The sequence below is a fragment of the Haliaeetus leucocephalus genome, unplaced genomic scaffold (genome assembly GCF_000737465.1).
Source record: "Haliaeetus leucocephalus isolate CR32 unplaced genomic scaffold, Haliaeetus_leucocephalus-4.0 Scaffold228, whole genome shotgun sequence".
Lineage (NCBI taxonomy): Eukaryota > Metazoa > Chordata > Aves > Accipitriformes > Accipitridae > Haliaeetus > Haliaeetus leucocephalus.
Window position 1 is genome coordinate 7,830,190 of NW_010972664.1, and position 72,089 is coordinate 7,902,278.

Below are 72,089 nucleotides of genomic sequence, written 5' to 3' on the forward strand. Positions count from 1 at the left end.
CCAAGAGGAGCAAAAGGATTAATAGTAAAAAGAAAAATAAAAAAAAAATACGTGGCACCGCTGTGATGCTGAAGAATCCCAATGCACCCTACAAACTTTCTACATATGTACAGCTTACTTCACTTAGCAGTGAAGTCTAGCCACCTTTGCACTCCTACAGGGCAGCTGCATAACAAGGCAGGGGAACTCCACCAAACAGGTTAGATCAGCGAGTGACAGAACTGACTACTGGTGGCTGCATGGGCTGGGATGCAGCAGGACTGGAGGTATGAGCCCACGCCTACCCAGAGCTCTTTCAGACACCCATTTGACTTCAATGGGCTTGGAGTCAGCCCTACTACAATGGGAGACCACAGAGGGTCTTTTCTAGCTAATGGCGGGATGAGTTTTATGCATTATGCCAAAGACCTTTTTTTTCCTGACCTGGATTAGAGCCTGCCCTGGGAACAATGGGATGGGCTGCAGCCCAGCAGAAAGAATTTGCTGAGCTGGCAGGGTCTGAGGTTTGCAGAGCAGAGCAGATGAGAGTGCATACCTGCACTTTTCTGGCATGAGGCTCAGTTTTGGGGGGACACAGCTGTTAACCTGAAGTTTTTTGAATGCATTGCTGCACTGTCTCAGCCGAAAGATGCTGCTGTAGTCCTAAAATTAGAAATCCACAGGGATTTAAACATTTGCAAGCACATGCTTTTCTGCCTTTTGTAACAAAAAAAGATTTTGCTGAGGCTCTGGGAGTTCTCTACAGACCTGTTGGCACAAAAGGTCTAAATCATATTTTGGAAGGCCTTGTTTTACTCGAGACTTTGGCATTTAATAGAGATGTAAACCACTGGATGGCTCCCATCTGTCAAATTAAAAACAAAGGATGTCAAAAGACTATTATGATATCAGACTTTTCAAACTTGAACAGCCAGTTTTGTATTTAGAGGTTTAAATAGGCACGTAGTTACCTAGACCCCAGGTTTAGGTACACAGGTGCCTTCAGGACTCTGGACCTGAGATTTGCTGAGTGCCTGTAAGTTTGGGAGCTCCAGGAACTGAGCACATGTCAGGATCATGCCATGAAGGCTTGTGTTTGGTTTCATGCTCTGGCTGCTGTAGCTGTTTCCTCCTTTCACAGAAGTCTTCCCACGCTTGCTTTGCTAAATTGAGTTGCAGATCTTTAAATCACAAGACTACAAGTAAAAAATATCACTTGAATTTATTCTTTCCAGTGCTCTGAAATAGGCTCGGGGCTGGATGACCCTCTTGGGAACAAATAATCCATCTGTGGGCATCTGCTAAATCCTAGTAGAGAGCTACTGTTAACCTTGCCCATTGTCAATGTCACTTGAAGAGCAGAAATATTTTTGACATAAAGGAAAATATTTTTACCTAACTCAGATTTGCATTCACAGAGAAACTGGGGACATTTTGACCCTTATTTTCTGAATAGAGAGGGGAAATAGTACTTACTATTTTAGTCTGTTGATGCTAAGCACAGAATTCACTTTGTGAATTAAATAACTGCAATTCCATGCCAACAGCGAAGGGGAGATCTGCTCAGCATGCCATAGGTGGAAACAGAAAAAGAAATACTAGATACAGTTGTTGATCAGTCATCCCCCTTGCTGGCTGCAGAGACAGATCATCCCCATGTTCCTAGAGAAATGTGGAACACAAAGCTTCCAGTAAATACGTTCACAGTGGTGACATTTGGGTTTCACTGCCACGTTAGGTTTCAAAAGACATCAGTTATGTGTACAATGTAGCTATTACTGTAAGGAGTTAGCTGGCATGTGGAAACAGGGAAAATGTTCCTTTTTAAATGGACATACAGGGCAAATAAGGCACAGTTACCATGATAGTACCTTTCCAGTTGAGAATCTCAAGAGGAAATAATATTCAAATGGCCATTTTAGCACTTTGCTTAAAAATATCTTTTGATTTCTTTCTCTATCTCTCCTTTTCTCTTCAACCTTTTCCTTTTCATGTGCTCCCTATATCCTGCACCTTCATACAGTCAAATCATCTGACCTGGCCCGGCTACTGGCTTTACTTAGCCTGCTGAGGGGTCTCATATCAGTGGTGAGTTCAGCAGGTGCTGAAGGCCCTTCCACTTCATCGCTCACCACCTCCTCCACTGCTTTCTTCACCCCTGGCTCTCCCTGACGTCCCAGCTGCTCCTCTTCTTGTTCCTCCTCTGCTCTTACCTTCTCCTCTTCCGGTTCCTTCGCTTGTGCATACGATGGTAACCTCTCATCAAATGCCCTAGAGAGATCTTCCAATGGTCCCATCCCAATCTTCTCCTCAAACTCATTGAAGGCTGATGGAAGGGGACTGGGCTCAACCCCTACTTCTGCGAGAGGGAAATAGTGGGGCACTGGCTTCTCTTCTTCCAGCAACTTGTAGCCTTTGGTCTTTGGGATGGAGGGGACTGTGATGGCATGGAGGGGCTTCTCTGGGACCTCCCCCAGCTGTTCCTCCACTGGTCTTCTCAGAGCCCTCCGGATCCTTTTGAGGATCAAGTGACTGATCTCCACCAGGTTGAGGAAGAGGGACACGGAAGCCACCACCAGCATGAACATAATAAAGATGGTCTTCTCCGTGGGCCTGGAGACAAAACAGTCCACAAGATTGGGACAGGGCCACCGCCCACAGCGGTAAAGGGGGAGAATTCGGAAGCCGTAAAGGAAGTACTGACCTACTATGAATCCCACCTCAAAGAGGGTTTTGAAAATGATGTGGAAGATATAGGTTCTCAGGAGGGTGCCCTCCAGGCGAAACTTCTTGGTCCCATCAGGGTTGTTGCCTTTGTTCTGATTTGGAGCCAGGGGCAGCTTCTCTTCATCCACCTCAGCTTGCTGACGCCTCTCAGCTTCCTCCCTCTCTCTCCTCTTCTCCTCCATGCGGACATGGTGCACGGCATGCCCAAAGTACATGAGTGAAGGTGTGGATACAAAAATGATCTGCAGGACCCAGAGCCGGATGTGGGAGATGGGGAAGGCCTCATCATAGCAGACATTCTCGCAACCAGGTTGCTGGGTGTTGCACACAAAGTCTGACTGTTCATCTCCCCACACTAGCTCGGCAGCTGTTCCCAGGATCAGGATGCGGAAAATGAAGAGCACTGTGAGCCAGACTCTCCCGATGACAGTGGATTGCTCGTTCACCTGCTCTAAAATGTTCCCCAAGAAACTCCAGTCACCCATTTCTTACTGTCTAAGGAAAGAAAAAAGAAAGAGAATGACCACAAATTATGCTAAATTTAAAAGATTTCAGGTTTTCCCACTGATGTCTTTTGTTGCTTTCAACCAGTAAGTATTTCCCTAATATGCTTTGAGAACAGAAAAAAGGTTGCTTGCTTGCTTATTTGCCTGATCACAATGATTTATTAGCAAGAGAAGGGCTGGGAAGCCAGAGCAAACTGCTTGCTAAATTCTTTCTTCCCTGGCTCTAAATGGGCAATTACTTTGCGGGGGGGGGGGCTATATTTAACTCCTTGTCCAGGTAAGAGTCTTCTGTGGTGCCTTGTAGGCTCAGTTGCATGAGCCTGCTTAAATTTTGTACACGTACAAACACTCGCCAGCAGTACAGTAGAACAGATTTATCAGCATGCGGCTGCAGTGGTTAGAAAAGAGAGTGAAGCTTTCAAGCACCCAAGCTCTTCTGCACACATGGGTCAAACAGATCTTGAATTGGTGCCCATCTTGCACCTATACAAACCTGGATTCTCTCTAAGGTTGCATATATTAATTCTACATTAGAAATCACTCTGTTAGGTAAGAATAGCAATTACAACACCATTATTATTTTAGTAATACTGTATAAGCTTAATAACTACCATATATACTAGTTTTGCTATATAGTATGCATGATATACAGTATAATGATTTGGTGTTCTTTGGGCTATTCTTTGTATCCTCTTCTGAAGTCAGTTGCCACACTGACTTTGGAACCAACCTGGAGAAAAACACAAAGGTCTATAACTGAGACCTAAAATACTGTTTTGTCTCTCTAAAATGTCAGTGCTATCTCAGGCTAACACAGAACTGGAAGCCAGCTGCAGGAAAGCTAAGAAAGTAGTTCATTTTCAAGTAATGTAAGTCAAACTTTACATCTGTCATTATTTTTGCATGATAAGAAATTATTCCTAGGCCAGGACTTCATCCTGCATATCCTCAACTTCCTACTATATAATTTTAGGCAAGAGAAAAATCTATGAATGAGGGAAATAAAGAGCAAACTTGTTTGGGATGGGCTGATTTAACATGGCACAGCAGTCTGAAGTCTTTGAGGAATGCAGAATATTACAGTGATCCAGAAAGACCAACTTGTGGACCATGACAAGTGAAGCAGGGAATAGCTGGTCACAGGGATCTAGAAGATCATCTCTTAGATACTACCTCCATCTATAGTTTCCTAGATGCAGACATACATAGACAAGTGCTGGGAAAAAGAATGTACAATCAACTGCATGGAAAACTGAGTATCTAAACTTCCCTCCTCCTTCAGATACCACTGGGATATATTTGTAATGCCATATATTACAACACACCATTGCATACCAGGCAGTTTCAACTACTGTGTGTACGTATTCACACATAGAAAACCACACAAAATATTGAGATTTCTATGGCTCTGGGGAATTTCACAAATTTTCAACAACAAAAAAAAATCCTTCTGATGTTATTTTTCTAAACCAAGATGGACTAATTTTCCTTGCCTTCAAACCTTGTAAAATTTTAACCTCAGACACCCATGTTAGAAAACAAAGAACAGAACACAGTCCTTTAGCTTGCACAAACACCTTGCATGCATAAGCAGCAAACATAATTTAATTGATACTTTCTCAGTCATTAAAGTTGTGCAAAAGAGTGTGTTAATGTCAGCACTTACATTAACAAATCTAGCAGAAGATTATGCTGTTTACATACATTATCTAAACTGATTTAAACATTCTCTTTCTGCAAATTCACAGAGCAAAGTACACCCAACAGTTACCAGTCATGTGCAACTCTGTAAAAAACACGACTACACACAATATAAACTTCATTGTCCCCCAGGCACCGCGGTTAACTCCATCCCTTTCTTTCTTTGTGAGTTACGCTGATATCCACAGCTACCATTTGAACATTTCCACTGCAGCACGCAAGAGCGGCATTCAAGATGTGATAAACCTTATGGAAAACTCACTGTACAAGAGAAGGAAAAATGTTTCCTGTCTAACTCCATCAAATGTCTCGCTTCAGCTTGCTACATTTGGCTAAACTCTTCCCGAGATCACTTCTGAACTAGTCACATTTTTCAAAACTCTGCCGTGACCATCCTATTTTCTCCATGTGAAGTGGTTCGAGATTGCTCAATCAGTTCAACTGCAAGGAACAGTTTTGGGTGGACTGAAGATAAGTGGTACAACCAGTTCAAATGTTTAGGATTCCACCTGTAAGCAGTCACCCCTCAAGTCTCAAGAAAGGTGCAAGCGATGAATTTAGGCAGTCACCTTTTCCCTTAAATTGCCTGTCATAAAGAAAGAGCAGGAGACTGCCTAAGCCCACCCAGAGTCAACAGACTCGTGTTCTTAACTCACTTGTTGCAAACCCCCACCCCGCACTTCCAGACGTTGCAACCTGAGCACACTACCAGCAAAAAAGACTGTATAGGTTAAGGACGTTGAGCAAGCAACTTGCCGCTGTGAAAGGCTCCACCGAAGAAATGTGTCCCCCTCCTCTCTTGGCACTCTGCAGGGAAGAGTGAACTTTTGTCTCTCTTCTTCCCTACCCTAAAAGTCCCAATCTTGTCGCACGACTGAGCAGATATGACTGAATTGGCTCTGATGGTGGGTTTTAGTTGCCCTGCAATATTTAAGCTCTGAGCCAGACGGCTTTATGAAGTGAGTGACAGTTAGTGACATGGGGAACAATAGGGAGAAAAAAATAGAGAAAGAGAGGCAGAGACACAGAGAGGAGAATCCACTGAACATGAAAAGCAGTGGGGGGAGAGGAACAGGCGACAGGCAGTGAAAAACCTAATACATGCATAAATGGGAGTTTGCACAGTTAAGCAGGGACTAAAGCATCTCTGCAATTCTGCTATGGTTCAGCACAGCTCTGTGTGTGTCCCCACTTGCTAGTCTTTAGGTGTTGTCGTGTGACAGGTGACAAGGGAGTGCCAACATCTCTGATAGCGGCAGAATTAATTGAATTAATTTGTTACCCTACACCCAGCTCTGACAGCCAAGTCGCATTGCTGATTTCCAGCACAGGCATCACTGAGGCACAGGGTCTGTATTTGGCATTGTCAGATACTTTGGACTGCTCTTTAACATCTTTTACCTGGAAAAAGAGCAGTATGGGAAAATGAGATCATCAGTCAATATTAATCAAGGCTGAGAAATACCAATTTTACAGCCTCACCTTTCAGTTTCTTAGTTCTGCTTAGTTTTTCTTCCAAATGCATCTTGCACATGCACATGCATCAAAAATGTCTAAACCAAACTGTTTTGTTAAGGAGCGTAGCTGAATTCCAGCAGCCCACAAACAGGAATGTTACCCCAGGCGCACTCACCTACCCCCAGCCATCTGCAAAAATGCTGGAGAGCCCATAGAAGAGAAAAATCACAGGCTCAATAATGCATCCACAAGTACAACAAACTGCCCTGTGAGTTTTGATTATAAGCCAAAGGATATAACTTTATTCTGAGTTGTTGTTTTTGTAGTCTTTCCGTATGAATTGCTCAGAATGTGCTCTTGGTGCTCAGCTCTGAAGAAAAAGAGGATTACTGGAAGCAAGATCTGCTAAGCAATGATACAGACACCAGGCTCATAAAGTGATGAAGCAGCAAGTAGCTCTCCTCTCTCTTTATGCATACTCAACACTGAATTTAATTCCCCCGAATGGCATCGGGAGACGCTCTGTCTCTAGAAATGCTGTTGTTTGAATGAGATGATATAATAAGAGGGCCACAAAATTTTGTATCTTCAAAAGATGCCTCTCTTTGGTGTTTCTGGGCATTTGTGCCCATGTAAGTTCAGAGCCTCATTTCAGCAGTTGTCTTCCCAAACAGCTTTTAAGCTGAGTTGCATAGCCCCAAAGGACAAAGCACAACTGGAGAGAGAGATGATGTTTTTCAAACTGGATTTCAGAAGAGCTAAAGGATAAGTGAGAGTTGGAAAAGAATCATATTTTTCAAGAGTGATCAGTTTGGAGACACAAAGGAAAAGCATTCTCTATGCATGCAGTTGGAATGAAGGTCATATTCCAAACACCTTAATAAATCACTCTCTTAATAGAGAAGTAGTAGAGGTCTATACATGACATTTTTCAGCCTGTGCTACATAGTCTTCCTGGAGAGAGGACACACAGAGGAGAGGACACAAGTTCCAAGAATGTGAAGTGAGTAAGACAAGGCACAATTTGATCAACATGAGGAATAAGGACAGTAGGGAAGAGTAAGGAATACTTTTGTTGCTTTGTTTTGCTATATGCTACTGAGATAAACTAGGATTAATACATGAGTGTCTGGTCATCACTGCCATCCTCATCCTTTCTCTGGGAAACAGTAAGAGAGGGAGAACTAAATGATATGACCAGCAGCTAACACCTTTAAAGAGTGCCTGCAAGCTGGTGCATCACAGAAGCCAGATAGTTCAGATGTTAAACTGCCCATCCCTTTTCAGACTGAAACTGTCTTTTTGGAAAACTCAGCTCTGGATGAATGTGCATATCCTTTTCTGGGCCTTATCTCTCTAATATAATGAGCCAAAACCCAAATCTGGTATGTAACTACATGGCTGTAGTCCATCTCTAAATTACATCCAGCTACTGTCAGAGACATTTCCCATTAACCTTCTATCTGCCATTTGCAAACACTATCCAAATATCAAACACTGTCTGGCAAGTTGCAGAACAGCTTGCAAGATGCAGCTGATGCAGAAATTATATTCAAGTCACTGATCATTTGGTATATGTTACCTTCATCTGAATGATCAGGGTGACTTTCTTTGCTATCACTAGGGTGCCGAGCCTTTAACATGGGGCACACTGACTTTGCTGGACATTTTGGGTTTGGGGAAAACCACACAGTCCCTTCAACTGGTTGCCTTTTTAAAAGGCACCACTGAGCTCTGGGACAGATTCTCCAGCTCACTAGGGCCTTGTCTTCCTGAAGAAAATGGCTGCAGAAAATGGCCTAAATGAAGTTGAAGATGGCCAGTGAGGAATTCCTCTTGTACTGGGCTACCCAGGGAAGTGATTGTTTGAGATGGGGTTGAAGAGGAGAGGGCAGAGCACGAGAAGAGCAAGAAGGGGACTTGATTCTCTCAGGCATCAGAGTAATGCTGGAAGTCAGGGCTGCCTTTGTAATATGAAAGCAATGGCTGTAAAAGAAAGGAGTAGAGACCATAAAACCAAAGCTCTAGAAGACTGGACCTCACACGCAGCATGCTTTGTTTGCCGAGTCTGCAAAAGAACTGCAACACTGACAGTACCAGACTGGTAATGGTGAACACTTCCAACCTGTGTACCTGGCCCAGCATTTATGCTCTCATTAGGCAACCTGTAGAAGTGCTGAGTACTTCCATCTCCAAAAACCAGTGCTGGAAATAGTAGCAGCTAATGACAGTAACACTGTTACTCAGAATGACTTTTTCTTGCCTTCAGGACTTTTCTTGCCTTCAAAGAAACATAGACATCTCCTGCACTTCTAAAATGTTATTTTCTTTGGAAAGAAGTTTGCTTCATTGCTGACTTCTCATCCTCTAGCTGCTTTGAGGCTGGTGACTGAGCTCCTGTCTCTGGCACCACTGAAACTGTGAAGTCTCCACTGCAACTCAGCCTTTTGCTCAAAGACTACAAGGTCACTTGGGGAATGTGGGATTTTTCATTCCAGATGGATTTCCAACACAGACATGATGTCAGGACAAGGCAGGGCCATGCTATTGAACAGCTCTGTTCATGCATGATAGCAGATTGTGCAATTATATAGTGCACAACCCTGGATAACGATACCTCTCCCTCAAACAAAGTTATCTTCTCCTGATCTGCTTAGCTAGAAAGTGGCACATGCTTCCTGTTCTTCTGCTGAACACACAAACCTTTTGCTCATGGCTGAAGCTGAACACTAAATATATTCAACCTGCCTACAAGAAGGTGAGAGCTTTACCCAACACTCTTGTTTGCTAGACGCTACCCAACTTAGCAGACACCTGCTTTCTAATAACACGTGTCTGTCCATCCTAGAGCCAAAGCGATCTATTGGTCTGACCACTAGGACCAGTGTCCCAGATTTCATCTTCTCTCTGCCACCTACTGGTCTCAGAAATCATTTAAATGTAGCTAGCCCTGGGCAAAATCTTTAGGCAGAACTTGCTATGTCCCTACAAGACTGGTAAATGCCACTGTCCACATTTTAAGGGCACAGCTCTGAGATTTTTCCAGGACTCTCTTCAGAGCCCTCCAGGCACTGGGGGATATAAATTGTTGGGGAATATATTTTGCTGGGAAACTGCAAACAAACCATAAAGAAAAGAGAGGAAGGAACATATAAAGCATCAAGAAGGAGGGAAATTGGATAAGTATGTAAGTAACAGGAAGGTTTGGGCAAGAACACAGGAGAAAAGGTGAAGGCAGGGTTAGATTGTGCTGAGCCCCAAGTGGAGGATAAATACTTATGGGAAACATGTTTTTAATTTAAGGGATAGAACAAAACTAGACAATGAATAAAGATAAGCAGGGCAAAAGTGGAATGTCTTTCAATATCTGTTTAACTTAAACGCAGTTCTTCTCTGACAATTACTGTTAGAAGAGGATCTGGGGAATTACAGGCCAGTCAGCCTAACTGTGATACCTAGAAAGATACTGGAACCAATTATGAAACAATCAATTTATAAGTAGCTGAAAGACAATAAGGTGATAAGAAACAACCAGCAGGGAATTTTGAAGAACAAATCCTGTCAAACGAGGCTAATTTCCCTCTTTGACTAACGGGCCTGGTAGATGAGGAGGAAATGGTAGTTGTAAAATACCTTGACTTTAGTGAGCATTTAGAAAATGTCTAGATTGCAGGCTCCCGGAGCAGCAAACAAAGTCACCATGCAGAGGCTACATAGGTTGAAGTACCATAATCATAGGTAATTATCAGGGCTTCACTTTTCCAGCTGGGAGGATCATATGCCTGAAATTCTGCCTCCAGGGCTGCTCAGTATTTCTTTGTGTGTTTTGGTCAACAGACTAGAGGAGAAAACCAAAAGGATGACAGCTGGGGTAGGGGGGGGCAGCAGTCCTTCCTGAAGGCAGGGGGGCTGGGGTGATCAGAATTTGAGAGGAATGTGAGACACTGGAAAGCAGGGCTGCCCTCTGCAGAGGTGACTGTACCAAGATACAATTCGGGAAAGGTGACTGCACAGACACCAAATACGCTGATCCAAACTAGATCGTAACCATTTCAGCAGCAGTGCAGCAAAGAAAGAGCTGGGGTGGGACTGACTATGAGTCTGTTAAGTGAGATTCCCACAGAAAAAGACAAATTTCATTCTGAGATTCTTTAAGGGGAGTTTTGTGTATAAGGCAAAGAAAGCAATTATTATGTGCATTACTCGATACTGCTGAGCTCTCAGCAGGAACAGTGTGTCCGGTTCCAGGCACTACATTTTACAGGAGATGTAGACAATTTGGAGAGAGTCCAAAAAAGAACAACAAAATGATAAGACATGCAAAAAAACCATGACTTATAAGGAATGGATAAAATAACTGAGTTTGTTTTCTCTAGGAAAAGAACAACAGGAGGGGAGGCATGATAACAGTCTTCCAGCACATAAACATTTGTTATAATGGGTGGAGAGACTAAGCAGTTGTCCTCTACATTCACCAGAAGTTAAAGAAGAAATAATCAGCTTAATTTGCAATAAAAATGATATAGCTAAACATTAGAAAAACACTTTGCAATGGTAAGAATAGCAAAGCACTACACCACACTGCTTGGGGAGGCTCACAGGAGGTTTTTATGAAGAGGTAAACAAACATCTGTTAAGGATGATCTTACCTCATAAGCAGGAAAACAATCTGGGGGGAGAGGGAAGCTTTCTGAGGTCTTTGGCTGTACAGTTTTATGTAGGGCCACAGACCTAGAGAAATCTCAGAGAAATATTTTCAGCTTGTTTTTGGGTTCTTTTTAAAGTATCTTGCTACCAATGCTGAAAACTCAGCCTGGACATCCCAGGTTGTCTACACCACTCGGTGCAATGCTGAACTGGAGAGATACCAGCTCAGGTTTGGGAGCAGGTTGGCTGTGTCAGCAAAGCATTCCACTTGAATTAATTATCTCCTCTAGAGTGGAGCTAATTAGCTGGGGTAACGTGAAGAACAGTGGTGCTATGCTGCTTCCCATGCTGGTGCTAGGTCACCCCAGGCTACCAGAGGTATCTCCACACTGCCCTGCAAGGAGGGCTGTCCTCGGGGAAGCTTCGGGAGGGTCACTGCTTTGTTCTTTAACTTCACCGATGGCTCTGAATGTGGTGCGGATTTAGAGGTGTTTGCTCACCATAACCGCATTTCAACCAATTTGTTCTCTTACTGTAGTAACTGTAAGATTAAATGCCGTAGCTTATTTAGAGTGTTTCATCTGGACATTGAGGCTAAACATGAAAAAAGGTGCGAGTGACCCATGGCACTTCCAGTAAGAACCTCTGTTCTCGCTCAGTTCAGCGCCGACCTTTTCCAGAGGTGCTGATTTTATCTGAAGGCAGGAGGAATAAAACCCACCCACCTTGTCCCAGTACAATTGCCGGAGTACATCAGCAAAGCAGAAACAAGGAGCAGCCTCTGCAAGCAGTCCCTCGGGCTCCTGCAGCCTAAACCACTAGCGGGCGGTGTTCTCTCATTCATGCACCGTACAGCACCGGGGAGACCGAGGGATGCTATGAACGCGAAAAGAGAAGGCACAGTGTGCCTGGTATTACCTTTCTCTTCCCTCATCCTTCCTTTCTTAAACTTCTTCTGCAGATACAAAACCAAGGCAAAGCAAACACAGGAAAGTTGCGGTGATGCAGTAATACCTATCGTGAATACGATTTTTTTATAGTGCTTTTACAATGGTTAAATAGATGGAGTTAAACTGACGTGAAGATCACTTTTATGTCACTGATTTTACTTATAGAATCAGTGTAAACTTTGTTGACAAAGCACTCTTTTTGCTAATATAATCTGTATTTTCAGTTGACTCTGCATCCCTTTTCCAGCAAATATTTCTCACGTATACCAGCTGACCTGCATGATTCTCCTTTTAATAACAGCATGGTTAATAATAAAAACTGCACTAAACTTACAAAGAATGTGTAAAGCAAAGGAGATGAACTCTCACACATCAAAGGTAGGTGCTATGGTACCGCAGCAGCAGCACAAACAGGGCTAGGAAAAGAATACTGGTTTAGACACATGATTTCGTGGATCAGCATGATTTCACTTAAAACTTAACCAGGCTACTTCTAGAAATGCAGACCTTTACAACAGTGTCCTGGTTAGAAATTCTAAGTTCTCATGCCAGTGCAGATGCTATTTCTGAAAAAGTGCACTGGGAAACGGCCCAGAGCTTGTAGGCAAGGTGTAGCACATGCATTATGGAGCTATCATATACAAAATGCCTTCCTAGGTCCCCATATAGCCTCCTCTTACCTGGCCCTTTCTCTGCTCCCTGCCTAGAACCTACTGCCTGGTCAGATGTGGAGGTGGAGCACATCAGCTGAAGGACATCACTGAGAAGATCTAAGACTATATGCATGCTGCATACTTAGGTGGTCCATAGACACAAATTTCTTTCTGCATATGGTCTAGATCATGGCCCTTCCACCACTATTGAGATCCTCCTCAGAGAAATGGATTAACTGCTATCAGGAGTTGTGAGGTATCAGACCAGTTAGGGAACGTGTTGCTTACAGCCAATCTGGACTATGTAAAGTGGATCCAGGGAAAGCAGTGACAAGCACCTGGTAATACTTCTGGTAATAATTAATGCTCCAGGCCTGCCAGTAACAGAGGGGCTAATAATATCTCCCAGCCTCTTGAGGGAATCTCCATATGTTTGTTTTATCAAGACTTTTTATGCAATCTCTTAACATCCTTAGGCACAAGGAGCTGGAAAGAACAAAGCTTCTGAAAGACCTGAACAAGTGGGTATGTCTGGAAATGTCCTGTGTTACCTCACTGTGCATCAGGATTGTTGCCTTCCAGTTTCTGATGCGGGCTCATTCCCCACTCCTTTCTCCTTTCTTCTGGGCTCTTCTAACACCACCAAGGCCTGCCTTGCTGAGTGGTAGGCTCAGGGCTCTCAGGAGCATTGTCACCACCCACTCTCCACCTTTATCTCCCTGCCTTCATTTCCACACCGCAGAATGATGCGGTGGAGGTGTGCTGTGCACACGAGATGTGGAGGCGGCCTGGGAGAGCTCATAAGCAGGACAGGGGAGCGATGGGCATGGCAAAACAGGCCATTATCTGTTCTTCCAGTCCCGAGAGATGTGCATACCTGCCGTGCACTTTGGCTGACCTCAGCTTCCCATTTCCCACAGCAGAGCATGTTCCCAGCCTCTCTGGGGAGGACATCCGTGGGGACGGTTCCTGTTTCCCTGCCCTTTCAGTCATTTGCCTTCCTGAGCCTGATATGATTGTTTCTTTGGGCACAGTGTAAAAGATGCCAGCAAGGAACGGAAGCCTCTCATGCCTCAGCGATTTATTAAGAAGAAAAGGAGGTTATTGAACTTGGAAGCTGTTGAGCCAGTCGTTCTCTTTTCCTGATCAAGGAGATAACCCGTCCATAGATAAATCATCCATCCAAAGATCTTCAGCATTCCCTAAGACAACCTGGCCTCAAACTGATAAACAGCCGGGTGGAAGGAGGCAGGGATTATCTATGTACAGACCTACCAGAAAACATAGGTGGTAGGGCTGAAGGGCTTCCAGTTTGGAGAGACCTGTTGGGTTTTTTTCTGCATTATCTCCAGCAAACTTCAATCCCTTGAAGTCCTGTTACTGCTCAGTTAATATGATATTCTTAACAGCAATATGGTTTAAAGCATTATCAGGATCCTTGTAAGAGAAGCATTAAGACTCTTTGGGGGTCCCCTATCCTGTGTCCTGGCAAAACTTTCAGCAGCTACTTCTGTGGCAAGTCCCACCTTGGCATAGCAGCTGTTGATTACTCTTCCACATGTCCTGCCCTGCAAGGCCCCATTCTTTTCTGACTGATAAACACCATCATAATGAATGCAGCTATTACTACAGATAGTTCCTCCACAAAATACAGGCATGTATTTTAATGGCCTGTGTCTCTCCAGTCCGTGAAGCTCTGAAGTGAGGACATGAACTCTAATATTTCTGTTGGCCACCCTGCTTGGGCCCAGGGTGCAGCAGGTTTGGTAGGTTTCTAATCCCTCTGCTGCATATCAGCTCCACTGACCAGTGCTGGGTGTATTCAGCTGCAGCCCTTGCTCTTCCTTTCAGAAACATGCCCTCCTTTACAGAAGCACGATACAGAAGTTAAGTCCATTCCAATACATCCTCTTTAGCTGTATACAGTCGTGGCATCCCTTTCCATTTTATATTCATCAAGGCTTTGCCTGCCCAGGAGACTACAGCTATAACACATTGGAAAAGATGCTGGGATGGTTTGTACAACTGAATGTTAAAATCAATGGCTGTAGCCCTAAGAAAGACTGAGTGGGCAGAAGTGGGGTAAAAAGAAAAGGTTTTACCTGCTCGCTTGTTTGTGATTTTGAATCATAATTTCCTAGTTAACAATATTCAATATTTGTGACTCAATGTTCTAGTAAATGGACTGATGATTTAGTTCTGCAACAGATAACCAAGCAACACTGGAATATGGGAGCACTGGTTATTCAAGCACTAATCAAAGAAAAAACAAACATAAGTTATTGCTTAGTTTAACACATGCTGATATTGCTGAATCAAAAACAGCCTTGGGGATTTTTAAATGTTCTAAACAGCTTCCTCATTTTGCAAATCTTAAATCCAAAATGAACAAAACCTGTATTTCACCTTATCCAGATGGGTAAAGTGATGGTAGAAATGAAAGGGTGGTAGCAGGTTTACTGATCCCCAGTTAACTGCACTGTTATATGAAAGCAGACCAAGGTCCAGAGTGGTAATGCAAAGCTTTGAAAGACATGATGCTTTAAAAAGTCCTGTTTCCCAGCCCTGAGTATAATTCTGGGCTAAATCAACACAAAGGAAGGATTTACATAAGAAAATATAAATAATCATTGGGAACTGCTTAAAAATTTTTTACTAGGCACCAAAAATACACAAGTCCCCAGTAAAGAAAGAATAGTGTAATTGAAAAAACACAACCAGATTTAAAATGGAAATGCGGGTGGCTTTAAGTAAGTAAAACACATATAACAGTAAGAGAGGAGAAGCTGAATATAAATTAGAAGATAGGACTTATAAAAAAGTGATGATGGAAGTGAAAGAGAAAAAAAGACTGACAAAGCTATTTTTTAAAAAAGTAAATTAAGAACAAAATGAGTCCTAATCATGGTATTGATCTGTTATCAGATGGAAATGTTAGATTATTCAATAATAATGCAGACAAGAAAAATTAAATCAATAAATACTTCTATCCTACTGCTGGGAAAAAAGAAAGTAGATGATGAAGACATTGTTGATGACATGTCTATTATCATCATATCCCAGAGGAATTAAATACCACCTACTAAAATCAGGCATTTTAAATCAGCAGGACTGGATACCTTGCACTGAAACTTACTTTATTTATTTATTTTTAATAAGCTGCATAGGATGTCTCTGCACTATTTATGTTGATTTTCTGTACTTCTTGGTGCAGTGGGTAAGTCCTGGAGAAGAAGAAAAACCATATTCTGGCATTTTGTAAAGACTATGTAGAAGGGCATATCCCATAACTGTAACTACTCACAGGTAACTACAGCCTGTGGTAGGATCTCAGTCCTGAACTAAATAATGAAGTGGCTAACACAGAACAAAGGGAATAAAAGGAGGGAAATATAACTAGGGGCAATCAACATTGTTTTATAGAAAATTCACCCCACTGAACTGTGTTAATACTTTTCTCTGAGGAAATTGCACATACCATTGTTAAATATAACAAAGCTGGTACAACATACTTAAGATCCTGGAAGGCAGTTTCTCTTCTATCACATGGCAATTTGAGTAAAGAACTTGCTTGACAGAAAAATAAGATAGCAGTCGTTAAACAGACTATAAATGACCTATCAGACTGGTCCCAAAATACAATTGAGAACTAGAAGTGATTGTTTTGTTTATAGCGTGTTTGTACCAAGATCCTGGAGGGTTTTTGGCCTCATGATATTTTTAGTCAATAACCTGGAAGTAAACAGCAAACATTTTGCAAATGTCAGTAAGTCCAGGAGAGGGACAAATCATGAAAAAGGGGACTGCTGATCTGGAGCACCCCTGATGGCACAGTGAGCTGGGCAAACACAGAAAGGGTTTGCTTTAGCACAAGGAAGGTCACGTCTTGCACATCCGCAAGGAGATCAGCTGTAGCTCTGCTATGGAGAACTTCGTCCCTGGAAGCAGTGACTCTGCGGAATACTCTTGAGCTCAGGGTAGCTGAACTGCATACAAGCTTGCAGTGCAACTTGGTGCTTGATAGGGCTACATGAACCTTGGATGTACACATAGAGGCAAGGCATGTACATATATCACCTCAGTCCTGCCTGGTTTATTATGCAGTTTTCGTGACAGTCCTCTGCTGTCAAAATCTCCCCATTATGTGTTCTCCATGACCCCTAATTCAGCAAATTAGAAGAAGAGTACTTATTTTCTGGTTCAAAAGTCAGCTTGCTTTAATGACTACCTGCCGGCCTGAATGAAGAAGGTAACCCCCAGGACTGTCTTCTCACCTTGTACTGATCATATGAGATCTTAGATCTATACACAGGCTGCTAATATGTAATTTTAAGGGCTTAAATCTGCTCATCTCTAGTCCAGCTCCCAAAAATAATTTATGATCTGTAGCCCAGAAAGCAGTGTCACGAGTGTCCATGTACAGCATCATCCTGAGGATTCTTGCTCATGCATTTCAAAAGCTAGTCCCATCTATAAGCAATGTCTCATCTCTCAGCCCTGGAAAGATAGCGCCTATCTTTGCTATCCATATAAGGGAAGCAGTTTGAAGGACACAGGCAAGACCGTGTGAGAAGCAAATGTGAAGCAAGAAGACTAGAATTACTGCAAAGCAGAATGAGAATAGCAAAGAACACTCAGCAGAAAACAAACCAATAGACACTGCCAATCCACATGTGCCAAAGGACAGCTCACAGACAACTTGAACGTAGAGCCTGCCTCCTTCAAGCTTAATACAGATGATGCCCCACAAAGCACCTAAGTGCATTTGTATCAAAGGGTATCATGCATCAGCACTTGAGCTGCCTATAGAAGACTCATATCTGTCCAGCATGAAGGTGCCAGCAACCTCCTGTTTGTTACTGTACTGTTTCAAGTCTATTTATTGGAGTACAAATGCCAATCCTGGCAAGCTGTCAGTGAACCTACAAAGACTTATGAACAACCAGGCACCAATCATGTACCCAGAACAGACCCCCAAAAATACAGAGACTCCTGCAAATTCTCTTGGATGCTATTTGCTGTATACATTGTCATACCTGTCAAAAGCCATATAACTGTCCTAAGAGTAGATTTTAATTCAGCTGGAAATTGACATTTGCATTAACAGGTCTCCCTGATGCCAAAGACTTTAGTCACTCATGAATCTCAGGTGTCAAAGGTTGAAACCACTTCATTTCCTGCAAACTAGTCCAGTGCTGTTACACTCTTTGAATGTATTGCCTATCCTGCCAAAGCATGGAAAACCTGGAACTGTCCTAGAAGCCATCTGTCCTGGGAAAAGCAAAGGCTGCCAAGGAATTAAGGAAGGGGTATTGATTTCTTCTTTTCAAGAAAGGATGCCTGGGCTTGCCTGGGCAAAAAGGCAAGCAAGGAGCAATAAAAGTCTTATTCATGGAACAATACAACAAAATAAATAATGTAGGCTTTCTGCTAGTGCAGGGAAGAGGGCAGGCTCAGGCTGGGACTTCTAGCAGCAGCATTTAATCTAGCTTGTGTCCCTTAGAGAAAAGATAAAACTTCCGTAGACTGCCATGGAGGGAGATCTGTGAAAATGCTAAGTGCTTCTGATGATCCAGGCCCGACTCTCCCTTTTAGGCAAGATATTTAACAGTGACAAAAGTAAAGGTGACTGTACACAGACCACACATCCCTGACCCATGGAAACCACTGCCACAGACTGGTTTTGAGCCCTGAAGGACTACATTTGTCCAAGGACTGCATTTATCCAAGAGTACTCATGGTTTCAGCAGCTATGTATTTGTTACAGAAAAGGGAATGGGCTTCTTGGGAAGGATTTCTATCCGAGCAGTAAAGTCTTCATACAGCTGGGACTTTCTGAGTCATTAACTCAGCTGTTTTGCACAGCAATAAACCCTAGATAAGGAAACAGCCAAGAGCAGCACAGATTGCCAGAGAGGGGTGGGGTAGAGGAGAGGTCCTGATTCAGTTCCTGACAAAACCCTTCACTTTTACTCCCCACAACTACATACCCACCTCAGTAGCACAGTTCATCCATGAGCAGAGGCAATCCTGGTACCACTGGAAACAAACCCAGGGAATAGGGTCATGGCATGTTTCTGGCAAAAGCCATCAAAGCCAAAAGCTATAAGAACTGGAGAAAGTCTCCTGGGGCCTGACTGTGCAAGCACAGCCGTCCTGGCCATGTGCTGGCTTGCAGTGATAACATTGTGTGCTGAGGTTGGCACACAATCCAGGTGCAGTCACAAGAGGAAAAGCTTCCCACCCGGTGCAGCCTCAGTGGTCACATCCACAGCTCCTCGCCCGCTTACCGCCCCTTGCCACACTCCACCCAGCTAGCCCTCCTGCACCGCAGGGGACACACTGCCCTGCCTGGCTTTCTTCCACTGTGTTGGGATAGGGCTGGCTCATAAGTGGCCATTGTGTTTCCCAGAAAGTACTGTTACAGCAAGTATCTACTCACACCAGCGGTGCGCAAAGGCTCAGAGCCCCTGCTGGCCCCTATTAATATTGCCCCAACCTCCACCTGCGTCAGTGCTCATCTTTCTAGTGCTGTTCTCTGAAGTTTCTAATGGTACATTGCACCATTAGAAACTTCACTGACCATTGCACTGACCGTTCCACATGCATGCTTTTGGCCTCTGCCAAAGTTTAAGTCTGTGGGGAATAAGTTAAGAAATGAAGCAAAACCCTGGCATCATGGGAATATAGTTTTTCCACAAAAAAATTAAAATGCCCATTGAGGAAGGAGAGGGAAAGAACTCATTCTTGTTTGCCTCAGAAATATAGGAGAATAACTGTTCAAGGTTTAAAGTTTGAAATATATTCAAAGCCATAGATGATGGTATGCAAAGGAACGCCTTGGTTTGGCCAGAGGAGAATTAAAGCAACACTGATAAATGACGATTAATACCTCTTATCACTGAGCACCTCAGTGGACACTAATGAAGCCTCATTTGCTTTAGGATATCACTGCAGCATAATCCAATAAAAAAGTGAAGCAAACACTCTGAGTTCAGGTGAGAGGCCTGCATCTAGCTCATGCCCTTTTCTCCCAGTGAAGACGGTGCCTGGTTGCTCCCGCTGAGGACTCTGGCTTCTCCCACCTTGTACAGCCAGACCCATGGGTGCCACCATGGACAGTGGAACAGTGCTCTGGGATGAAGGGCTGGTGACAGGGTAGGGGTGGTGGCAGCTCCTCTTCGAAATGTTGGTGCCCACCTCCACCACCCTCAGTGGTCTTTCAGTGGTGGAGGTGGCTGCCGATGTCATGGGAACAGAGTAGATGGTTACATAGGAAACAGGAATGAAGGGGGAGCAATGCTGCTTACTGGAGCACTAGCATGCATGTGAAACTTAAAGAGGAAGAGTGATGTGGTTTGGCTGTTTGCAGGCTGTTTGCACAGGTCAGGGTGAAAAGGAGTAATGCCTTGGATTGAGAGGAGATGCCTTCTGTTCTTGCCGTGAGGTCCCAACTCTCAACCCCATAGCTGCCAACAGTGAGCCAACCTCCGACTGCTATTCCAGAAAGATCATCTAGACCCACACCTTCAAAAACTTGGGTCAGAAGACTTAGTAGAAATCCTTTCCATCTCGGCAAGGGTCTACTTTCTGACAAGAATCCAGCCACAGTTTAAAAGCCTCCTAGTGGAGGATGCTCCACAACCCCCAGTGAGTTAGTTTTTCTAATGGTTAATTACAGACAATGTTAAAAAAATAGTGCTTTTTCTCATATGACTTCCCCCCGCCCCAGTTTCAAATTCTGGGGTTTGGATCTTATTACACTTCAGTCTGCTAAGTTTGTTCCCCATGTAAGTATATATAGACACTGAAAAAAGTTAGCCTTCAGCTTTCTGTTTTTCCTTTAACTTCTTTCACTGGAAGGCATACTTCCAATTCTTTTACACCCTCAGGCATTGTCCCTGAAATCTCTCCCATCCAGGAACCACCAACAAAAGCACTAAATAGAGTACATGGGAAGTGACCGTGTTAGTGCTAAATGACACATGCTCAGCCTCTCCTAGAGCTATTAATCTTGAAGTTATTTACCGAAAGCTGCATGAGTTCCCCCAGCTACAGCATCATCCTGGAATTTTGTTGTCAGCCAGTGAGCTGCACCAGCCCCCACTTCTTCCCTGTCACTGCTTCCCGAGACAAACTTGCCAGCTGATAAGCATAGCCTGTATTCCTTATTCTTTGACATGTGACTTACAGCAGCTAATGTTATGCTTGGCCCCATCTTTCTGAGTGATCCAGACTATTGCAGTAATGTTTTGGGTTTTTTTGCTAGCTTACTGATTTTTGAGTCATTCCTACTGACCAATTACTATTTTGCTGTCTTTCAGATCATTGATAGTAGAGTTCAATAGTATACAGCCACAAATGACTAACTTTACAATGCTTATTCCCCCTTACAATTATACACCTCCATCCATTTGGAGGACCAGCAAGTTGCCTGTGAAGTTCTAATGTCTGCATTGCAACAAACAGCAACAACAAAACTTTTTAAAAGCACTATACCAGCACTATCTATTCCTGGCTCAGTCTACCTTGTGTAATTTGATTTGAAGTGCTTTAAGATAAAGTTACCATTTGATACATGTTTCAGTAGGGCCTACCACAAGTGGGCCCCAATTAAGAAACAGTAGTCTTCCTCTCTGGCTGGGACAAAAGCAAGCTTACGCACATGCTTAACTTCATGCTGTGTCAGAGGAGCTAGTCTCAATGCACACTAAAATACAGGCTTTCTGTTTTTGCAGGACTGGGCACCAAGAAGATGCATAGCATGCAACAGGGAAGGTGAAACAGAAAGTTAGATAGTCAAAGCTTTTCTTTATACTGTTGTAAATACAAACCTTTTCTCACATCTTCTTTTCAGTTGTTAAATACAAAAATATGGGATTGCATTCCCATGTCTGGTTGCCTCAGGGGCAGTACACAAATTACACAAGTTGCAAATAAGCAAAGGCATGGATTCCCTGGCTTCCAAGGGATTTTTGAAGATTAACTACTTAACCCCTAATTACACTGACACTGGCTGGCTAATGAATGAGGTGAGGTAACACCGTTGGCTGCTAAGATTCATGATGAAAAAAGGTGGGTTATTCCATCCCAGGGTGGAGAAGGGCTCATGGGTCTGGCATCTTACTGTGCACATTTCCCATCCGGGACAGAGCCCCAGTACTCTGTATCTATGGGAATGTCTGATCTTTCCCGTTTTATTATAGGATCACTGTACGAGAAGGTATGAAATCCAATGGCTTTGGTCAGTGTAAACAAAGGGTCCAAGTGACACAGATCCTTCCTGGAGAGGCACTTTCCCCCACTGTCATACCTGACTAATGTGAGAACAACCAACGTCCTAGAAGAGTTCACTTTAGTTATGAGGGACGCTTTGGTTTCTTCCATCATCCAAGCGGTTTGTGCATCCATGTCAGACCACACACCAGAGAGGAAGCTAGTACACTCCAGGCTGCTCAGGTTTGGTGTTTCTGACTGGGAGCAGAGGTGTGGTTATAGGGTGAAACAGTAGTCATTGCTGTCAGGAAACACCAACGCTTGCAACATGCTACTGGATATTAAACTTCTAGTAACCTTCACTTTAGTCTCTTGACTAGGACCAGGAAATACAGAGCAGTGTCGTACAAGCACTTCCAAGCATCAACACCCTGCATACTCTGCACCCCAAGGTATAGCTGTGGCCTATGGTGACAGACCCATGAAGATTTTTAATGCAAAGAGCCTACGCGCCAAGAACAGCTTCAGAGACCCAAGGTGTGGTACCATTGCATTCAAGCTAGCAAGAGTGGTGGGAATAAACAGAGCATCCACAACTACTGCATATGGCACTTGCCCTGTGTTCCGCAAAGTAAAATAGCAAATACATTCCTTTGGTCATATCTTCCTTCACATTACTTTTGGGAATACAGATGATCCAGACCTGCTAGAGCCACAGCCCCCCCAGATGAATTCAGGATCATTATCTAGGTCATAAATTCTGTTCTCATTGAATTTGGAGAGAGCAGCAGGACTTGGGGACCCATCATTTGTGTACTTGCCTCCACAGAGGCCCTTAGACTAGCTAGCCAAAAAAAAAATGCAGTATTAATGGAGTGTATTCAATAGTTAGGACACTTCTCCATTGTACAAAACACTGCCAATACTTCCCCCCCCCCTTTCCCTATTTTCTTCCTCTTTTCATCTTTCTTTCTGTTTTTGACTCCTTCCCTTTTCTATCTCCCTCTGCTTCAGCTTGACTGGGCTTTCATTTATTCTTTACCCCATGACTCTATCTTCAATACCGTCTTGGATGATCTACACCAGTAGCACTGGGCACTCCTGTCCCCCCTGACTGATGGGCTTCATCCCCCTCACAAAAGCATATCCCAGTAGTATTAGGCCTGTATGGAAAAGCAGACATCTTCTGATTACTGTTAGATCCTTATTGCTTCATATAGGAAGAGCCTGTTTATAGCTTGGAGCCTGCAAAGACTTCTGGAATTTGAAATGCTTTCTCCTTCCATTTTGAGGGCAAGCAGCTGAAGAGACCAGGAATCCTGCCTCCCCTCACAAATATCTTGGCTTTCCAGATACTGACCTTACCTTTAGATCCCATAGCTCAGCAAATGTGCTATCATATATCCCAATGTTTATCCAGCCTATGCAATCTGATAGGCCACCTATACTGAAGGGGGTGATTAACGTCTAAGAATGGATGGGAGGTGACTTTCCACCCAGCCATGATATATTTTTGGAAGGGCAAGGCAAAGTCAGAAGGGCTTACTAAACTCTTTGATCATTTAGGCTTCTGGTTACCAAATAACCACCAGTATCCTTTCTATAAACCCATTTATTCTTAGCCACATGAATCCCCATCCCCATTTCTGCAACATTAGCATCTACTCCTAAGCTACATCTTTCGTCCCAGCTACACCATCATCCCTCAGCAGTTCCAGTAACCCATTCCCCAAGCGCTCTCCTCTTCCTGACTGAAGACACATCATGCATCTTGCTTGCTGCACCTTTCTGTCACCCTCCATAGCATTACAATCACTTGACAGGAGAAACCAGTAGGCCACGGTTTGAAAACTGCTAGTTCTAAGCCCCCCACAAAACAACAGTAAGAAAGTCTACTTAATTCATGCATTTCTCGTAGCTTCTCTCATTCCCTTATTAGTTGTTACATTCACATCTGCTGTGACTAACTAGCCTCATTTTTAGCAAAGCACAGCAGGAGCAGAGAAATCTAAGTCTGGTAGAATTACAATACCAGAAGCACTCCCCCACTTTCATTACCTCCATGTCCTGCTTTTTATTTTCTCTATTCCCTTTTTCTTCTCCTCCTTTCTCTTTTGCTGGCATGGTTAACTATTACACTAGGTCTGCAGCAAATGTGAGCTGGTTAGTGCTGAGTGCAGGAGCAGCTCAGCTAGTAGTTCACATCCCCTTACTGTTGCACACTGGACAAAGAGTGGAGGTGGCTGGCGCTGGATGCCTCAGAAGAGCACCAGCAAATACCAGCACCCTTAAGGGACGCCACATAGGATGTCCATGGGAAAACACTGTCCAAGGGCATGGCTTCAGGAAGACATGGATATCTCACACCTATCTGTAGAGGGGGTATCCATCTCAAAACAGGACTCACCACCTTGCTGTCTTCCCCAGTCTAAGTACACAATGCAAGGGGGTTTTTGTCAAAAAGCACTCCAGAAAAAAAGAAAAAAAAAAAAGATAGTAAGCCAGGCTGCTGGTGACATGGCCCAGCAAGCCACTAATTAGGACATTTTACTAGAATGTAGGAAAAAAAAGAAAGAAGTCATGTTCAACACTTTCTCCATTTTGCCTCAAGTGTTTTGAGCAAGTGGCTCTGCCCATCAGGCTGGAGCACATTCTAGGATGAAATTCATTCAAATCTGATAAGGAAGGTCCTTAAAATTTCAAAGAACAATAACCAGATGGCTAGATAAAGTGCGAATGTAAGTCTTGGGCAGATTACCAGAGGGACATAAAGGAAGCACAATCCCGCTTTTTCCCACCATGACAGCTTAGCCTAACATTACATACACTTCATTTCATATGCTCTGCTGATCCACTGAGTAAACTTTAACATCATAGCTGCCTCCATCTCTACAAATAGTGGATTTCAGAGGTGAGGAGGCTAGGTGCTGTTTCCCATCCTCCAAGAAGGAAGTTAAATCTGGTCATTTACCTCCTGGTCTCAGACACTGGCCACAACACCTACCTTCACCAGCCCTTCATTGTGCACCAATTGATCTGGTATGCCTTCTGGGAAAACCTGTACGAGATCAGGCTCTGACAGAGAAATAGGCAGAGGGACAGCTTCCTTATGGATCCCAGTGGACCGAAGCAAGAACTAGATACCAAGTTCCTCAGGCTGTTACCAAATGCAGACTATGAGGACACTACTGACAGATACCACAGACTTCCAGGGTGAGGTGGCATCAGCGGTGTAGGGAATCTAAGTAGGGGTCTCAAGAGATAACAGTGGGTGCCAGGTGGCACACTGGTACACAAATACCTTAAAAATATGCAGCTGCCTAACTCCTAGGTGGGCAGATAGATAATCAGTATTCATTTCAAGAGGAATCAGGTATTTACTGTCTTCAAGGTGTTTCGCTCCTGATTGTGCCTAGTATGAACAGGGTCAAGGGAAAAAACCCAAAACATTGAAGTGCAGAAAAGAAATTTTGAAGGCTTGGAAAGAGGCATAAAGGTGAGCAAATGATGCAGAAAGAGTCAGTAAGTGGTTAAACACCACTCAGGAAGATGGCAAGTGTGAGGGGATAGCAGACAACCGTGAAATGGGTACATACAGAGTCTACATGTAGAGGCTGAAACCTGATGGAGAAGCCACAGAAGGAATATGAAGCTGAGGAACAACAAGGGTAAGGCAGCAGGACCTGGGAGGCAGGAGGCTGGGGACTGCAAGCAGCACTGCAGTAACTGAGGACAAATAAGCTCGTCACTTAGACAGTGGAGGCAAAAAGTCAGGGTTTAGAGGAAAAACTGGTGAGATTTGACAGGTCCATATGCAACACAGCTTGGATACAGTAAAACGTGCAGTAACCTGTATGTCACTGTCGGGGAGAACAGCGGAAGTGCTGGGGGTGATGAAGAGAGGTGGTGTTGGGAAAAGGCCTGGGTTTCCCACACATAGAGTTCCAGATGTTGGTAGGGGATGATGGAAGACTGGAGAAATGGGAAGAAGCTGGAACAAAGAGATGGTAGTACAAGATGTTGGACAGAAACAAAAGAAAGAGAGCAAAGGGGGAGAACAGTTCAAAAGCACAGGAAAGATCAAAGCTGGTGGGAAAAAAATAAGAGACTCCTAAAAGTGGCTGGGGCAGCACTAGATGTTCCTGTGAGAACAACTTTGGGATTATGATATTGAAAATAAACTTCAAGGTATCCAAGCAAGAATTGGAGAGGAAGAAATTGGCAAAGATAATGTGCATACAGGGAATGTGGAAGGAGTTTGTTCCATTCTGCAAGTTTGCAGCATGTGGAAGTGATTACAGGGACGATTACAAAAATAGTGCTATATAAGAGATACAGGATAATAACATTCAATGAATAACATAGTACGGAGTAGAGCTGTAGCCCAAGAAGAAAAAAATGTGCTGAGAGCTGCATAAACCTATTTTCTGAATAAGATGGAAAAGTAAAACAGCAAGTCAAACTGAAACTTTTCATTGATTTCACTGGAAGTTTCTGTTGGTAATGATAATTCCTTACTCTAAAGAAGCCCCTTGTTTCACCTTTCATCAGTTAAAATAGTTGGATCTGTGAAGCTGAAATCAAATTTTCAGCCATGAAAAAAGTGAAGGACTTTGGCCCCAAGTTCTTTGATAAAATCTTCAGAAGTTTTTCTCCAGCAAGAAATTTTAGCATCATGACTTTTCTCTCCAATTCAGGAAGAAGGACACTGTGTCTAGGATCCTTTCTTTAAAAAAAAAAAAACAAAACCAAAAAAACAACATTCTTAAACATCCAAATTTATCACTCAGAAGGAAAATTCTTTTTTCCAGCCAGTTCCATGACAGGTTTCGTTGTTATCCTTCAGTGGCAAGATACTGTAAAAGAGTTTGGCACCAGTTATAGGTTCCAAAAATGACATACCTGCTCAGTAGTTGTGTATCATTTTATATTCAGGGGTCCTTAGTTCAAACCCATAAAGAGGACTCTCTGAAATGTATCACTGCAAGTTGCTTGCCTGTAAAAAAAGAAAAATAAATTTAAAATAGCTTAAAAAACTGCTATGAGCCTACAGGTAGCATTTATGGGTTGAAAAATGATACCTTCTTTTAGCGATAATTAAGATTTGTACAAGAACTACTTAGGCACTTAATAACCCAAGAGAGAGAAATAAGTTATTTCTGGGAAAAAAAGAAAGACAACAAAAAACCCTGTGCATTCCTTCCCATTATCATAACTCTGTTGTTTATAGCTCTGGGTACTAACATACTGCAGTCACTTCAGAGAGCGTACATTTCCAACTCCACTAGGTACTGAAAAGTAACAGCTATCCCAGCTTCTGCAAACCCCACTCTAACACAGAATTCATGTGCTGCTGTGTCAGTCATATTGGCACACCTAGTGCTCCATAAACCTAGGAGATTATTCCACCCTCGCCTTGTCTCAGGTTAGGGCCATTTCTTTGTTACCTTGCTCTGGACCAGAGTCCCATGCTGGTTGCTGGCTGCAGGCGGTTCAGCCTCCCATGCTCTGCAACGTTTTCTGCAGAGCTGCTCAGGAGATTACACCAGCGATGGCATTTTATCAGTGCTGCTATGAGGTGAGCGCAGACACGATAAGGAAGTGTTAAAAGTCAACGAGGTGCCATTGACAAGGATTGAAGCTGGGCTCGCGCTTCCCCACCGATCATGTGTGCGCTGATTCTGTGCAGTCCAGTCGCCTTCTCACCAGCTGCTGCTTTGGCAGGCGGCACCTTTCACCCTCTCTTTTCAGTACGCAGCCTCCTGTCTAGCCACCCAGCTTGTCTCTGCTGGAAGCTGTTGCAGCATCAGGCCTGCAGGGAACAAATCTTTTCTTATTGAATACCCACGGGTTCCCTAGTGAGCATTAAAAAGATTTTTCATTGCTCAAACATGCTGATGGAGGGGTAGTCTGGTTGCTTCAGGTCCTCCCCACCATTCCTTCCCAGAGAGGAAAGCTCTGCTCTCTGAAATGACTGCTTTCCCAGGCAAGCATTCGCACATGCTGCCTGGAGCAGAGCAGAGCCCCCAGCAGCATGGCTGGCATGCGCCCCACAGAGATTAGCCGCCTGCACAGGCAAGCCCCAAGGCTTGGGAAACCTGCTGTGACTAACAGCTTGATTAGGACCCAAGTCTTTTTCCACCAAGTTTTCAGGGGCAGGTGAAGAAGTTCATGAGAAATTTATTTCTTTTGTGCAGCCACAGTCCCTGAGCTGGAACCGTACAAGCAGCCAGCAACCTGTAGGCTTAACCACATCACAGGGCAATACACACTGTTAGAGCCAAAACATCCTGGCTCCGTCCTTGCCGTGGTGACCATTAACTCCACATAGCAACAGCAAAGATAGCCTAAGTGGCCACAGACTGATCAGTGTTTCAAGACAACCCGAAGCTCAGGAATCTCTTCCGCAACCTGCATAACAAGGATCCACACATGTACCAAGGACGCCAAGGATGCTCCCACTGCCTGAGCTACCATAGCTGAGGCCCAGTGGCTCAAGCAGCACTGCTCTGGGGAAGCAATCAAATCACCAGAGCACCACTAACAGGCTGTGACACACAGCAAACCCCCACAACCATTGCAATGAGCTAAAGGACTCCATTATATTCCCATGGGGCAGGTGTGGTTGTCACAACTGCCCCCTTTCCCAGCTGGAGCCAAGGAAGTCCTTACCAGCAGCCTCAGCACAGGAGCCCAGGTCTGAAATAAATTCTCATTTCACCTCCAGAGAGGCCCTGCCTGCACGAGGTTGAGATGCACCAGGGATTTAAACAGGCAAGCTGCATCTTGCCGGTCCTCTGGCACCCTGAATCTACATTCAGAGAGAGAGAAGAGAGAGACGCTGCTTCTTGGTGTGTGCTTGCTGGAAAACACCTTCTGAGATATCCATGCTTTCTGTTTCCTAGTCGTCATAAAGATGCCAAGGGCAAGAAGATTCTCTCTCTACTCCTTCAAATTCAATACAAAACCACATTCCACCAATGCAAGCAGTAGGCGTTACAGGCAGAGCCCCCTGCTTGCTCCCAGGGGAGCTGGCACGTAGGGTTTAGTGCTGAGAGCATGGTGTTGGGGCCAGGCCAGCCCTCACCACGCCATACCATGCTTACGTTGGCAAGCACCGCTTCCCGTATTGTGCAAAACGGATCTGAGGCTCCCAGGAGACTTAAGGACCCAGTAATATCGTTAAAAGGAGGATGTTTCTTTCCCAGCAGAAACAGATTTCCAGTACAGGAATTCCATTTAAGGCCACTTAGCTGTGGCTGTTGCCCTGTTTATATTTGCACAGGGGAAAAGGCTGTGACAGTATCTGAAGTGTGTATCACTGTAGGGATATCTGAAAGCAACAGTCACAGGCTATATGCAGTAAAGGCCCCACTCAAATACCTAGTAGATGCTATTTCAGCTTAATCTGAAATGGTTTCTCCACTGCCTGTAATTTCTATTTCTCCCTCCACCCCCACCCCTCAGGACAAAGGCTTTGTCCAAAGACAGGATTGTGCCTCTGCCAAGTACCACACTGGGAACCTCAGGGGTTTGTCCTGCTTTGGATTCTTCTCCTTTACATTATCTTTCAAACACAACCCTGCCCCCAGCCAGGGAAAAAAATGCAATCCCTGAACCAAAAGGTGCCAGTGAACAATGGGCAGGAGGGGCCCACAGAGGTGGGCAGGTATATGTGAGGAAGGACAGGTGGATATCATGGGGGCCTTCATGCCAGCACCTCCTCGGTGGCTCTGAGCAGCCACAGCTGCTCTAGCCTACAAGCGAGGGGAGCGTGGGCAGCTGCCACGTTCCCCTGGTGCCCTCTCCACGGGGACACAAAGGCTGGGCGCTCCGTCCTCCCTGTCTCTGGACAGGAGCAGGCCTACGGGAGGGAGGGGAGCATCCCTCCCCCTGCGATCCTGCCACCGACTGGTGTTCCTCCCTTGCCTGATGGTGCCCGTGACACGAGCCTTTGCCACACGCACGAACTTCCTCCCTCCCTTTGCCGCTAGAAACACAGAGTTTTTCCAGAACTTCAGCACTTTTGGAAAGGAAAAGAAAAAACAGATCTGAAGGGGAAAAAAAAAATTGAATTTTGAGATCGGTTTCCTTTGCCCAACATCCTCTGGTACAGTGGGTCCTGCTGCTGGGCTGGGTGTCCCCCCCTGGGTTTACAGGCCTCAGCAGCGCTCGCATGGTGTCCCCCCGCTCAGGGAGCCACGTTTGGCAGACCACAGCACCCACTGCCCTGGGGCACGGCTGTCCTCAACCTGGCTCCTGACGGGCACCCTCGGGTCCTGATTCCTCTGTGCCACCAGTCCTCAAGCATTTTGTTGAGGGACCTACCAAGCTCCTCATGGATGGTCGTTCAATGTCTGCTCCCAGCCCCCAGCAAGAGCGGCAAGTTTGCCGGTCTGGCAGGCTTCCCCCGAGGATTTTCACAAGCAGTCACCTTACCCTCTTTGAGCTTCAGGGAGTTCAGTTCGGGGTGAAGGGTAGGTCAGCTCTTATCTCATACCTACACATGCAGATGTAACCCTTACCAGTTCCCTTTCCAGCTCTGAGAGTTCCTGCCCGGCGGCACAGTGAAGACCACACTTTCCCCGACTGCTGAGGCCTTTTAGCAGGAGACAAGCAGTGCCAAAGAGCCACAAAGGTTTCCTAGGGACCCCCCCAGCCTTGAGGAAAGTGCTGGGGGCATCTCTGACCCTTCTCCTCTGCAGCCTTTGATGCAGGGCTCATGGCTAGGGGAAGGAGCAGAGCCACAGCCCTCCCTGGTCCAGGCCAGTGAGAGCAGCCCTGGGGTGATGCTCAGGGATGACAAGAGCTGAATGAAACCAACACACAGGACTCTGCAGGCCCTGTGAGATTCGGAGATTACAGAAAGCCACCCTGGCCCCCTCCTCGTTCCGGAAAATGTTTTTAGTGCAGCTGAGGTGGATTCAAGAGCTTGAGCTACAGGATTTTGCAGTTTGTTTAAGTAAATACTGCTTTTGTCAATTTCCAAATGTCTGTTTGCACACAGGCTGTCCTAGCATCCTGCCAAGGGCTCCGAACATTCAGCTATGGAGAGATTTTCTGGGAACCTGTGCCTGCATCCTCGCCTTGCCTTGCCTTCTGACCATTTTAAGACTATTCACATAAATATGAGCCCACATGGAAATTTAGGTGTGAAAGATTGCGTTCTCCAAAGCCTTGCAGATGTATGTGACTTAGGAACCCCTGCTCAGACCACTGCTACCTTGTCCTAACCACAGAAGATCACACTCAGCTCAAAGTCCAAACTAGCAAATTGTATCTAACCTGGTTTCAGGACAATCCCTCAGTGCTGGAGGCTACCACAAGACAAAGACACCAAAAATGAGTGGGGGTGGGTGGGAAGGGAACAGTGGAGCAGGCAGACGCAGTCGGTCCCGTGTGTTTTCTTTTCTTAAAGATAAAAATTTACCCCAGTCAAATGAAAAATCAGGAACAATGCAGGAATTTTAAAGAGGCCCAAGCTGCCACCTGACTCAGCGTCTAGGCAGGATATCAATTAGCGAGGCTATTCTTTATTCCTCTACTATTGTTTAAGACTGGCCTCCCTCATGACAGCAACAGGCGTGGGAACACAGCAGCTTTGGTGTTAAAAAGCGCTTTTATCACTAGGCTGAGTAGAGGGGTCTCTGCGAACCAGAGATGCTGTATCTGATAGTCAGGAAAATGCATTCAAACCAAAAGCCTTATGCCGAGATCTCTAAGGACCTGCTAACAACTCTGAAGAACAACAACACAATGCAGCACATCCCCAGTCCAGCATTTCTTGAGTTGTATTCAGGCTCTGGTGAGTTCAGACAGGTGCAGAAAGAAAATATCTCTGCCTGCTAAAAATTCTTGGATTTTTCCTTTGCCCCCAATAGCTGCTATGATGGCTGCTCCTATAGACATACCCACCCTGGTTTTAAACAAGCCAGACTGGATTCTGTAAACAGTGTGGCACAGGACAGAGAATAGGCTCGCTACCCGTGTCCTTATCCTTCCTCTTGAGCAGGTTTTGCTGGCCAGGTTGGGCTCCAGCCTGCAATAGCTACCACAATAATGTCAGTAGGCGAGGGCATCTCCTTATTCAACAGAACCAAACAACTGTAGGGTGGCATGTATCGTTGCAACTCAAATTATCCAGGTGCCTGCAGCCTACCAACAAGCCAACACAAGTCCCTACCAAATGAACTGTCACAGTTATGTAGATTCCTGGTAGCTCCAGGCAGGAAAAAAGCAAAATCTTTGGTTTCCTGGTAATTCTTGATGCATTAAAAAACAACACATCTGATTTGGCTTAGTAGGGGGCAAACAGTGACCACCAACCAGGCTTTCAGCCAGCCAGAATATTTCTGGCTCCCTTCAGGGCTGTACAGCTAGCTCCTGATTTTATGTTCACTGTATGTTTGTTCATTTGCAACAGAATCTCACATGTAACCACCATATATATATATACGTATGGAGGTCTTTGTTTTCACCTACCCTTAAGATAAAATAAAAAAAATGAAACTCCTTCAGGCACTGACTGGACAAACATCAACATATTAATTCACTTCAAAGACACCACAAATGAAAGCGCGCAGTGCACTGGAGAGTGGATCTCCAGACATAGGGCATGCTCTCTGTAGACACTAGATATTTATTCCAGCATCTAGAAACACTCTGCAATATTACTTCACGTGTCTCACTGTGTGAGAATATGCAGTTTAGTAATAGTGTGACTGCACCAACTTTTTTGCAGGCTTACATGTTTCAGTTTCATTCTTTCCATGCATTTTCCACCTTCCCAAAGTTTAAAAGCAGTTTAACATCCTTGTCAGCAACATGGACAGTGGGACTAAGTGCACCCTCACCAAGTTTGCTGACGACACCAAGCTGTATGGTGCGGTCGACATGATGGAGGGAAGGGATGCCATCCAGGGGGACCTTGACAGGCTTCAGAGGTGGGCCCATGCAAATCTCATGAAGTTCAACAAGGTCAAGTGCAAAGTCTTGCACATAGGTCAGGGCAATCCCAAGCACAAATACAGGCTGGGCGATGAGTGGATTGAGAGCAGCCCTGCAGAGAAGGACTTGGGGGTATTAGCAGATGAAAAACTGAGTAAGAGCCAGCAATGTGCTCTTGCAGCCCAGAAAGCCAATCGCATCCTGGACAGCAGTAAAAGAATTGTGGCTAGCAGGTCAAGGGAGTTGATTCTCCCCCTCTGCTCCGCTCTTTTGAGACCCCACCTGGAGTACTGTGTTTAGCTCTGGGGCCCCCAGTGTAAGAAAGAACCTATTGGAGTAGGTCCAGAGGAGGGCCACAAAGATGATCAGGGGGCTGAAGCACCTCTCCTATGAAGACAGGCTGAGAGAGTTGAGGTTGTTTAACCTGGAGAAGAGAAGGCTCCAGGGAGACTTTATAGTGGCCTTCCAGTACTTAAAGGAGGCCTACAGGAAAGATGCGGAGGGAGTGTTTATCAGGGAATGTAGTGATAGGATGAGGGGTAGTGGTTTTAAACTGAAAGAGAGTAGATTTAGATTAGATGTTAGGAAGAAATTCTTTACTGTGAGGGTGGCGAGACACTGGAACAGGTTGCCCAGAGAAGTTGTGGATGCCCCATCCCTGGAAGTGTTCAAGGCCAGGTTGGATGGGGCTTTGAGCAACCCGGTCTAGTGGAAGGTGTCCCTGCCCATGGCAGGGGTGGTTGGAACTACGTGATCTTTAAGGTCCCTTCCAACCCAAACTGTTCTATGATTCCATTCTATAAATAGGACTCAGCCAAGATTCTCCTCCTCTTGTCTATGACAAATGGACAACCAAGCTAAACTTAGATTTTTTTTTAATAGGTGGTAGCCCCACTTCTGCAAGAACCATGTTAGCACACAAATACTGTTTTTCAAAGATGAGGGACATGTTATCTCAGGACTGGGTATTTATACTGCGTCCATGCCAGCTTGTACTCAATGCCTAGCACAGAGCAAGCCAGGCACCAGACTGGGAAGCTGAGGCCCAGAGCCTGGCTCACTCTGACCATACAGGCACCATAAACACAACACGCTGGAGCCACTTGGCTCTGCAAAAACAAACCCTACTCTAGCACTAACCTGCACGTCAATCCAGAGATAAACAAAGTAGCTACTGCATCAGCTCACAAGCTTAGCAAAGATGTCAGTTATGTCCTTTTCCACATATTTGGGCAGTCAGGAGTTGAGGAATCCATCGTCTTACCCATTGCTCCACAGCCCAAAAAGCAATCCACTAAATGCAGCAGGTTGCAATTTAAGTGACAGCTCCTCTCTCCTTGAGCTCAGTGGCATGGTCTACGTGCTACAACCCCCCACAGGACTCAGGGCATGGTGTCTCACAGAGCAGGAGAAATGGCTTTTCAGGACTGTCTCGGAAATGCCCTGGCACATGAAAAGAAAGATGTCAATCTATGAAGCACTTCAACAATTGTTCCGTAACTGCAACAGGAACTTACAGGCAAGGATAGTCTATATGAAACCTGTGGACAAAGTATCCTCTGCCAAGGGAGTCCCCAATCAGGGCACAATCTTCCAGAAGGAAGAAAACAAATCCAGAATGTAGGTATCCATTTTTTAGGAGTCTTTCTTGTTGAGAAAAGCTGGCCATGAAAATAAGTGCTGATACACTTTGCTAACTGAGAAAACTCAGGCAACCAAAACAAAAAAGCTACTCTGACAGACCTGCACCTAGAAAAGCAAATAACATGTGTTTTTAAACATAGAAGACTCTTCCTCAGTGAGCAATCTAACCCCCAAATTAGGAATGTTATTGATGCCTTGGGGCTTATGTGCCGATGTATAATATTACTCACCAGATACATACATAGGTAGATAGATACATTTGTGCTAGTCATGAATTTGGTCGTGTTCTTGTCCCTATCCACGTCACTACCATATATTTTAATATGCTTTGGGACTTATCCTTTTTTTTTTCCTGTGTTAAGACTGGCAAACCATTTCAGTAATTTCCTTTTTTTTACTTTTTCATGATCTATAACAAAGACTCCTCCTCAAACCAAGGCCACTTGGACTCCTTAATAGCTTCATCTAAGGAATTTTTGAAAAATAAGATTAATAATTTCTCTTTTTACTACTTCTCTTGATATGCTGAAGAAATCCTGTGCACTGATATGATTTACCTGTATAGAAGCTGCTGCAATGACCTCAACATGCTACAGACCATCTGCTCCCAGCAACTTATAATCATAGCATAATTCAGATGCGAAGGGATATCAGGAGCTTTGAAATTCTTGCTCTTTAACTTCAGCTGAGACCAGCCTTCCTTTTTGACCCTAGTTTCCCCAGCAGTTCATCTTTACTACCAGTACGAGACAGACTAGGAGTCTAGCCTGGATTGTGGCAAAGCTGAGGAGTGTTATAGTTCGAAGGGCAGCCTATTATCAGATAGAGCAATTTGGAGGCTGCTCCATGTAACACAAGCAGCCTCAAACAGTCCCAGAGCTCAGAGGGCTTTAAGACAGCTTAAGGTATGCAAGTGGTGGGTTTTCTCTGCTATGTCCACATTGTCTTTCACTGCAGCTTACAACCCGCTCCAGAATGAATTTCTCCATATTAACCACACTTACTATGTCACCACCTGTTCCAACAACTGGAAACGCTGCAGGGCATTTCTGACCATCACCAGCTGGGTTCAGCAACTTGGACAGGAGGTAACAGCAGAAGACTAAAGGAAGCAGGAGGCCCAGATATTTCCATCTTTGGAGATCTCTGGCCATTACCAAGGCCAGATAATATTAATGTTGGCATCACATTAAGTTTCTTCAGCTCCATCTTCTTTTCTCATAGTTCAACCATCTCACAGCTTTGTTGCCCTTGGAAACAAAAAGTGAGCTCCCATCCAGTTCACCACCAAGCAGACTGCCTGCACAAAGCAGGCCAGATACCACTCCACAGATCACCATTGACCTCTGTGTGGATTCCTGTAATGCTGGTCTATTTGCTTACACAGCTGCAGGCTACTATTTCACATCAATTCAGTAGCTGAAAGATAATCTTGTATTATTCCTGTGCTGGAGTTTCTGTGTGGGTCCACTTTTCAGAGTGGAAAATAATTCTTTTTAACTATATGAAGTGATTTCTGAAGGTATCTTTTTAAATGTAAGGATGATCACACAGTTCTGAGCAGAGGAGGAAAAATGAAAAGGATTGCTCGGGTGGAAGGAAAGTTTTGTCCCCTTGACTGGAAAGAATTTGACTGGAAGACTGGCTTGGATTTGCCCAGACCTATGAGATAGGAATGGGAGAAGAACTCCTCTCAAAGGTTTTTGGGATGGGGCTATAGGGAGCACAAAAGACAGCACCTCCTGTGACCAGTATGGGCAGCCACAGGAGCTCCAGGAGAAACATTTAAGTCAGGTTTAGATTTATCCTGGATTGTGGTGCTTGGGGAGTTCTCCAGATCTTAGGAATCCAATGGCATTAAAGCACCAGCAACTACTCTCAAGGCAGCGTTCCTCACGTTTTCCAAACAATTTGGGAACTGCAAATCAGTGCAGATTTCTCAGCTCAGTAATTGTGATGTTGCCTCAGCATTTTTCTATCAGTATACTTCAAAGCCCTTTAGATTTTCTCCCCAAATGCAGCCATCCATCCTCCTCCAACAAATCTCAGACCTCACTGATTATTACCAATAGAATTATTGATGTTAGAAATGCTGATGCAGGAAGATGAGGCTATTTAAGAGTGTTTTACCAGATGTTAGTTGAGTGATACTGCACCATTTCATGCAGTACATCGCAAAACCTCTTTCTTCCCTGCTGTGTTAAATTGTTACTTTCCCTGAGAGGGAAACGCGGTTCTTCACAAAGCTGGCCTGAGAGAAAAGTGGGGAAAGAGTGTGGGAACAGCAAACAACATCAAGGCTTCCCATTTCCCTATTCTCTGCTTCTTGTGAGCAATCTTGCATGGCTTTTAACCACTGCAGTTCATATTCTGAAGTGCTTTTTCAGTGGGAATATCCTGTGGTGTCCCTGGTTTGGTGACAACACTCCTAAATACTGAGTGCATTGTCAAAAATTCAGTCTTGGGTTCTTCTTGGTCTGAAAGAACCAATTTACTTTTCTCCTTCAACAGACATAGGATAATTATAGGAAGCCCCCACATCGTACCATGTGGGTATCACATGCAAAAACCATCTATCCTACTAATGTGCATTGCTTAGGCATCTCTGTTTCTCATACACACAGAAAGCCAAAACCCATCATCCCCAACCAGGAAAAAAAAATTGCTTATTATTTTAATAGCTATTTTCATCACATCTCAATTGGGGGTAGGGGCTAGTTTTTAAGGAAAATGAATTTCAGTTTTCTCATCAAGAAGCCAAAATCCGTATTTGAATACAGCTCAAAACCAATGAATTTATAGCTACTTCAACTTGTTTCAATCAAGTTTAAATATCTCTTCCTTTTCCACCATCTTAAGGAAAACAATAAACATCAGCGAACAAACACAATCCTGTCTGACATCACTTACTGGCCAGATTTTATCACCAGCTTTCTGCAGGAGCTCATACACGGGTCTTAACACAGTGCAAGCCCACTTTGATATCATCTGTCAATCACCAAATCAGAGAGATGAAAAAAACAGCAACCCACAAATGAAACATCTCGGTACAGGCTAGCAGTTTTGCGTGTAGTTTCCTGCTAGGTGTGCCATGATCACACTTCATCTTTGCCTCTGCTAGCGTTAAAAACAAGAAGCTACAGCGTGCAAAGGACCCAGTGAGAATGCAGTGCCTGGATTTATACAGAGCAGTCGGCAGTTAGGAGCGGAGCGGAGCGCATCGCACTATGTATGAGGAGCAAGGGGAGAGAATTTAAATGGAATTAAATGGGAAGTTAGGTGGGGAAAGGCCTATGTTAGGCCATTGGCAGGGCTTCAGCGCTCAGAGAATTTCCTAGCCTCCTCCTCACTCCTCATAGCTTTAAACATGAGCACTGCTCGTGGCCACCTGGAGAGCCAGCGTGGCTCTCTGCATGGCCTCGGCTGGCTGCCGCAGAGAAGCCAGGGCACTCACGTCCTTGCCTTTGAGGCTGTAGGTGACTCAGGCGCACACCTGTTTCCTCTGCAGGCTGTCACCTCTTCTGGGCAGGGGGGGCTGCCAGAAAAAGTCGGGCAGACGGCGTTTTACCAGGAAACTCAGGTGTCCAGAAACACAATTAAGGAGATTTGAATTGGAAATTGCTTCACCCTTCCAGAAAGCAAAACTGGATACAAACCTTTTCCAAGCTTTCCTGTAATAAATACTCAGGACACGAGGCCGACAAGTAGAGGTGCCTAATGCATCCCTGTGAGCCTATTTGCCTTTATGCAGCCACACGGAAGGTGCGGCATGAAGGGGCAGGGCTGCCTGCTTCCCTCGCACTGCTGGAGTCAACCTCATGGCACACTTTGGAAAGGGAAGCCCCTCGGAAGGCACCTTCCCTGCGTGCCGTGCACCACAACGTTGCTGGGCGTTAGTCTAGCTTGTGAGCTCTTGCCAACAAAAGAAATATAATTTTATTCTATGCACGTGTGTGCCCATGCACACGCACGCTTAGCATGTGGATATTTGGTCTTCTAATATAAAATGTACCCTTCTAATCTGCTTGGGCCTGCAGTGTCCTCCTGCCTCCTCCATTTGCTGAAATTTGCATTGTTCACAGAAGGCTTCAGAATCCAGCGAACACACATCACAAAATTGGTAGGAAGAACCATTACTCATAAATTTGTGCAATTAAGTTCTTAATTTTACCCAGGAGGTCATGTCTTGAAATGCTTTCAGACCATCACAGAAGAGAACAAGCTGGCTGGGAGCAATAAGCACCATCTGAGAATCCTCCCCTAACTCAGGCTGTTTACTTTTCAGTTTCGCTCACCACCATCCAAGTACATGTCTCTTTTTCCTCGAATCCTTTTACTGTTTCTTCCTTTGAAGTTGACTTTCAGGGAAAGCTCTAGAGATCTTGGCCTTCAGAGCAGATTCAAGTCCTGATTTCTCTTCCCCCTGTGAAGAATGTACAGTACAGGCTGATGTGGTTCTACCCCACAGCAAAACTAGCTGGCTTTATGATGAGACGTGTGCCTGGGATTCTCTCCACACTGGCAATATTGCTTAAGCAGCCTTTTTCTAAAGCCTCAAGCTTTAGAGCTGGGAGATCTCACAGCAGCACAGCTACCTAACCCCACCACGGGACAGCACGTCCCAGGAACTGGGTGCTGGCACTGGCAACCACACCACGTGGCAGCATGTCGCAGCCTTCTGGGGTGAGAGGTCCCCCAGCATCCATGTGTCCAGCTGGCTAGTAACCTCTGTCATCCCAGAAGTTTCTGAGCAACCATGTTGGCTCCTGGTAGAAAAGACAGGAGCTTCAACAATCTACAACCTTTTCCCATCTATGACATTTGTACACAGAGGGACCTTTACGCGGACGAACGGCCCCAAGCCGTAACTATATTGAGTTACTCACATGACCAAGTCTTTGCAGGATCCCAGCCTCAGGGACTACTGAGAGTCCAACAGTCCTGAGCAACTGACAAAAAGACTCTCACAGCATACATTTGGGGTTGAAACACTACTTACTAGAACAAAGTGCAAATTAAGTTATACCCGTCCAGATGACACAGATTCCAAATAAGTGCAAATAAAATATTTTCCATTGCCAGAACACCATCATGTGACTTACATGTGGCATCCCTCACAGCAGAGGCGATTGAGAAGTAGCTGCTGTCTGCCTCAGAATTCCCCCAGCAAAGCTGGCCTAGCTGGCAATGTAGGGTGCTTAACTTCCAGGCTATTAAATCTCATTGAAATCAATGCAACTCAAGAATGTACTTAAAATTAAGTAAACGCCTATGAACTGTAATGAACTAGGATGCTGCACTCCTCTGTGTGCTTCTTTGGCTGATTTGTTTACCAAGGTAATCTCTCGGACAGAAATTAGAGAAACCTTCTAAAAGCTGTAAGAATACCTTAAATAAATCCAAGATTGTTGCATTTACATTAAAACTACCAAGTTTAAGACCCAGTTTCTTAGTCCCTTCCTGAGATCATGCACTCACTTTGACCCTCTTATAAGCGTCTAACCCAGATAAATTAAAAGGAACATATAAACCAAGATCTTCTACCACTTGCCAGTACAAGATGCATTATTGCCCTAGGCCTCGGAGAAAACTGTAGCTTTGCATTCACACTTTTAGTTAAGCTAATGAGGAGAAGAAGGAAGAGAATTTTTGAGGTGGGCTCTTCTTCCTTTCATCTAAAAAGTGGTTACTGAGTTGTTCAAAGCTTGTGTGCATAGCTCTGCGGGCTCAGTTCCTCTCAGCGCCTGACTTTCTAGAGACTACTACTGCACCGTTGAAAGGAGAGGTGAGTTCTTCCTATATGCTCCCTGGAAGCAGGTTAAACTCTCGGTTAGCAGAGAGCCCTCTGAAAAAGGGATATGGCTTTGCATTAAGCAGAGTTTTAAATGCTTCTCAGTTACTTGTTTTATTTTCTTCTTGTTTCCTTGCAAATGATGAAACTCCTTAGAAAGGCTCAGGCAGCACAGACACTTTCTGCTTGTGAGTCTAATAGCTTGGCTGTCCATTCTTCTCACCAGCCGCATGCCAGCATGTTTTTAGTGACTTAACGGCACTGCTACTTTGGGGTAGCTGAATGGGGAAGCAGACTGCAGCTGCTTCTAAAGGATATAAATATTTTTTACAGTCGGGGGGCTCCAGCAGTCCAACAGGATCAGGGACACCTGGGCTCTATTCCTGGCTCTTCTGCAGCCCTACCATATTGTTTTGCTCCTTTCAGTAGCTCTAAATGAAGACCTTTTCCTGCCAAATTTGTAATCTTAGGTGTGAGGCTTCCATTTGAAAATTCCAGCCACTATAAGGAATTTGGGCTGATGGGGCTAGCCTATGAATGCAAGCCCTGGCTTTCATTCAGTAACAAAATCCCGTGAAAGCCATTGCACTGGTGAACACCACAAATGGCTCACAGGCCAACCTTACTTGCACCATTTACCATTTAGCCATCTGCTCCTTTCAGATATTATTTTATGGCTTTCCTTTGTTTCCACTGAGGCCTAAACAGGAACAAAATTTTGAGTCTTGTCGCTAGCCCTTTTAAATAAATAGCTCTGCCATTGCTCTAATAAGTTTGACAAGTTGGTCCCAGGCCCTGGCCAGGAAGCTAATAAACTTCAAGTTGCTTTTCTATTGTTTTCCTAAAACAATTTGACTTCCTTTCTGATAGCCTCAAATTCCTTCAATAAAAATAGAGTAGCTGGGAGCCAGAGGAAGAGCTGAACTTGAGCCAAGTTGTGCTTACAATGCTGCCTGCGTAAGATCACATTTTTATCCTGATCCATGAAGACTCTTTAAAAGAATACCAGGCAGACAGCTGCCAGTGCATGTCAGGAACAGCTTGGGAGCGAGTCTCCCCCAGCATCGGTCCTCCAGGCTTGAGGCAACCTCCAGCCGGTGAGCCAGTGTCAGACCATAGCAGGAGGCTGAGCTCCTGGGAGCTGACTGGGGTTTGCTTACCCTATCCAGAGTGTTCTCCCTCAGACACGGATCTCTTCTGGGAGCCGAACGCTGACAGAGAGGTGGGCTCCAGCAAGACCAAGGGGCTGTGCTAAAGCTCACCCTTCAGTCAACTTCACCTGCTCCTCCCTCTACCTGTGCAGTCTCAGCAAAAAGAGGTAAAGGTCTGTTCTTTCTTTTCTTCTCACTTTGGGAAACATATACATGTATATATGTATACACACATATTTTTGTAAAGCAGCAATTCATCTAGCTGGAAGTGTACAGGACAAGATGAATGTCTGGTGGCTAAGCAGGTGAGGACTCCACTTGAAAATGACTTGCTGATCCTTTGGACAAATCCTTTATGCTCCCTGTGGTTTGCTTCCTCCACCTGTAAAGCAAGGAGAGTGTTTATAGGAGCTGTAATTACATTATCATTTGCAAAGCACTTCTCAACTACTCAGAGATGCTGCAGAGTTGAAAAGTGGAGGCAGTAGCTGTGAGAGTGCTGTGCTTTATTTCTAGTAAAATAAAGCTGACAGCTAAGCATTTACTTTGGGATAGATGGTCATTTCTCGTCAGTGAGATGAAAACCTCTTCCAGTTTTTCTTGCTGAAAACGTTACTGGCAAATGAGACTGACACACAGTGACATTTCACGCTTTGCAGTTTCTTGGTTCCTCTTTTCTCACTCTGTGCTGGTTTGGTACTCTGGGCTGGGGAGGGGACAACATCCATCTATAATGGAATAATTTGGGATTTTTTACTAAATAAGAAACTGTGACTATAAAACTGTTCCCCCTCATTCAGGGGCCCACTGTCACATGCTAATCCTGTTCCCTTGGTCCCAGCCTGTCCTTGGGAATTTGCCTCCTGCTGGAGGATGCCTTCAAGCTGTCTCCAGAGGTCTAATGTATAACAGAGAACTTCCCCCTCCCTCCTTCTCTTTCAATCATATTCACACATGGGGATTTTAGATAAAATGTTTCACCAGGAAGGTACCATCCATTGGTGCTTTAGAGAAGGTACTAGAGGTGCCTGTCCAGCATGGGACAATATGACAAATCAGAATAAGTGCAGTGATGTGGCCAGGCATCAGAGGTGAAATACGTATGAGAAGTTTCTATCTCAACTGTTGTTGGGTGGTGTTTTTTCCTGAAATTTCCCAATGCAACAAATCTGATATCCTCCCCAAGCACAAAGTCCTCGGTAATGGCAGGAAAGTACAAGACATTTTCCCTTCAGACAGTCTCTTGAAGTTCTCAAATCTCAGGAGAGCATCTACCCGCATTTGAAACAGCCTTCCAGCAAAGCCAGATGCTCCAAGAACATCTGTTTTATGTGAAGAAGCTCTTTCATATGTGAGCTCTCATCTATATTACTGCATATTTGCAGACCTTCTCTACGCATTGAGTTAGCTTGCTTTTTTTGTTTGTTTAAATCCCTGACACAGAATGAATCCTCCATTAAATATCCATGGGATCAATGCTGAAAAACTCATCACACAAACTCTATTCGGGATTTACCTGGCTTCTGTGTGAAAGGGAGCAGCTCTGATAAGGCAATAAGGCAAGTACAGGAAATAGAATGAAAAAGGGACCTCTTAGCTTATCAGGTTCAATCCCTTTGAATAACAGGCAAGTACAAAACAAATGGCCTTTTCTAAACTTACTAAGCTCTGTCCTAAATCTCATTAGGCTTCCGCCCTCACTTGTGCTACTAGAATGCTGTTCCAGCACCTCCTTCCCTGCTCTGTTGCTTAGAAACCTTCTGATTTCCAACCTAAATTCATTCACAGCCAATTTATATCTATTTATTCTTGTGCCACATTGTCCTTTAGCTTATGTAGCTCTCCTCTCTCCCTAGCACTTACTTCCCCAACCCCCAATTCCTAGAAGTATTTATAGGCAGCAAATTTTTCCTCTCTTAACCTTTGTTCTGCCAGACTAAGTAACTAAGCTCCCTTATAGTATTCACCCTGCAGGCACATCACACCATGTTTTAATTACTTTGGGTAGCTGCACTAGCATGAAGTTCAGTGCAAAATAATTAATGCAGAAAACTCAGGCTGGTACCGCATCTATTTTCAAATCAGCTCAAACATCTCCCTGCAGTCACTTCTGTGACTGATAAATAAACATACTCTTGGCCAAGAGACACCCCCTGTCCCTCTGATCACCCCGTTGCCTTTCTTTGCACCTGTTCCAGGCTGAATATCTTTCTTGAACGTGGGTGAGCAGCACTGCACACACTATTCTGGAGGGGTCTCGCGTCCTCTTGGACGGCATTAATCTCACTCGCTGCAACTGGAAATACTGCTATGTCCTGAAAGCTCACTTGCCTTTTTCACCCCCACATAGCATTGCTGGTTCCTCCTCCTTTGGTGACCTTCACCCAGGACTTTCCCCATCTCAGTCCTGCCAACTAGGAACTCCCAGTTGCTAAAAGAGATTCCTGTTACTCTCTGAGCAACAAGTTCCTAGCATGTGACTTTGCACTCTTTCATTTAACCTCACCTCGATCACTCCAGTCACAAAAAGCCTCCAGGTCTCCTAGTGCTGGAATCCACCTCTGTCCTGACAATACCTCCCAGCTTTGTTCATCAGCAGATTTCATTAGCATTTCTACTTTCAGTGCCAAGGTAATTAACACAAATATTTAAAAAGATCAGTCCTAAGAGCAATCTTTGAGCAGCCTCACAGATAACTTCCCTTCAACCTATTAGGGAACTGTTGTCTCAATTCTGTCAGTCTCTTACCCACTTGAGGATTTCTCTAATAATCCCTGTCTTCTTCAGCTGAATCTTCTCCACTAATCTGCTTCTCCTGGGACACCATATCTATGCCTTACTGAAGTCCAGGTAGATAAGGTCTGCTATGTTTCTTTTACCTAGAGGGTGGGGAATCTTACCCCAACAAAGCTATTGACCTTTGATCAAAAGATGGTACATGTTGCCCTATTTTTCCCTTACCTCCTGGCTTTATTTCTCCTTTCCTTCAAAATCTGTTCCACAGCATCATAAACTGCTGAGATCTGCAAGCTGCACATGGCAAGCTGTCAGCTGTTCTCCTCATTCCCACTGTCTGGGGGAGCATTCTCTTCCACTTGCTCTCCTCACTCAAGTCTACAAGTTTTGCATAGCAGTCTCTTGGGGAGGGGAGGAAAAATCCTTCTTCCCAGTTTACCAGCAGGCAAAACAGCTATTTCTCTAGCTGTGGAGCTGAAGAAACTGCCACGACACCTCTGTTTTCCCTTGAAGAGGGTGCAGTAGAGAAGAGAAGGGACAACACGTTGAGGTGCTGGCTGAGGTATCCATACAACACCTCTACCCACCTTTCTGTCTTTTGCCTCCCTGTCTGCCTTCACCCATTTCCTTTCTGTGCATCAAAATCCAAATAGTTACCACCACCACCAAAAAGAGCTCGTAACAGCTACCTCACATGCATGATGCATATATTGGACAGAAACCTTCTCCCCTCCCTCATTCATTCAACAGAACTAGACTGTATCTGCTGGATTCAGAGATTAACTCTGTGGGAGAATGAGTATGCCACACAGGAACAATACTGGGATAGGAAACACAAAGGAGTGAGCAGGGAGAATCAGACCTGATCACCCTGAGTGTGCAGCAAAGTGTCAGCCACGCAAGGAGGGGATTACATTTCAGACAGCTCACTTGCAGGACCTGCCTCTGTATAGCACATGAGAAAAACTTGACAAGCCTTAGCTAGCCTATCCCAAAGCCATCTGTGAGCTGGATCTGTATTATTAACACCTTTTTTTGGACACTTCTATAATGAAGTCCTTGACAATTTCACTGGCATAAAATCAACAGGACTTTACATAATAATGCTTTATGGAAATTACTCCAGAAAAACAAAAGCACACAGTGATATTCTCCTTCCCATGAAATTCCATCAGACCTATACAACTGCCAGGCAGGAGAGGGAGAAACAACTCCAGAAACATTCTTGTTTAATTTGAAGTCACAGAAAGCCTTTCAATGAAGTTAGAAATGAAGTGGCAAATGACTATGGATTTCTCCATACCAGGAGTTTACTGAGCTGCTATGGGAATTTACTGTGCACTGTATGTCCTGCACTAACCATCAGTGAGGATTCAGCCCTCTTGAAAAGGAGTTGCACTTTTAATTTCAGAGTGAGTGTGTCCACATAGGGCAAGCCTCCAGAGGTAGCCTCTGCACAGCACTGTCCCCCATGTAGGCTGGCTTTCAATCTTGTGACTAAAGGGGATACTAAACTAGTGGGAGAACAATGATTAGAAGAGTTGCCAGCCCTGTGTTTTAGTCTCTGGACTGCTTTTGCTTCATGATCTACACTAGCTGCTGCATAGGAACCACTGGGCAATTATGTTCTGGATGGGAGATATCTAGCCCAGGAAGGATTGCTGGAGGGACACCCGCCAAAGCTTGTGCGCAGCAAGTCAATTCTCAGGGTAGCAGATTCTTCCATGCAAATCTCACTCTCCTGACACTGGGTCTTTGAGACCAGCCTTTATCAAAGCCAAAAAGCATCTCTGATTGACCTTCCTCTCTGGGGCCTGATGTGCAGGAATCAGAGGCTCGACTTGACACATACATGAAATACAAGACCTCCAGACACTTGATGTGCCAAAAGCATTTTTTAGAAAGGCCCAAATGCTCGTGTGCCAGACTGTGTGTCCAGGGAGGTGGTGGTGGTGGTGGGGGGTGTGTCAAAAAACACCTCTCCTGGCAGGCAGGTTATACTCTATTTATCAGTAAAGGAGCCTGTAAAACCCTCCTGGGAAGGATCAAGTGCCCTATGGGACACGGCTGCAGCTGCGCTGGGCCTGTGGTCCAAGCCAGCAGAGCGAGTCCTATGTTATTTGAAGAGGTGGAAGACCCTGCTCCACATGAACTCTGCTTTGTCAGATTAAGCTTGAACAAGTCAGAAAAATGTCTTTCATCGACCTCTTGCATGGAAAAAGCTTCCCAGGGTCTGGTTGGTGTAACTGTGGGGCAACCCTGTCTCTTTTCATTTAAGGAAGGCTTAGACCGTGGCATGTTATCTGGGGGAGGAGGTGCAAGGAACAGCAGTAGCGGCAACTGGAAGGGACAGCACGAAGCCGGCAGCGAGTGCATCCTGTCGGCATGGGGAGGGTGGCATGGGGAGAGGCTGAGAATGGAGAAGGAGGAATGAGATCCATGGTCTTTAAAGGAAAAACAACAGGAAACTAGGTTTGAAAATAGAAAGATTAAGCTGGAGGGGGTGGGAGAGACAAGAAAAGTAGGTGAAGAAAGAAGAGGGGGAAAGGCAGAGAGGCAGTGGGGAAGACAAAGTGACACAGAAAGGGGGTGGAGAAAAAGAGAGGAAGAGAGAGAGAACCATATTAAAGGAATAAAACCAAGCAACTGAGAAGAACAAGGAGTCCAACACAACTGCAGAAAGGAAAAGTGCTAAAGCAAGGAAAGGAGACAGAAAACAAAATACTCGAAATAAGGTAAGTAACCATGAGGGGGAAATAACAGAACTGCAGAAGCATTGATGGCAGCTCAAGCTGTCACACTCAAGGGGAAAAGAGCATGAGGGGAGAGAAGGACTTGGTGAGGCAGGAAAAGAAGGATGGCCAAAAATAACTTAAGAAATTTACTTTTTCTTTCAATTTCTTTCCAAAACATTCCCACTAGTACCAAGATGGGCCTGGGACATTTTAAAAATTAAACTCTTTTTGCCACAGGCAGCTACAGAAATGACGGGGAAGCCTCCCTGCAATGAACATGGATACTGATAGATTTCAATGTACAGGAAAGCAGGATAAGAGCCCCAAGTATCCTCAGACAGTATAACGTGCAAATTGCAGTTTCTGTCAGATCCCATTTCAGCATGCTGTCAGGCTGCTCAGGGGAGGGTGGTGAAGGGAACTCTTACCTATGAGAGGCTCTCAGGGTATAAACACTTTATCAAGTGTTTGCGTGAACCGCCTATATTCCGAAGTGCACAGGATGGTTTCAAAATATTGCAGTTTCTTTTCCTTGAGAGTATTGCATCCTGGCTGGTCTGTGACATGGAGCCTGGGAATGTAACTCAAATGTAGAGAAGCGCCTTGCTCGTATCTCCCAGTCACCAGTACTGTGCACGCTGCAGGGGGAATGCCTTTCTTCTCCATCCCAACACTGCCCAGGGCAGCCTCAGCAGAGAGGCACACAGACCTAGAGGGACAAACGCCCTCTCCCACTAGCAGCTGCTGCTTCTTTTTATTTGCCTTCCTAACTTTTTTCCCCTTTTTGTACTTGGAGTAATTATTCAATTACATTTCCATTATTTAATACTTCTAGCATTGCCAACACATATTTCAAACAGTAGTCCAGCTTGAAACACAGTACCCCTATACATCCACCTGGAAAGAAACAATGACAATGACTGTAAAGGTTGCTGCTATTTGCCACCTCTGATCTGTGGTGACTCCTTTGATTTCCTAAAGAGTCATTTTACTGGCCATTTCTCATGCCTAATGAGCTTTGTGGCACTCTGATTTTAACAGCTCAGGTAAACTGAGGCAGTGCTTCTGTCCCTGAAGTACTGTAAAAACCATCAGAGAATCGTGCAAGTAGCATTTCTGGACAAACTTCAGCTAAAAAAGTCACAAGCTGAATGAGCCTTAATTGTTGAACTCTTCCTCCGTGCTAATAAACCTGTCAAAATACCTCAGAGAAGAAGTATGTGTAAGAGTTTTTCCTTACTGCTGCCTATGTGATTCTCTCTTTAACGCTAAAGAACTTCATGCATGTAATATATGTATGCATATGTGTGTGCAGCTAGGAGCAGGTTAAACTGTTATTCAGAAGCCTCTTAGTATTCGGTATTTGTACCAGAAGCCAAACAATTCTGCATTTGCTGGTCTTTTCAAAATCTACTCTGAGAACAGTGCAGAAGATTTCTAACTTTCTTCCCCCTTTCCTTGGGAGCAGAACAGTAGTTTAGGAGAATTTCTGAGGCTTCAGGGTTTAAAATACTCATCAGGCTCCGGTCACTTGGGAACTATGTTAAGTATTCCTGCTACTAAAACTATTCAGGGTTGTTGATTTTTTCCACTCAACGGTATATATTATCACAATATTTTACTATTTCGGACTTTTGCATGAAAAATTTAAATCTTGCCAGAAAATACAGAACCTCATACCCTAGCCTCTCTTCTCTTTTTGACCTTCAGACAGATTTCACACATTCTGCACGTTTGCCCTTGTTTTCTAACTTATCTCGCAGCATTGAAAATAGACAAGAAGGAATGAGTAATTCAGCACTATACATTGTCATTAGGGAGCACATTTCAGAGACTGCTCTACACCTTGGGTGCTGTTGTATGAGGCACGAGGACAGAGGCTTAAAATTAGAAATAGTTCCCAGGAGCCACCAGAGAAACTTCAACCTTTGGGCTAAGAATTCATAAAGAGGGAAAAAAATGATTTTTATTGCTGTTGATAAGCAACAGAGAGACCTCTATGAAAAATACTCTAGCATGCCAGCTCTTTCCTGAAACAAAGAAATATTCATGCCACACAGCCTGTAATGAATATAGAGATGCATACTTCTAAATGTCTCTAGTGTATCTTTAAAGAAGAGTCAGTGGGTTTTAATGTAAGAACTAAGGGGTTTACACTTACATTTCTGTCTTTCTTCATTATCTTTGTCATTTCGGACATGCCTTGAGAATGGTTGAGAATTTCTATACAAACTCCTCTCCCTTAGAAGCAGAAAAGCTGACAGATGCCCTGGCCAGGGCACAGGGTCACTCGGGAAGTGAAGCAGTCCGGTGAGGGTGACTGCTGCAGAGCTCCAGGGTCTTCAGCTGCACTTGGATGTCTGGTAAAGAAGGGAGGGAATAGAAAAAGTGTCTCCAATTTAAAGTCAGATAAAGCTATCCAAGAGGACTGAGGTTAATTATTGCTTCTTACTCCACTTTCTTCTGTCATGAAGGGGCAAATTACTTAAACCACGTTTCTTCACAAATGGCCCCTCAGTGGTGTCTCTCATCTTCTGGATGTCTGACTTTTAGATGTGGTCCAACTGGTGGAAGTGATAAACTCTCCCACTCCAGCGTTAACCAGACAGAGCTCTGCTTTGAACATACTTTATATAGTGTTAAGTAAGTACACTGAAAAAAAAAACCAGATTAGCAACATCTCCAAACAGATTCCAAAATTAATGAACACTTTTTACCTTAATCTCTCACTGCCTTAGTTCCTCAGCTGTAGAGTTGATCTAATACCATCTCCTCACCTCCAGGTGGTAATGAAAATAAGTAAATTAATAATTGTGAAGCAATCAGATACCGTTGTGATGAAAGCCATAGGAAAACCCATGAGGAAACTAATAATTCTGTCTTTAGAACTGGACTTGAATAGTGTACTGTAAATGAGGCACAGGCCACCCACTGAACAATGACGAGAAAACAAAACATTGAATAGCTGCTGTTCAAGAAAGCCCCAGCCAGGCTGGCACAGAATAAGGCAGGCATCCTGTGCAAAGAATGAGGTGACAATGTGAGGATGTGGTTAAAGCCTCATACATATGAGGCACAGGCACAAAGAGATTGAATTAAGATGACTGAGAACAGTAATTCTAGCATTTCCTAACTCCCTACTGCTGGGTTTTGCGAATTTAATATTGGTTGTTTTCAAGGGCGGGGGGGGTGGAGGGGAGGAATGTGCATATATATGTACATACACTGAGTATATAAAATAATCCACTCACAAGTTATCGCCAGACTTTGCCATGAATGAGAAATTAAATACCTGAGGCAAGGATACAGCAATGAGGCTGGAGCATGAAGAGAATCCTATGGATTTTTTGAAAGAAAGAAGAAATGAGATTTGACAAGGTAGTACTAAGTGGGAAGTAGATAGTTAGTGAAAATTTCCCCCTCCTAAAGCTGAAAGCATTAGCAGTCTGGGTGCTGTAGAGAGTTAAGTGGTCAAAACTGCCAAAAAGCTGAAGCAAGGCTCAGAAGGCGTAAGCTTGACTGTGTGAGAGCAACAGGAAAGTGATAGGCAGGGAGACACTGGGGGGAGAGGAGGGAAGAAAGGATGGGAAAAGTCTGAATGAGAGCCCTGTCCTTCTCCCAGTACCTCTCCAGTCTCTTTTATTTCAACACTATAACAAGTTGCATCTCATGCAGTCTATGAACAAGCCTAAAATCACACGGACAGGTATTTTTGCTGCTATATTGGGCCCAACGTGACGCCTGCCATCACCTCCACATCTCCTTATACCAGCCTCCTCCACTGGCTAAGCAGTGCCTAAGGTCGGTTTCTCTCAGCAGAGCTCAGGAACTGCTTTACTACAGCAGTCCCCAAATTTCCTAGTATGTTTCTGTTTTCCGGAGTTCCCTCTGCCCTGTTTGGCTGTCCTCTCTCCTGTATACAGTACTGCCCAGCTTAGCATCAGCTGCAAATTCATGTAAGTTAGCTTCTCCCTGGAAAGATAAAGAAACTGTAAAGAGCATCAAGCTCTGTAATCCTGAACTGGATGCTCTTCATCTTGTTAGTTAAGGAGTAATCTGAGTAATATCCATTAGCCTCTTTGCAGCATTTACATCAGAGAGAAAAACTGATGTTTTTTTCTAGCAAAAAGCACATGTGAGCCTTCATTTAGGTTATCCCAAGTCCAGTTTTGCTGGGCTCCCTAAGCAACCGTGTTTCTCTAAGGCACAGAGATAATCCCAAGAGAATTAGAGGGTGCTCCCTCCATCCAAAATGTAAGCCTGGATACCACTATCACATAACTATTTGATGCAGGCTTTTCAAACACAGTGGGACAAATTCATTGCTCAGCTTGACTCATCTGAGTTCAAGGTCTTTTCTGTTCTTGGTCTCCTGCATCTACATCAGGCAGAGCTTGGCCCTAATGTCTGGATATATGAAAGTACAATTTGACCATGGCCAAGGAGGAGAAAAAATAGCATTAGATGGGCTGGATAGACAAATAATAAAAATTCAGCTAACTGGGAGTCTGCAGCTTCCACCATCACTTCAGATGAAAATATTCTACATAGTACTGTCTTCCATGTGTGTAACACATTCCTGATGTACACACGTGGAGGTGTTGAGTGATTTCCCTCTGTCTGGGTGTCTGTGTGCGTCAGGATGGGTGTGTGTTCAGGAGGTGACGGGTCATTCAACTCCCTTATCTTCTCACCCACTTTCTTTTTTGTGAACTCTGAGATTTTCCACATTTGGAGAGGAGGGGGAAAGCATACCTCATGAAGGAATAACAAGCTGTCTGCAACTGCAAGCAGGGCCAGTGGTCTGGATACCAGCATGGCCCTTCCAGAAATTGCAGTGAACTCAGGAGGAGCAGAGACATGAGAAACATTTGATGTCTGCCTTCTAGGACAGGAGCTGTTAACATGGAGCCCTGCCTCTTCCATGAGACTTTAGCACTGGAGTCAAAGTCACTCTCCCTGATACTGATTCAGCACAGGACTTTGAACCCAAGCAACTAGAAAAGAACCTATGCAAACGTGTCAGACTTTTTTTTAATAAAGCATAAAGAAGTACAAAAGTACAAAACTATTTAGTCCCGATCCATGCACAGATGAGAGCTACGAATTTGGCTAAAGAACTGGCCTATTTCAGGCAGAAACTTAGCATAAGTACATGCATGCACATATGAAGCCAGAGGGATAGTGCTTGGAAAACAATGCCTAATGAGTCACTGCTTGTCTATTGTATACACATATGAAGGAGCCAATGTCATTAAACAGTGAACAAAAAGATACATGCTGAGGTGGGCTTTAGCATTGATCTATGTTGCAAAGCTCTGAAAAGCCTCTGGAATTCAAAGCATCACACCCACGCTGTACAGTGCATTTCTAACTTTATTCATCTTTTAACGTTGTAAGCCATGTGCCCCCAAAATGCTTCCTGACCAGGTCCTGGCAACAAAGGAGCACTGTATATGTACACTGAAAAGGCTGGTTCTTCCTTTTGGGCACTGACCGCAGCTGCGGGCTCTGCCAGCAATAACAAGATGTTGACCTCCTAGAAAAGCACAAAAAACCCACCCCAAACCCACACCTCTGGTTCTGCCAGGTGTACCTGCTGTCAAAGGGTAGCACAAGGGGGATTTCTTTCAGGTGACCACAACAGTCTTGTCCCAGGGCACAAGAGAGAAGGGCTGCAGTCTGTAGAACCAGATGTTCTTGTGCTGTAGAAGCAGCATTGTGTCGCTATCACCAAGTCTAAGAGGACAGAAAAAAGGACACAAGTTTGCAGGTCACAACCCTGAGCTCTGTCCCTGGACTGCCTCTGCCACAGTGACCTTGAACAAGCAGTCTGCCCTTTCTGTACCCCAGTGATCACCATCTGCAAGATAAAGATGACAGCATCTGCACTGCGTGGGATGCTGTGAGGCTGGACTACTGTTAATGGGGGGCTGGAGATCCTTAAGTGAAGGTATATCTGTAGAGCAAAGCAGCATTAACTGACCTCCAGCACAGAGCTGAAAGTGTCCTTCCCAAGTGTCTACAGTGTGAGCAGCCAGTTTTGCAGTGCGGGGACCACTCAGGTCTGGCTGCAGTCTGACAATTGTCAACACAGGGGAAAAGGTCTCTGCCCCCATACCCCCATGGTAGCTATCTGTTGTGCCACATGCTGGCCTGGACCTGCTGTGAGGTGACACAGCTGGAGGAAGGAAGGCCACAAGCAATTCCTAGGCACTGACCGTGCCACAGCTGGCCACTGCACAGGGCTGTCACATGTCATGCACCCAGTACCTAGAAGAGACATCTGCCTCCCCATTCGGTAGTTCAGAGGGGATGGACTTTTTGCATGGCCTCCACACACAGCCCCATGTCTGGTGTGTAAGCCTCTTCAAAACATCTTGAGCCCCAGCCTTCCGGTTCATTGGGACATCTGATTAACTGTCGTATACATACACTTGTATCCAACTGAGCAAATCACTTGCAGATTGGGCAAAAATACAAGGGCTTTGACTTTGTTACTTTCCTCCTGCCTGGGAACCGTGTTTTGGAGGAGCTTTCCTTGGAGACCCTCTCTGTGCACCCCTGGGACCTGCCGAGGGGAAGAGGTGAGCCCAGCAAGGGAGAGCAGAAACAGTGTTATAATCAGGTGCTCCACTTTATTTTAGAAACATCCTGCAGAGATGGCGACCTCCTGTCACTTTCCTTGTGGGAAAAGTTAGTGTGAAGTGTCAAGCTCAGCTATTTATATCACTGCTGATAGTCTCGCCTGTCTTCTAAAGAGGGGGAAACTTTCTTCCTAACAACCCCCAGGGAAATAAACTCATATAAAGATGATGATTGCACAGGAACAGCCCTTCTGGCTCTCTGGTGTGAATTTCCTAGCTGTTCCTCAAAGCCCCGGCTAGTCCAACCAGAAGGAGTGCACCAGCTGGAGCAAGAAGCCGTGACGTGAAACGTTTGCCTGTCCTTCAGACCGTGCAGCATCACCGAGCGGATGGGCAAAACTGCTCCGAGAGCAATGGACACTTCCCCTCCCACAGAAGAAGGTAGTGCAAAAAAGGAATGGTGGAGAGCAGCCCGTGACTGCCAGCCAGGCATACCAGCAGGTGCCATCCCCGCTGGGGTATTTTTATCATGGAATTTGGCAGTCACAAGGCAGCCCAGAGCTGAGTGCACTCCACGCCTGGCCTGCGGTGTGATATTCGGTTTTCCCCAGCTTTAGTAGCGTTTCAGGTGATGATTAAGCCAGGACGGCCACGTCGCTGGGTTTGTGCCAGGCTGCGCTGCTCTTTGTCACATACGCGTTTCCCGGTGCCAAGATCCCATGACTGCGCACAGCTCCTTTGTTGATCCAGCAGAAAGCTGTCAGCCAAAAGCACTGCTGGGCAGAGGCCCAGCCTACAACTCTGCACGAAGATGCATGACTCTGCTGTCAAGACAGTCTTCTATCAGGTGCTGAGGCCCTGCAAAGATACCCAGAGGTGTCTTTTGCTGAGTCACTCCAGAGTGAGACAAGATTTGCCCGACTGAGTCCAAACTAGGAATATAAAAGGCCACAGATGCTCACACACTGAGAGCTCAAAGCATGCGAGGACAACAGTAGTCTGGGAATGAGGAAAGGGAACTATATGGAAAAATCCCAAGAATAGTAAAGCCCTGAGGAGAAAGTCTAGGTCAGAGGCAGTCCTGCATAGCCAGGAAAAGCTGTCAGGGGGTGACAACAATCCTTCTTTGCTTGCTGGCAGCAGAGAGCTGGATGCTCTCTTCTGTTGTTCTAGAAGGCCGCTGGTGTGGCATTGCAATAACTTGCTAATAACTAAAAAGCATCTAAGCCAAAAACACTGCTGTAGAAGAGGAACTCCTCTTGGTTTCCAAAACCCGTTATCCTGTGGCCACCTACACCCTTGCAGTAGCCACCTCACCTCTCTATAGGGCTGTAGCAAGATGATCAGGAGGTGTCTTGGGGCAGCCCCTCCTTTAAACAGCCTGTGCAGGGGAGCAGCCAGCAGGGAAGGGCAGGGAAAATGGCCCTATTATCTAGTCTAAGTCTCATGGCTGCCAGCCTTGGATCCTTCTGGTTTACATCCTCTTGGAAAATTTTGTGCATGTGTGAGGCAGGTGAATTACTGTTATTCTCGCATCCGTTAGCATTTTCTGGACTTCTCTTGTACTTACATTTGCTTTACTTTGTGTTCTGTACACACCGATTTTTACAATTTGCGAGTGTCTAGGTTTAGTAGTCTTCCCTAGGGAAAACAAGCCATAGTAAAACCCCAAACTACCCGCACATGGTAGAACTAATGGGAAGAGGTGCTCAGTTTATGATTGCACATGCCCATGACAGAAAGGAAAACTCAGCCTTTGGCACAGCCAGGAAGAAGTGTGTTCATTTTTACCCTAACAAGCAAGGTGAATTAAGAAAAGGCATCTGTCAGCTAACAACAGCAGGAGCAATAGGGGCACCTGCAAACAACATAAACTCACCTGGAAGAATGAGGACACCCACCATTGTTCGTGCTGTCTTGGAAGGAATATCTCACTCGTACAGCTGTGCTGCAGTATATTGACACAGGATGTACCTGGAGGTAGCTGGTTGCCTTGTCTGTGCTCTGGGAAAAAAAAATAATAAACCCCCTGATTTCAGTGCAACAGTCTGTAAATATTTCCCATCACTGATTTATCTGCCTGTATTTAATCCCCTGGTGCTCACAGAATGAAGCCATATGCTAATTTCTCCAGAGCGCAGTAACTGCACTAAAGCCATTTCAGAAGGTAAGACAGACCCACACATTCACCGGTTTTTACCAGTGCAGACAAGAGGAGTCAGAAAGACTAGCTGATTTTCTGTGTTACTGCTCCTCCAGTTCTGGGCTGGCAGCAGACGAGAGCTTCTGCATACGCCAAGCAGCCACCAGGATCCACATCAGCACAACTGCAGCATACCTGCCAAAGCAGGGAAGAGCCAAAGCCCATCCTTTGCTTCCCGGTATGCCCCTTCTCCCTCCTCACACGGCTTCTGACAGGCAGCGGGGCAGCAAGTGGTCACCTCCCTGCCTCCTTACACGGGCAATCCTCGCCTTTCTGCACGGCAGCCCTCAGCAGCACCAGGAGTTTAAGGATTCAACCTTCGATCTTTGTCCCATCCATCCTTGCAGATGGACACCGCATATAAACAAGTGATAGCATAAATCATCGTGCGCTGCTACATTAAATTAGATCACTCACATAACCAGAGGGGGGGATATTGTTCCCCCAACAAGTCTATCTCTCTGTTCTCCAGCTTTTGCTCACAGGAAACCTACACAATATTGCTGCAGTAAATTTTCAGCTTTTAACAGTGTCTACTCTCCACAGACGTTCTTTGTACAGTAAAAATAATTGGCTCTTAAAGACAAGACAAGGGACAATAAAGAAGGGGAGTTAACAATGTGGTCCCTACGGCTTTGGGATTTACCTAGTCTAGTGCGTTTAATATTTCATTATGATGATGATTAAGTTCTTCATTTGTTTATTAAAAGGATATTTTAAAAAAGAGCGACTGTGGGAGAATATTATCTCCAAGGTAATACTGCACACTTTATAGCACCTAGCCCTTAACTCATGCACGAGGGAGAGCTTTGCAGTGCCCTGGGAAGGTAAGTATGGTGAATATAACTGGATGAAGTGATTGCTCAAGCACTCCCACAGAGCCCCACAAAAGATGGATTAAACCCATCGTTCTCTTTTTATCCATGAGGTTAAGTGACTTGGCCAGAAACAGTCTGTCAGAAACAGGCTCTCCAACATCTTCACTGCAATCTTACTATCAGCCCACCAAACCTTTCCTCTCATCAGACCACCTACCAAATAGCACTTCCCAGGAGCTGCTGGTCCTTGGGAGGCATTTCAAAGGAGGCTTTTTTCTTTGTCTGTGTCATTTGAACTGTGAATTTTGTTTCAGAGCTTAAGAAAAAGAGGAGGAAGTGAGATCCACCGTGTAGATTTTGCAGCAGTTCCCTCTCAGAGAGGCATGACGGTGGCAGCAGATTAGGTTTACAGGACTGGCACAGCTCACCCAAAGTCTTAACACTCCCCAAACCATTTGCAACTTGTAAATGAAACACTTGCAACTGGCAACACTGCAAAACCAAAGCAAAACCTATGGGCAAGGGGCAGGTGGGCAACAGGAAGATTTTCTCTGCATTTCTTTCAGTAATGGCATCGAGCTCTGAAACGAAGTCCAGAGCTGCGAGCACTTCATGTTCCAGGGCGCAGGAATTGCACAAAGGCAACATATGAAAGTGCCAAGGCACTGCTCAGACCAAGCTGTAGACTCCAGTCTTATCTCCCAGGGGATCAGCCCATTAAGGATTCCCGAGAGCACAGTTTGCAGACAGATGACTGCTGCTTTAACTACACAGTCCACAGAGGATGCAATATGCAGACTGCAGTGAAAGGACTTTCTGAACCAGGAATAAATCTGGCTCACCCTCAAAGTTCTGGCAGCCCGTTTAACAGGTTGTAGTTGGGTTATGCAAAATAGATCACTTTCTTTTTCAGTAGCTGAATAAAAAAAAACCACAAACAAACCCAAAGCATTGTTTTCAGTGGATGTGAAACAAAGTTTTCAGCAAACCAGACCTCATTCATTTCAGGTCAAATGAAAACATTTCCTTTCACACAAACCAAATCATTTCACTCCTCCACGCATTCCTGGTTGCGCATTTCCTAACCCTCCTTAGAATCACTCTTTTCTATTTTCTCCCACAGAGGCTGTGTCCAATTCTCCCTTCAACACTTCTCACCCCTCCTGGTGAGCAGAAATGGGGGACTGGAGTTTCCTAGGAGAGTTCCTCGAGGAGGTCCACAAACACTCCACAGTGGTGGGGAAAGTCTGGTTGACCGTGCTCTTCATCTTCCGGATGCTGGTGCTGGGTACAGCAGCTGAGTCCTCCTGGGGGGACGAGCAGTCTGACTTCATGTGCGACACCCAGCAGCCCGGCTGTGAGAATGTCTGCTATGACAAGGCTTTCCCCATCTCCCATGTCCGGTTTTGGGTCCTCCAGATCATCTTTGTCTCCACCCCATCTCTAGTATACATGGGCCATGCAATGCACACCGTGCGCATGGAGGAGAAGAGGAAGATGAAGGAGGCAGAAATAGAAGCCCATGAGATGAAGAACAACGGTGACACATACTACCAGCAGAAGTGCCCCGTGGCAGAGAAGGCTGAGCTGTCTTGCTGGGATGAATCAGGAGGCAAAATCATACTCAGGGGCAGTCTGCTGAACACCTACGTCTACAGCATTTTGATTCGCACTGCCATGGAAGTGGCCTTCATTGTGGGACAGTACATCTTGTACGGGATCTTCCTGGAGACACTGTATATCTGCCAGCGGGCACCTTGCCCCCACCCTGTCAACTGCTACGTTTCCCGTCCCACAGAGAAGAATGTGTTCATCGTCTTCATGCTGGCTGTGGCAGTGCTCTCCCTATTCCTCAGTCTGGCTGAGCTGTACCACTTGGGCTGGAAGAAAGCCAAAGAGAGGTGCTCCCGGTCTTACAAACCCAGCCCCAGCACAGCCCCCGGCAGATTGGAGTCTGCCCCGCAAGTGGAAAGGGCCCAGATGTACACACCTCCACCAGATTTTAACCAGTGCTTGTCAAGTCCCAACGGGAAGTTCATCAGCCCCTTCAGCAACAAGACGGCCTCCCAGCAGAACACTGCCAACTTCGCCACCGAGAGAGTCCATGGCCAGGAGGATGCCGCTGGCGAAGGGCCCTTCATTAAGTCCAGCTACGTGGAGAGTCCAGAGGTGGCCAACGAATGCGCGGCACCCGCCTTCCCCGAGAACTACTTCAATGAGAAACGCCGGTTCAGCAAGACCAGCCGTGCCAGCAGCAAGGCAAGGTCAGATGATTTGTCTGTGTGACCTGCCTCCAGGAGGGATGAGGAGAAGGAGCAGTCTTAGCACTTAGTAAAACTTCTGCAAAGCGGACTCCAGTCTCTTGCCACTAGGCTCTCTCTGTTTTAACACGCTCTTGCTCCTTTTCAGTGAACATCATTGTTATATTGCAGACAGCACCTCTCACAGCTTAAGGCAGGGACAGCCACTGGGAGACATGCATGGAAGAGAAGCACCAATCTCGAGATGTGAAGCTCTCGGCCATATTTTCATCATGGGACCCACAGGGATTGGAGACTCACCATCTTTACCCTGGTAGAGCACAGGCCAGAAGACTCCTGAGGCTGCCCAGCTGGTACCCACCGCGACACTGTATTCAACAGACTGACTGGACCTCAACCCCCTTGCATCTTCTTTGATGTCTATTCAACATTCTCTACAGCTTGGCAATTATACTGAGCTGAAGCTTCTCTCACTGGCAGGGAGCAGAAACACACCTGTAGGCTTTCTGAAAGACTTTCTCATCTGCTTTGTTCTCGCTCTTTCTAACTGTCCCTTTCTCTACCTGAGCCCAGATATTTTATACCAGTTTACCTATAAAGTAAACCCTACTTGAATTTTTTGACACTGTGTATAGAACTCTTCCCCACAAATAAGGACGTCCGTGGTCCCCCATGCACAGCTGCCTCATGTCCAACATTGGAATCCCTTCCTCATTCCTAAGTCAGCGCAGAAGACTGGCCCCAGGGATATCGCTTAGACGACCAGTTGATGAAGACTAGGGAGTTTTCCCAAGATACTTATGTCATCAATTCTAAGCAAGACATCCATTAACAGAAATAGAGACTCTCCTGCGAGAACAGATATCTTACTAGTAAAAGAGACGAACTATCATGTGGAAACAAAGTGGGTTTCCCTTTTTAAACTTGTCTTTCAAGCAACCTGAATGCTGCTGAAAGGGTGCTGCCAGCAGCCCACTTGAGAGAAAAACATCCTCTGTTTATCTGCAGAAGAGGTACAGCCTGTGTCTTCTTCTCACTAACCCACCAAAACACTTCAGCATCTTTTGCAAGGAGCAAGAGTCCTCTCCGGGTCCTGCACAACATTCAGCTCTTGGCTGCTCTCTCAAGCCTACGAGCCAGTGCAAGCCAAGATATTTGTCCTCGCAGCAAGTCCCTGTTCTGCCATCAGGTCATCTTCATCTCCACTCCATCCCTAGCACATATGGCATAAGAAACCACCCATGGACCAGCTCCTTCCACCACTGTAGCCTCTCAGAGAAGCCACTGGGACCCAACACTGCAGTCTGGTGGCTGAGGTCTGTAGGCAGCTCCCACTCTAGGTATGTTTTCTCAGTGCAGGGCTGACATCCCTCTTTTAAAGAGATTTGCTAAACAGAGCTAAGCTGCTCCCCGTTGTTCACCCTGCGCTGCCTTTTTGGACACAGGCCACAGCTTCCCAATATTGGACTGCATGAGCGAATGGCCGGGACCAGCTGATGAGGGGACTGAGCCATTCCCTCTCTTAGGGACACTGAAAGGGATTGTGAATCCTTGCTCTTGATACATAGGTAGCTTTGGTACAGTTCCCTGTACATATACATACATATTCACACACACAGAGGGGGAAAACCATTTTTTTGTTTGTAAGGTGTTTTATATACATGTATTTCTTAATAGTTAATTGTGCCTAGGTTTCTCCTAATAAAGTTCTAACTCCATCTCTCCTTGCTGATGTTTCTCCTCTCATGTGGCTGAGAAAGAGCTGCTAGCATCGATCAGGCTGCCTGCCAGCCTCTGCTGCTCAGAGATCACAAAAATTCCCATCGCCCAGAGTGGCAGGGATGAGGGGAGGGCTTGGCCAGGGGGATAAATAATAAACATTGGGAAATGATTGATTGACTGGCTAACAGAAACCCCCTCCAGCTCCCCTGCTTGCCTCTGCAGTACCAAGGAAGACTGGGAAGAGCTGGCCAGAGAGCAGAGCTTCCATCCTCTTGCAATGGAAACGCTCCCTCCTTGCATCCCCTAGCACACCTCTGCACCCAGAGAAGCCACCTGCGAAGTGAGGCCAAGTCAGTGGGAAAAGGGTAGCACAACCTGTCCCCTGAGCATCTGGTGGCTTGTCCATGCAGTAACAGGGCCCTGAAGGGCTTTTTAAGAGGCAAGGTCTTGAGAGACACTGAGAATCCACTGCTAACAAACTGCAAAGAGCTCCTGGGGGTGCTCATCTCTCTTAAGATGTAGTTGCCCAGCCCAAAGAAAACCCTTTCTTCCCCCAGCTGATGCCTCTCTTCTGAACTTCATCCCTTGCTCCCACTTTCTGATTTTCACAGGCTCCCTCCTTCTGACCTTGGATCCCCCTGTCCACCCAAAGGAAGTGCCCTTCCTTCCTTTCTCCACACAATCTCCCATCCCATGGGACTCTGCAGGCTGGGAAGCTGGAGACCAGTAAAGTACTGGGTCCCAGCAAGGAGCCTGAGAGGGGGCATTAAAGAATGAAACCAGAATTTGATGAGGACACTGGGACAAAGACCTTTAACTGTGTTAGAAACTGCAGGGACCCTTTAAGATTAAAGGAGCCTTGGTTTGGGGGTTTTCAGCCCAGAAAGGAGGATGCCACCCGAGCACCCACAGCCACACAATGCAGCAAGGAGGCAGGATTAGTCCTGCAGGCCTGGGGTTTTTAACTGGCACGTGCACAGCCCTGAGCGTGCCTATCCCCTAGGGTGTCACCTTGCTGGGAGACATACACAATGAGTAGGTCAGGATCACTCCCCTTGGAAAACTTGGCTATTGAGTGATATTACTGTTTCATAGGGCCACTCAAGCACTAACCCAGGCCTTGTTTAATAACCTATTCTTCGTTTATAACAAGCAATAGCCCAAACTTTAAAACCTCTGAGCTACAGTCTCTGCTGGAGAGCAAGGTATAGCCGAAAAAATGAGGATAAGGATCTCGGCTATGCTGTTTCAGACCTCTACAATCCCAGCATGTTCACAGGTGGTGTTTTGGTGATCTTTGAGACCACAGGAGTACAACCATCCCAGCTCTCTGTCTCCCAGCCAAGAAAATACATGTATCAAAGCAGATAATCTCCCTCTGCCACTCATTTCTTAATGCCTCCCTGGTTCTGTATTCTAGGTAAAACAAGTGGGGAATATTTGATGGATAGATGTTTGCACTGGCTGACAGACCGTAAACTTGTGATTCTTGGAATCCACTGTCAAGGCCGGCCAGGCTATCATACCACAGTAGGAGCACATTACTTCAGCCAGCAAGCAGAGAGGCTGGCCTGTCATTTCAGACAGATTTTGTATTTATTGCTTTGTACCAGATGGATGGATGAACAATCTTATAGTTGTGACCTAAATCAACATTATATATTAAATTCAGCCTTTGGATAGGCACTCAATCTTTAAATGGCAGCGTTACAGAGACAATGCTCGGGGAGGGGGGCGGGAGGGACGGGCAGGAAGAAAACGTGAGAGCTTTTCATTCTGCTCTTGTCCCTGTTTTCTCCAGCATCTTTCCTGCTGGGGTCTGCCCAGCTTCTCAAAACTGTGAATTTTCCAGTGACAGCTGGAACCAACATTTAACAGAAATACCGTCCCCAGTCATCTCCTTGCTCAGCACACCTCAAGCCATTTCAGCATCGCCTCCTCTAACTGGTGTCTGAAGGAGCCAGAAGTCAGTTTTGATCTACAGCCCTGTGCTGATCAGCTGCCGAGCCTAAGACAGGAGAACAGGGAAACGTGTGTTTCAACAGGCTCTTAAAACAGAAATATTTAATCCTATAAAAGGAAAAGCTATATTTAAAAATATATAGAATGCCAAAACTAACAAAGTAATGGATCGAGACAAGGTCATGCCTGTAAGTCCCTCTCCCCAAACAGCACAGTGGGACAGCTGAGCAGGCTAAGAGACAAATGAGGAAGAAATTCAGAGAGAGATACTTAAAAGTAATGGCTGATCTAGAGCACGTGGGTCAAGCAAGTTGTTTCCTCCTTCAGGATACGCGAGCAAAGCGATACTGAAGCAAACTCAAAGCTGGTAACATTTCAGACTGTTAAAAGGGAACAGGTAAAAAGATGCCAGGCTGCACAATCTCCCCTTAAACACTTTTCCATGAGATATCACTGAGGCCAAGGAACTACGAAGATCCAAAACCAAAAGAATAAAAGCACTGTGTGTTCACAGGAATGAGAACATCCTTGACGGGACCGCAAATGGCCAAAGTACGAAGAATGCAGAAATTCATAATTCAAAAAGTCAGCGTAGCGTAGCAGAGAGCCTGACCCACAGCAATGGCATCACTGTTGACCGCCAGCATCAGCAGGAGCTGTGGAGAAGCAGCTCTCCCACCAGCACTGCTGCTGCCTCCTGGGACGTCTGGGACTAACACAGGCAGGAGGGGAACCGCTGTCCCCAGGGGACCCCCCTCTGTCGCTGCTCCCCTGGGAGGGTCTCAGCAGCAACGCAGTCTGGCCAAAAGGATGCCCAGGTTCTTTATGAGCCTGGGCTCAGCAGGGTCCAACTGCCCCAAGGGATTTTGGCACCTCCTCCCAGCAGGGGTTACAGGAGGGAATCCTGTACAGGGCTGATGCCAGGTTTTGCCTACATCTGTGAATAAAGCACAAAATTTCGGTGATTAGGTTACCAGCTGCAGCAGAGGTGCAGATGGATTGAGAATGAGGATGGGGAGCGGCAGCTTCTTAAGATACAATTTTTAGGGGGGAAAACTGTGACTTTGAAGCGCAAAATTAATAGCTTTGCTTTTGCCTTAAGTGTTCATTGCTTGTATGGTGTAGATGATTAAAGATCTTTCTGGAGACCACAGGAATTGCAATACCATATATATATATACACACACATATAAAAAATATTGTCATGAAAACGTGATGACAGAAAAAGAAAGAAGATCTAATCAGCTTATAACATTCACTCTAGCCAAATAATGCAGAACTGCTTCATTTTTCCTCCAGTGAACATTGGTTTACATTTTTTAAAATTAATTTGCCGAGACCATATTCACATACCACCACTGGTTTCCCACAGACATTTGAGCAATTGAGTTTGACGGGCAACAGAGTTCTCAGAAAGCAAATGTCAGTCATGGAAACTAAATTTTAAATTCATATGGGCCAATATCCACCCCAGAGGCAGCTTTGTGTTCCTCCAGCCACCGGGAAGCACAAACAATATTGCATAACCAATCCTGCCAATCACAAACCAAACAACACACCTCCACCAAAGAGTACGTGCAATAAATACACACCAAAACATGTTTTAAAGACAGTTATGTATTAGATCAGTAACGGCAAACATGCGAGAGAAGTGTGATGTACTGGCTGGTGGAAATGGTGGTTACTTCAAACGCATTTTTAGGTCCCTTCCACTGGGCCCCAGGCGTTACCCAAGACATGGCTGGGAATCCTCAATGCCCACACAGGAATCCCACAGAAGGATGTATGTGGATAAGGGGCACAGAAGACCCTGCTTTCTCAGCTGCTCAACCCTCAGAGGGTTTCGTCACCCCCTCGCAAGCCCCTACACTTCCCGAGCACAAATGTAGCAAGAGCACCGTGAAGGCACTCCGACACTGGCATAAAACATACTCCTCTGTCCTCTAACGCAGTTTGCCATGCCGGGCTTCATAGCCTACCTATTAACACAAACCCACCAGTCTCTGGATGAATAAAAGCAATCATACCACCTTTGCTGGCAAAAGGTATTCCCCCAGAACAAGTCAGGAAGCAAAACTCAGAAAAGCTGCAATATCTACATATTCCTTTAAAATTATCTCTGGATCGAGGCCTGTAGGACTGATACATTAAGCCACTTTCCTCCCTCAAGGTGGCTACATCCCATTAGCAGATTAGGCACTTTTTTCTTTTTTCATTTCTGTAGTACAAACTCCATTTGGCTGGCCTGTGACAAGCTCCTGCAGGGCAACAGCCCCACTGCAGCGTTTGCGGGAGCAAGACCAAGGCCCCTGCAGACCACTGTTATTTTCTGGGAGGACATATCCATCTCTCGGGGCTGGATTACAGCAAGAAGGTGTTCAGGGATTACTCAGAGCTGGGTTTTGTGACTCACTATTCATATGCAGGAGCTCCTCTTTATTGTAAGGTTAATTTAGATGGAAAGGGGTAAGACAGAAGGGGCAAAGCTAGTGATCAAAATGAACTTAAAGACATATGAGAGAGTTAAATTTTCTTGTTTGTGTTGGACATGAACCTAACCTTAAAAAGGCATGTTGGTGATGGTCAGCTATATGACAATATAAAGAAAGCAAAAGAAACATTGAGTGATTTTTCTAGAAGCTGGATACGGGCTGGTAGGACATGACATTTTTAATGGCAGCCCCAGCAAAACCCAACACTCTGATATTCAGCTACATGCAGGGTTTCACTAGAAATCATGTTAGCCACCAGCTCCTTCCCTTAAAAGGAATCAGATTAGCAGGGAGAGGCAAGCCTGAGGTCAGAAACTTGCTATTTGTTTGGGTTTGTTTTTTAACTAAATGCCGTGCCAGCTCTTCAGCCTGGGAACAAAGTTTGAGGTTGAAAAGTGCTCCTGACAGAACCAGTTTGATGGGTGCCAGGCTACAGACAAGACATTTCAGAAAGAAGTGCCTAAAATTAGCCATTGCTAAATCACGTAGTCCAGTGAAGCTGTGTTCAGTTCCCACCTTGCTTTTCTCCCACTTCAGCCCAGATTTAAGAAAGCACTTTGGTAAACATGTATAGCAGAAATTACCATCACCTTTGCTGCATAACATGAACTGTCAACCCAAAAGCACATGTGGTTTGTAACTGATATTCCACTGAAAAAAATGGGCTTTTTTTCAATTCATTTTCCCCTTACAGATCAAAAGAACTCTTTTCTTACCTTTTTTTCCTCCGAAATGAGGCTTTGGATTACTTTTTCCCCTCTCTGTGGTCTTGTATTTTCTTAGGATACAATTATACTTTCCTCTCTGTATTTCTGGTTTCTCCAGATTCCTTTCATCTCTGCCTTTTCCAGAGAAATGTGAAATTTGAGGACTTTCTGAAAAGTTCATTGAAGTGCCCAGCTCTAGATCAACAATAAAGACACTCCTTAAATGGAAGAGAACTCAAAACAATCTTCACTGATTCCTGATGGGTATCTCTGACCACACAAGCACATCACAGGTCCCAGCACAGTGAGGTACCTGAGAGCTTGAGGAGATCCTCAGGAGCACACACGCTGAGATGCCTTAGCCCTTTTCCTCTCCCAGTACATACCTGGGGGGAAGGTGAACAGCGCACTGCCTATGGTGCAAATAGCCTATAGCTTTTCAAAGTGCTCCTCCCCACAAGTCAAATCAGGGCTGCCACCACCCCTTTGTGTATTTCTAAGCAAGCAGCAAGGCTGTGGCACACGTACAGACATGTGTCACATCACAGCATCACACATACATACCACCTCAGACCCAGAAACACAAATATGGCTGGGCCTGGCTGCACCATACTTGCACACAATGCCAGCTCCAATGTTACCTCCAGCACCTCTGCACCATAGACTGGCCTGCAATGAGAGTCTACAGCTTGCTCCACTTCACTTACCAAGACAAAGTTAGGAAGCATTTTAATCCTGATACACAAATACTTGCAGTGGGGACAACATTTCTGACAACCAATTGCTCTTCTAACAGAAGCACTCTTATTATAAGAACTATTATTTTAATTAATAATTGGACAGCACAGCACAGGGATAAGGAAATTTCTAATTATTGCAATGGGGTTTAAAAAGGTATGCACTGGTACTAATAGATGTTACTGACCCCATTGGAAATTATTGGTGAAGGTCCTCGGTCCTCTCACCTTCACTAAGCAGGCAGTCAGACCAGTCACCCCAGCATTAAAACCTACAAATCTGTGAAAAATTCACTGCAGTCGATACACTGCAGTTCATAATGATTATTTTTTGTCCACAGTGCTGCTGTTTGTTTCAATCCATTTAGCAATATTCATTAGCTCCCCACTTCAAATTAGGGTAATTGAGAGTAAGAGAACATGTAATAAAGCTTTTTACTAAGGGAGATGTGCCCCATTCCCTTCTCTGATTCATTTGTTGACTGTTGACTTGCAGTCATGTTTTACTAGGAATCTTTCTTCAGAAATGCCAAATGTGTCATGAAAAACATTGTGCTGTCCCTTTCTTATGATCTCGCTATCACTGAAGATTTTAAGTCATATGTTTCTCTTCCCATTTATTCTATTATCTTAAAAGGGAAGGATATTAAACTCTGATGCCAAGACTCTTTTGCCTCTGACCCTTTTACATGGCTGAAGCCACAGGCACTAAAGCCCTAGAAAAACTCATGTGTGTCAACAATCCTTAAAATAAATACTAAAAAACAGTCTTACGACAAAACCGATGTTAACCATACCATTGTCTGAGATACTTCAAATTCTTCCTCTCAAGGAATCTCAGTCACTCGCATTAAATGACTCCTGATTGAGACATGAGAACTGGCAGCAGTGTAAATACCCACGGAGCACTGGCTGGTACAGCTGACAGCCAGATGGGATCAGAACAGCAACAAAAGATAACACTGAGTCTGGACAGGCAGCTCAGCCACTAGCCTGAAACTTTGGAGAGTGCCCTCAGGTTCCTGCTCCAACAAGTTTTATATATGACAAGAGGCAAGTCACCCAAGACTTTCTTTGCCTGACATTCCCATCTGGAAAATTAATGTAGTGGCCCTTGCCTCCTGCTAAGGAGGTGCTGAGATCCTACAGGAATGCAATGCCCCAAGATAGACAAAAGATGGACAGGGGAACCAGAATTTAAAAAAAAAACCTTTGCATCCAAAGGAAAGTCAGTTGCAGAGGAAGACAAATCAGAATAAAGAAGTTTAAACTCTGTATCTGGAGCTACAGTAAAACACAGATATGGCACTGTGTGTGTACCCATGCAACAGGCACAAAAGCAACACAGGACTATTTCCATTTTGTAATAGCAGTGTTTTTGTAACCATGAGGGTCCAGAGCTGTCAGGCAAGACCTGAAGGAAAAGTCATATCTGTCATTCAAACAGCTACTAATATAGTTTGAAGAACAGCTGAGCTCTTGCATATACAAAGCCTTCTGCATGCACTTCGCTACCTCACAGCCTTCCTGGTAAGGCAGGGAGTAAGTGTTATTCCCATCTGCCAAAAGATAATCTGAGTTTGAATGGCCTACTGAACGCTGCATGTGAAATTACACTGACTTTGATTCAGCTCAAGTTCCCAATGCTCCCTCCACAAGTCTCATTGTGTGTCAGGACCCAGTTTCAAGTTCATTACCTTCATGTTTTGAATTAGCACCTACCATCTGCATACAAATGTACAACTTGCAGCTAACATTTCAACAGCTTTCAAAAACTGTGAAAACTCTCAGAAGAGATGCAGCTCAGTCCTTCCAGCACTGTTGCATGACTCGGGTTCCTTCGTGCTGTTCTCTGTTTTGCCATGGATTTGCGGCATCACCAGGACACATCATTAAATGTCCTCACAACACCACCTCTCCTGGGTGTGCACTAGAAATCACAATGATGTGTGCATGACTTCACCGGGGAGCAATACAGATTAACAACTGTGAGCTGCTTTGCACTGCATGGGTGGAAGACACTACGGACATACAAACCATAAAGTTAACAAGGGATAACTATGTATTTCTTCATTAAAATTATCGGCTGCTGATTTGTCCTGGTTTTCTCTTTCTGATTGCACATAATAGCAATATGCATGTCCTTTGTTTATGAATGTAAAAAAAAAAAAAACAAACATGGTATGTCTCATGTCTCTGCTAGTTCTTGATATGAGAAGCATTCACCCTATAATTCTGCAACTGCCCAGCCTCTGCCATAATTCAGCTGGTTTTGTGCTTCCTCATAGCTGGTGGTGGGGAGCTGAATCCTGTTGGCTCCCTACTGATTTACACCATCCAGTGTCTGTGTCAGTCTGATATGCAAAATAGTTTTTCCATTTGACCATATGAAACATATTAAAGAGATCTGCTACACATTTGCAATTAGGCACTGAAGAAATAAAGTGACAAGACTCAACATCTGCTTTGAAAAAGCTCTGGTTTAGGCCAACAAAACTGTTTTTCACAAACCTGTGGGGAAAAAGGCGGTTTTTAAAAAAGGGGGTTTTTTTCCCAGGATACAAGAGCTACAGGACCAAGAATAGAAGGATGAGTTATAAGCCTTTCAAAGCAGAGATTTATCATGGAAATTCTGACAACCGTCAATGTGAGCAATGCCGCCAGGCACCACTCACAATCCACAGCATCTTTCAAACCTGTCGGGGGTTTTTTAGAAAGGGCTAAAAATAAATGCAGAAATGCAGCAATATATACACACACACACATATATATTATTGTTCAAAAAAGAACAGGTGGTCCTGCCAGCAGTGTAAACACAGATAACTCTTAAAAACAGCTAACAAATGCCCACCTAAGCAGCCTTTCCTAGCCATACAAGAAGCACATTCAGACCTCTCCTTGAGTTCTCCTAGTCTGCAAGCCATAATCATCTGGGATCCTGACTCTGTCATGACAAGGCCTGAGGACTTCCAAGTGTCTTGATCTCCTTCACTCGATGTATTCACACAATTCCACCCTCCTGACCTCCCACGGATTATTGCCCTTCTGAAAATAACACACATGGAACAGCTGGTGGGGCCAGAAATGTCTTGAATGTAAATAGCACAGGTCCCCAAGATGAGGTTTATGTCCTCCCTTCTAGCTCCCCACCACTTGATCTGACCCTGTGAGAGACTGAAAGAGTTAATGTCTCAAACATTGTGGTGGGGCAAGTTCTGCTTGAAGACAAACCCTGCACAGCAAGGAGCCAAGGTGAAAAGCCCATCAGCTCAGACATCAGCAACAGGAGGGGGAGGGCGTGCTGGAGGGTGCGCAGCTCCTTGTTCTGGTAAGCTGTTCTGATACAAAGATCAAACGATGGCCACCTCTGCAGGGACGGACAAGTTACTCCCCAAACGACCCCCAAGCCCAAAGGCTCGCGAACTGCTCATTAACCTGTCGAGTTCGGGTGCCCACCCAAAGGAGGGGCAAGGATGATAAAAGGACACAAACTGAAGCCCCGGGTGCGCAAGCCCGCCGGGACTGGACCCATCGGCTGACTGGACCAATGCTGGATCCAGGACCCGTGAAATCTTTCTTTCTTCCTTTTTCTCTCTGTCTTCTTCCCTCTTTCCTTTTCCACAATCCCTACACCTCATCTGTTTCAAGATATAAACCGTTGACCAAGTCTGAGACTAAGAGTAGATCCAGCCGCCCCTGGGCCCTTCTCTGAGGAGGAGTCTGGAAAGCAAGGGGGTCTGCTCTGAACCTCGTGACTCAACAGGAGGGATCTCCTTATTCCCTGAATTGATGTATATAGTTACACGGTTTACAGAAGTAGTCTTATGCCAGTTCCTGCCACCTACTACCACGCCTCCCCAGTTCAGTTTGATTCTGTCATAAATAAAATCTTTAACTGACCTTTTGGTGTCATTTCACCTTAATTTAGCCTGAAGGAATTTCGAATTAAACATGACTCCCTGGTCTGTCCAGTCTGGGTCGTGACAGACCCCTATCCTCATACAACAAAGAGGAGTATATACAGAAGGGGAAAGCATCAGGGCACTATGGACAGCCCAGAAGGACTCAAAGAGCAAGCCCGGATGACTGCATGTTGAAACCCATCAGGTCTACCATCTGCAGGAGTCTCAAAATTTATCCTAAGCCTGCAGCAAAATAAAAGGGTAACATTTTACCCCAGATTCCAGTTATGTCCCCCCAGCCCACCATAGGAAGAAGAGTGAGGTCTCAGTTTGTATCACACACATAAATCCTACCACTTGGTCGCTTCTGTGTGGGTATGAAAGCATAACGAAACAACTTTGCTGGGAACCCACTGTAAGGCCTGTTTTGGGGTTGTGTGGTGGGGTTTTTGGTAGCAGGGGAGGGGCTGCAGGGGTGGCTCCTGTGCGAAGCTGCCAGAAGCTTCCCCGGCTCTAAGTCAGACCCACCTCTGGCCAAGGCTGAGCCCATCAGTGATGGTGGTAGCACCTCTGGGAGAACAGATTTAAGAAGGGAAAAACCTACAGTGGGAGGAGGTAGAGAAAACCAGGAGTGGAGTTGAGCCGGGAAGGAGGGAGGGGTGGGGAGAAGGTGTTTTAAGACTTAGGTTTACTTCTCATTATTGTTTTGATTTGATGTGTAATAAATTAAATTGATTTTGTTTCTTCCCCAAGTTGAGCCTGTCTTGCCCGTGACCGTAAGTGGTGAGTGATCCCTCTCTGTCCTTGTCTCGACCCACGAGTGTTTCTTTGCATTTTCTCCTCCTCATCCCAGTGGGGCCAGTGGGGAGGAGTGAGCGAGCAGCTTCGTAGTGCTTTGTTACGGGCTGGGCTGAAACCACAACAAGGCTCAAGATGATCTCTCTGTAGCCCTCCTCCCCTGAGCACTTAGAAAAAAGCAACTGTAATTTACACTTGCACCATCTCCTTTAATTTCATACCATCCCAAACCACTTGGTGTAATATATATTCACAAAAAGCAAAGGAGGTGGTAAAGCTTAAAAGTGCCAAATGGTTAAATGCTGCCACGGGGGAGCACATCTGCCACTGTGTCAGAGCACGGAGCCCCAGGATGCAGCGTCTCAGCTGTGGTGAAAGACTGGCAGCTCTCCCACCACACCCAGACAGCTCCACCACGCAGACACGGAAAGTCCACCTGACATGGCTGGGAACAGCTTATCCAGCTTGCTTCTGGAGGCTCCTACTTACTTCAGCCTTCATTTACACAGGAAAAACACTCTTTCAAAGTTGAAAACCAGCCTGCTGTTATCCCAGAGAGGCGCATAATTGAGTCGGCATGATGCCGCAGACTACCAAACGCAGCAGATGGCTGTAGGCATCATCCAGTTTAGGATGACAAAGTTCGAACAAAAGAAAAACAGAAGGCAGGGAGCGCATCTTCTGCGCTAGGTTACAGGGCAGGGGATGAACCTTTACACAATTGGTATGGCGCCCAGCACACAGCCGGCTTCCAACTCTCCCGCTGCCACACTGACAATGACCAAATGCCCAAGCCTGTAATTTAAAAGGAAAAGAGAGGGAAAATCATGTGGTCCCAGGCAAAGGAGAAACGAAACAACTGACTGTCTGATGCCCTGTTTCTAAAATCCACTGAAGAAAATCTCTGAAAATGTCCTCATTCTACCAATCCTAAATGCCACGACTCTGACTTTCAGGACTGTGCCACATAACCTGCAGGAATTCAGAAATGAAATTATAACCTGCAAGTAATGACACACACCATTTCACTGCTGGAAGGTAAACAGCTGATGTGAAAGC

General features: G+C 45.1%; 2 protein-coding genes across 3 annotated transcripts; one reads left to right on the forward strand and one right to left on the reverse strand.

Annotated features, from left to right (window-relative positions):
* Positions 1–1,777: 1,777 nt before the first annotated feature.
* On the reverse strand, positions 1,778–5,705 carry GJA8 (gap junction protein, alpha 8, 50kDa). Its single transcript, XM_010567245.1, has 2 exons — positions 5,670–5,705; positions 1,778–3,201 (listed from the first exon to the last, which is right to left on the reverse strand). Exon 2 carries the CDS (start codon positions 3,189–3,191, stop codon positions 1,995–1,997), a length of 1,197 nt encoding a protein of 398 aa, XP_010565547.1. The 5' UTR covers positions 3,192–3,201; positions 5,670–5,705; the 3' UTR covers positions 1,778–1,994.
* Positions 5,706–40,966: 35,261 nt separating this feature from the next.
* Positions 40,967–60,038, forward strand: GJA5 (gap junction protein, alpha 5, 40kDa). Of its 2 annotated transcripts, none has more exons than XM_010567247.1 (2): positions 40,967–41,537; positions 57,573–60,038. In XM_010567247.1, exon 2 carries the CDS (start codon positions 57,626–57,628, stop codon positions 58,733–58,735), a length of 1,110 nt encoding a protein of 369 aa, XP_010565549.1. In that variant the 5' UTR covers positions 40,967–41,537; positions 57,573–57,625; the 3' UTR covers positions 58,736–60,038. The 2 variants fall into 2 exon arrangements, with proteins under 2 accessions (XP_010565549.1, XP_010565548.1); XM_010567246.1 differs by lacking the exon at positions 40,967–41,537 and adding an exon at positions 46,705–46,841.
* Positions 60,039–72,089: the final 12,051 nt, after the last annotated feature.

Excerpts from the sequence above, each read along its gene's own strand:
- GJA8 (XM_010567245.1), bottom strand. The coding sequence starts at position 3,191 with ATGGGTGACTGGAGTTTCTTGGGGAACATTTTAGAGCAGGTGAACGAG.
- GJA5 (XM_010567247.1), top strand. The coding sequence starts at position 57,626 with ATGGGGGACTGGAGTTTCCTAGGAGAGTTCCTCGAGGAGGTCCACAAA.